At 46.0% G+C, this 50,551-nt stretch overlaps 1 protein-coding gene and 1 long non-coding RNA gene across 3 annotated transcripts; both read right to left on the bottom strand.

Annotated features, from left to right (window-relative positions):
- Positions 1-1,131: 1,131 nt before the first annotated feature.
- Positions 1,132-28,637, bottom strand: LOC103816747 (hepatocyte nuclear factor 4-beta-like). Its single transcript, XM_009090765.4, has 10 exons — positions 28,388-28,637; positions 21,817-21,988; positions 19,830-19,924; positions 12,315-12,421; positions 11,201-11,356; positions 10,377-10,464; positions 9,489-9,641; positions 6,515-6,751; positions 4,614-4,727; positions 1,132-2,889 (listed from the first exon to the last, which is right to left on the bottom strand). The coding sequence occupies exons 1-10, from the start codon at positions 28,500-28,502 to the stop codon at positions 2,756-2,758; spliced, it is 1,371 nt and encodes a 456-aa protein (XP_009089013.1). The 5' UTR covers positions 28,503-28,637; the 3' UTR covers positions 1,132-2,755.
- A 712-nt stretch (positions 28,638-29,349) lies between these two features.
- Positions 29,350-40,279, bottom strand: LOC127060026 (uncharacterized). Of its 2 annotated transcripts, none has more exons than XR_007778543.1 (4): positions 40,136-40,279; positions 35,346-35,555; positions 31,273-31,428; positions 29,350-29,734 (listed from the first exon to the last, which is right to left on the bottom strand). It is a non-coding gene; the product is annotated as an uncharacterized LOC127060026 (long non-coding RNA). The 2 variants fall into 2 exon arrangements; XR_007778542.1 differs by lacking the exon at positions 40,136-40,279 and adding an exon at positions 35,869-36,300 and having other exon boundaries at positions 35,341-35,555.
- Positions 40,280-50,551: the final 10,272 nt, after the last annotated feature.

Genomic DNA, 50,551 nt, shown 5'->3' with positions numbered 1-50,551 from the left:
TTTCTTATTTAATTTCTAGTAGTAATTGTTCCAGAAATCCTTTCTGAAGTCTTGGACTTGGCAAGAATTCATTTATGGATTTCTTTCTGCCTGTCCTGTGCAGAAATGTTGAATTTCTATAATTGTTCTGCTTCTCTCTGTTGGCTTCAGGCCCAGTGCTGAGAAAGAAAATGGCTTTAGGGGTTTTGAAATACAGAAATTGGGCTGTAAAATGATTCTGGAATCTGTTAATAACACCAAAATGAAGTGCACCAGCATTGGTTCTGTATATTTATTTTTTCTCAACGGGGTTACAGGTCATTTTAATGTGGTTGATGCTTCTTCATTGATGAGAGTTAATTTTTTATTTTGCTTCTTTCACTTGGTCATGGTTTTTTGTGTTCTGAATATCTTTTAATCTTTTGTCCTGCTTACATTCCAGTAGCACATCTGCTCCTGTCCTGCACTTCACTCTGGTCATCCCCAACCAGAGCCCTGGAAATTCTCCAGCAGGCATCAAAGCAAGCTCAGGCTGCTTCTTAATAACAGAAACAAAACTTTGCACCTCCAAAATATCTCTGCAATTTCTCCTTATATTACAGTGCAGCATAAAGTTAATATTGGACCCACATTCAGTGTTAAAGATGCCAAATATTAGAATTGGGATAACTCAGAAATATTTAAGATTTTCTTGCCTGAGGTGCCCCATTCTGAGAAGCAGCTGGCACCTGACAAGGGAAATATTATTAAATGATGGCTTTGAACCTCTTTTGTTAACCAAACCATGATTGCAATAAAATGGTCACTTGCAAGGTGTGTTTGCATAAGAATATTGGTTTAATTAGAGTGGGGTTTGAGATAGGGGAGCCAGAAAGATTCACAGCAAAACTCTCCATTTTGGGCCTTAATACAGTGAATTATTCTTGCTGCAAACCTTCACCAGAGCAGCTGAGCACTGGGGGCTGAGTCTGATATCCACTGACAACTTTATTTTCTTCTTAGTTTGTGAATTCCATCAGTATCCAGTGGAAGCCAGGCTCTGCAGCCAGAGGTGATTCTTTTTAATGAAAAATAGATATCTGTATTGGAGAAATCAGTGGAGAACCTTGGAAACCTGGTTTTGAATTCAAGAAAAAAGGCAAACTGTCCGGATGAAATACGAGAATATGGAATTTATTTCCCCCATAGATTTGTTTTCTTACCATTAATGAGTATAAATGTACATTGAATGTCTGGAAGAGGAATGGAATGGAGCTGCTGGAGGCACTGGAAGCAGTGCTGGCTCAGAACAGTTGCATCTGTCATGCAGCAGGAATGCCTGCAGTGGAACCTGCTCTCCAGATAGAGCTGTTTCAAATCAGACCTATCAGCATAAAGTGTCAGCTCAAATTCATCAGAGGCAGGAGAAAAACAAAACATTCTGATCCAGGTGAAACTCGAGCCGCTCTCTGGTGGCTTCCAGCTCTCCCTGGTGCTGCAGAATGGCAATGCTGAAATTCCCCTGCTGCTGGAAGTCCTGCTGCTCCTGCCAGGTTGCCTTTCAGGGGCTGGGATTGTGTTTCCTCCAGCTGAGCAGCTCCAGGGGCTCCCCAAAGCCCCTCTGGGCTCCTCCAGCTCGGCTTTGCCAGCAGCAGGGAGGGTTGGAGCCAGAAATTCTCCATCGTGTCCCAGGGCTCAGGACAGCCACTCCTCATCCCCCAGTGGCTGTTTGGCAGAGGTTGGTGCACAAATGAGCTTAGGTTTTGTGGAAATCTGATCATTTGCTTGGTAATAAGGTCCCGTTCACTCAAATCATCTCTGTAGCACAATGGCAGCACTTTGGGAGCTCTGGAGGCTGTGGAGTCACCACTGGGCTTATTGAATTTGTTGTTGAAGTGCTGATTAAATTTTACATTAAGGCAGAAGCACCTTGTCTTAAATACAAACCCTTTTTATGAGCAGTGGCTCACAGGCTTGCCTGTTCCTTTTCTTGGCTAATTTAGAGCCACAATGCAGCCATTACAAAGAAATTAAAAACTACAGAAAAATCACATCTGTGTACTGTGAAAAGGTATTTTGGGGCACTTGCTTCTTCCAAAAATGTTTGCAGGAGATAACAAGCAGGGTTTGGGATAAGCCAGCCTTGATTTGGGGTTTACCAGAGCAGCAGCCACGGGGACAGGCAGAGATCTTTGCTGCTGTCTGGGGTTAGATGTGCTCACAAAGCAGAGCCCATCCACTGGCTCACAAATGGACTCTGGATATACTGAAAATTATGGAAAATAGCAAAATGTTGGCATTTCTGTTCATAAAAAAGAACTGGACAGCATTAAATGTTGGCTGCTCTGTTGGGACAAGGCCCCTCTGGGTGGAATAAGGCCTTGGCCTTCAAAGGATTGCGATGATATTTTTCCTAAAGCTTCACAGGAGAAATGGGAGTGCCAATAATTAAATTTGTGCTGGAATCGACCTTTTGATGCCAATTGAGGCCCTGCTGTGTGCACACAGGGTTGGCAGGAGCTGTGCAAGGCGCCGGGGCTGATGGACACGGCGAAGGCTCACACTCCAACCCCAAAGAGCTGCCACTCCTGGCTCTGCTGAGAGGGCACCAACCCCAATCCTTGTGCCACGGGGTGCTCCTGGTGGGAATTCCGTGCTGAGGCTCCTCTGCAGGCTGTGCCTGGCCCTGGCTCACGGGCATGGACGAGCTGTGCTTGGCCTCTGCCAAGAGAAAGGGCCCGGTTCCCTGTCAGCACGGATCCCACCGAGCTCCCAGCTGCTCCTTCCTCCTCTCCCATCAAAGCTCCTGCTTGGACATGGCTGGCTGAGGCAGCAGCTGCACCACGGTGCTGGGCCCCGCGCTAGAGCCCAGCTTGTAGTCTTCACTGCCTGTGCTGGCAGAAGGAGATGGAAGGGATGTCTCAGGAGAGGCTGCGGGAGAGAAAAGAAACAGAATTAACGTGGACTTGTGTCAGAACTCAGGACGTACCTCTGAGAGTCTGGAGTTCCCTGAGACCCTTGCCAGGGGGCTCAGAGACCCTGGCACAGGCCCAGAACACCACGGAACAACTTAACACCTTTACATGAAGAGATAAAAGCCACAGCAGTTTAGATAATATAAAAATAAAGTACTCACAGAGTGTAAATGTAAGTTTTAAGATTTTTACTATAAGAGTTTCTGGTGACAAGATGGAGGGATTTAAGCGTGTCTAGCCTTTCTTCTTCTTCTCTACCTCCATCTTGTCTAGTGATGTTGGCACTTTTAGATTAATCTAAAGTAGAAACTCACTGTCTAATATAGATAATAAGTATTAGAAAACAATTGTAAATATTGTACATGTAGTTTGTAGTATATAAAGATAACACCGCCCTAGAAGTGGGCAGAGTGCCTCTGGCTGTCCTGCTAAATTAATCTCAGTGAGACAGAAAGAAAGAATTTTATAGATAAGATGCAATAAACAACCTTGAGACCGAAAAAATGAAGAGCCCTGACTCCTTCTTCAAGCACCGGGCTGAGCAAAAAGACTTTTGAACTTTTCTCAGAGTCACTCTGACCAGCTAGAGAGAGAGACCCCGAGAGACTTGGGTGCTGCTCAGTGGAAAGCAGCAAAACCATCCTACAAACCCAGGAGCAGGAGCTTGGGGATCCTGGCACGTCCTTCTTTCCTGGTTTGTGAGGAGGTACGGGGTGGACTGGCAGGACCAGTTCTCCTCAGGGTTTTCCATTTGTGGAATGCCCCCTAGTGCTTTTCAATCCTTCCTCTCCTTGTCACAGAGGAGCATCCCCTGCATCCCCACTGGACCTCCTTTACAGAGCACAGCATTTCTCTAATCTCCTTTGCTGGAAAGGGGCTTAAAAGCTCAATAAAAGCCACTTAAAGGACATGATGCCAACATTTATAGAGCTGAGAAACAGCAAAATACACTACAGGAGGTAAATGATTATAGCTGGCAGAGGGAGACTGTGAGTACAGGACGTTGTGATTGTTAAATTCCACATCTGCTCTACTTTCCTTTCTCCACAGCATGGTCCTACAGGGGATAAATGCCTGAACCCACCCCAGCAGTGCCCGGGGTGATTGAGGATGGGCTTGTGCTCAGGTCCTGCTGTCTGGCAGCAGCCACAGGGAACTCCTGCCATAAAGAACCATCTGGCCTCTGTTGTGGCATCTCCCAGTGCTGCCAAATCCATAGAGACACTCAGTTGTGATTTCTAGCCCTTTTTTTTCAGCCTTGTGTTGTTTCAGTAACATCTCAAAACCCCCCCTGGGTCATGCTACCATTAAAAATCCTAACTTCTCTTTGGAATCATGGAAAGGAGTCAGCCAGGGGGGCTGGGAGCTCTGATTCCATGTAACACTTAAAAACATATCAATAAACTTAAAGAACTTAACTAAACTTACATTTACTTCAATAAACCTAAAGAACTTAAATGTAATTTTAAAAAATAATAAACAAATAAACTTTTTAAAAAAATAAACAAAATTTTAAATAAATAAATAAATTTTTAAAAATTAAAATAAATAAGTAAACATTTTTTTTTCTGTGCAGCTGTGTCTGCTGCCCAGCTCCTTGGCTGTGCAGACACTAATGATGCAAATAATTAGTGAATAATGTAAAAATGGGCTGTAAATAACATAAAAAGGGGGACATACGGTCTGGAGCAGGGTGGATCACAGAGGTCATGTTGCTCTGCAGGACATGTCCTGGCAGTGGTTCCAGGTTGAGGCTGGGAGGTGCTGACTGGTACTGGAGATCAGCAGAGGTTCCTGCAAGTGGAATTGGGAAGAGACATCATTCCTTGCACAGTTCCTGCCAGGATGCTCTGGGCTAAATCTTTTTCACCCAGAGGATGTGGAAGACCTCTGTGGGTGAAGGTTAATGGCTCATCTTTGCTTCCTTCCCCTGCTCTCAGCCTCTGGCAGTGTAGGAGCAGCCTCCTGGGATGTCTGGGCTCCCAGCTGCTCTCCAGCTGCGCTCTTCTGCCTGGGGTGTGTCCCAAGGGCTGCTCTCATCCGGATTTCCCTTAAAGTTAGACATTTCACATGCTTCTAACAAAAGATGTGTTGCCTGCCTTAAACTGCCTAAGCTGAGTCCCACACCACAGAGGGGATCCTTTGCTGAGAATCTCACCAGATTTCCGGAGCTAGGCTGGAAAGAATGGCTCTGGGGTTGGACTGGAGTGAGAAGGACCCTTCAAGCTACAATTCATCAAACGGTTTTGGCTGGAAGGGAGCTTAGAGCTCATCTCCCTTCAAGCCCATGCCATGGGCAGGGGTGCCACCCACTGTTCCAGGTTCCTCCAAACCCCATCCAGCCTGGCCTTGGACACTCACAGGGATCCAGGGGCAGCCACAACTTCTCTGGGCACCTGTGCCAGGGCCTGCCCACCCTCACAGGGAGGAATTTCTTCCCAACATCCCACCTAAACCTTTTCTCTTTCAGCTTAAAACCCTTTCCCTCCATCCTCACAGAATTCACAGAATGACCAGGTTGGAAGAGACCTTCAAGATCATGGAGTCCAACCCAGCCCCAATAGCCCAACTCAGCCCTGGCACCCAGTGCCACATCCAGGCTTTGTTAAACACACCCAGGGATGGGGACTCCACCACCTCCTGGGCAGAACATTCCAGAACTTTATCACCTTTTCTGTGAGAAACTTTTCCCTGCTATCCAACCTACATTTCTCTTAACACAGCTTGGGACTGTGTGCTCTGGTTCTGTTGATCCAACACGTGAATTGTTTTGACTTAATGACCAATCACGGTCTGGCTGTGTCAGGACTCTGGAGAGAGTCACGAGTTCTCATCATCATTCTTTGTAACCTTCTGTGTCCTTTCTCTATTCTTTAGTAGAGTTTTAGTATAGCATAATATATAATATAATTAATATAATGTAATGTAGTGTGGTATAATGTAATATAATGTAATGTAATGTAATGTAATGTAATGTAATGTAATGTAATGTGGTATAATATAATATAATATAATATAATATAATATAATATAATATAATATAATATAATATAATATAATATAATATAATATAATATAATATAATATAATATAATATAATATAATATATGTAATGTAATGTAATGTAATGTAATGCAATGTAATGTAATGTAATGTAATGTGGTATAATATAATAGAATAGAATAGAATAGAATAGAATAGAATAGAATAGAATAGAATATATAATGTAATATAATAATATTATATAATGTAATGTAATGTGATAATAGAATAGAATATAATAGAATAGAATATATTTATATATTATAAAATATTATATATATTATAAAATATATATATTAAATAATATATTATAATATAATATAATGTGATAATTAATATAATATAATATAATATAATATAATATAATATAATATAATATAATATAATATAATATAATATAATATAATATAATATAATATATAATATAATATAATATAATATATAATTAATATAATATAATAATAATTTAGCCTTCTAAGAGCATGAAGTCAGATTCAACCATTTCCTTCCAACGACCCCAGAAAACACCACGCCCCTACCTCCCAGCAGCATCTCCTGCAGCAAGCTGTCGATCCTGGCCACTCCGAAGAGCTTCACAAACTGCACCTGCTCGATCATCTGCCAGGTGATGCTCTGCAGGGGCGGCAGCAGCAGCAGGATGTCGCTGAAGCGGCCCCGCGAGTCGTACTGGCGGTCGTTGATGTAATCCTCCAGGTTCACCTGCACCTGGAAGCGCATGTTCTTCACCTTGCCCGGCTCGCTCAGCCCTCTGCAGTCTGGGACAGGGGGAAATGCACTCAGGTGCTGGCCTGTTGTCCTAGGGTGATGCTATGATGTTTGTATCCCCATTGGTGTGCTTTGCTTTAGGGCAAATTTGGGAGGAAACCTCCGGAAAGCAAACCCACACGGCCCCTCCCTGCAACTGGTTTGGGAAGGATTCCTCGGAGAGAAGGGGAAAGAACCTATTTATTTAACAGGCACAGCACCCCCAGCACACAAAATGAACAATACTGGGTGACACCACTCTGTCACCGCTCTGACAAAAATGACAAATTCAGAAAGTCTCTCCTGGGTGGTCTCTCCATGATCAGTCCCTCCCGTGCTGGGGCAGCTGCTGCAGCCACAGGGTGCAAACTCTTGGTGTTCCCAGGTCCCAGTCTGGAGCAGGCTCGAGTGGGTCCGTAAAAGGGAAAGGAGAAACAGTCCAGGGAAAAATTCAGACTGCTGAGCTAAACTGACTAATGAGCAGGAGCAAAAAGCAGGAGCAAAGCAGGAGCAGGAGCAAGAGCAAAGCAAAAAGCAAAACCCACTCTATGTACTGCCATATCTGTGTGTCTCACCAGCTGTGGGGGAGCAGCTGATAACAAAACCAAAACTGATAACAAAACCAAACAAAAACATTCGCTCTCCAGAGCCAGTCGTGAAGGCACAGAACACAATATCCAGCATAAACAGCACACACAAATGGGGATCCAAGCATCATCATGCCACCCTGGGACAGCTGTGCAGGCAGATGTTGGCCTGCCAGACAGTGGGATAGGGAGTGGCGGGGTGGCTGGCTCTCACAATTAAAAGGCAAATATCCTGTATGTGTGTTAGGAGAAGTTTTATAGATTTATAGTTGTGTTTTACCCCCTTGCAATGTTATCAGGGTTGTTATTGCCCTGGGTTTGGTACATTTGGGAGGGTTGGCTCGTTACTATGGCAACAGCTGACCTCCAGTCAGGATTTATGGAAATTATTTCCACCACTGGACAGCAGAGAAGGATTTGATGGACAGAACTTTGGGAGGGGTTAAAGGGTTAAAAGGTGAAACCTCCATTGTGTGGGAGAGCACTTGGTGGGAAAGATCCTCAGCTCCTGGCACCGTAATATTCTATCTGTCCTCTGTTCTATTTTTTATAAGGTTTTAATAAACCTTCCCAAATTTTTGGGAGTGAGTCTCACTTCTCACAGGCAGGCTGTTTGCAGGGAGAAGCACGAGATGGCAGTGATGCTCTGAGAGGGTCTCCAAGATCAGCTGGCAGGTTGGGCTGCCATTGCTTCACATCTCTCATGGAACAGGGAAACAGTGAGGGGAAACAGTAATTGGAGGAGACTTTGAAGGAAACTGCAAGAAAAGAGGAGCTTGCTTCACATGGATGTGTCTGCCTACAGCCATTAGTGAAGGGGAAAAATTTAGAAGTTAAAACATTTATCCTTCCAAGGAAACAGCCTGGAATTTTCCCCTGAAAACTTGGAGTCACAACTGCCACCACTAAATGCAAGGAGTTTTTGTGCCTGGGTGTTGTGATTACACTCACTGCAGCATCAGGTTCTTGTCTTGCTCTCCCATCTTTGACCTGTGGTCAATCCTTTTTTTCAAGGACCACTGGCCCAGCTGTGCTTCAGCAGATAAATCTGCCCCTGGGTGGGGTGAACTGTTTGCATTTACAGCCTCCCACTCCTGCCTCTGCTGCTATCTAAACCTGAGATTTCTGGATCACTGCAGCATTTCCTTCACTGTCTGCAAGGAATCCACAGGCACCACATTTTGGGGGATGTAGTGCCAAGAGATTAGATAAAGTGGTTAACAAATGATGATGTGTCAGCACCAAGCTCGTTAGCAGGGATGAACTTCACTTCACACTCCCTCATTCCAGCTGAAACCTCAGCACCTCCTTGTCACATTGATCTAAAGCTGCACACTGATCAGCTGAGAAGGTAATTTGTCAAAATCAGTCTGATGAAAGCACCCCTGCTCTGCTCTCAGCAGGCTTTGGTGAGCCAAAGCTCATGAAACTCCTGGATCTTGATTTTGCATCAGTGAATACAGCAAAAAAACCCAATAATTAATGGCTGATACTCTGATTTCTCCATGCTAAAAGACAAAAGGGCATTGTCTGGACTTGGGATTGTTCTCCTATGTCCTCCCTGAGCTCCAGGGAGATACCCACTGGAACCTGGGCCGAGGCAGAACCCCCAGTGCTTCTGGAATACACAGAGCAAAGCTTCAAAACAAACGGGTTTTCCTCTGTATTTCCCTGTTCTCCATCCTGTGGATCAGCCCTGCCCTGGGTTGCTGCTGGCTTCCAGCAAGACCCATTAGCAGATCCCTGATATTTCTGGGCACTGTGAGCAGCCCAGCCCTCTGTGGTTTCTGATGGTGCTCTCTGGACTCTTATGGATGCTCCACGTTGCTGCTTGTCTGGCTCTCTCTGCTTATACATAATTAATACAGGCATGTATGCCCTTAATGATCATCTCCTGCATTTCAGGCCGATGGGCTTTCCCAAAGCCAAGCTCCTGCAGCAGCCAAACTCCTCCAGGGCCTGCAGAGCCTTGCACATCAGCCTGGCTGGAGCTCACGCTCAGGAATTGGTCACTTCTGCCTTAAACCTGCACCACTGAGTATTGCTCATTGCAGAATGGACAGGCTGAGATGCAGAGCTGCTCCCTAGGGGTTTTCCTGGGTTTGGGAGAGCCCCCAGCTGCTGTGCAAGCCCTGGGCCTGGCAGGCAGAGGGAATCTCACCTGGGTCAAAGAAGATGATGGCTTTCAGGCAGGCGTACTCGTTGTCGTCGATCTGGATGTCGCGCAGGGGCTTCACCAGCTCGTCCAAGATTCTGGTGGCCACACGAGCGATTTCCAGCTCTGGGCAGTGCATTGGGATGATGAAATCATTCCCTGGGAAGACAAGAGGAATTCCCCATCAGGTTTTGGCTCCAGCTCTGCTCTCATCCAGCAGTTCTCTGACAGTCCCAGTGCTGTTTGCAGCGGTTTCCAGCCTGCAGCTTTATAATCTGATCTGAGAGAGATGCAAGTCCCAGATCTCATCCCCTGGTGCTCATTTATCTCAGCTGAATTTATCACACTGTGCACACAGCCTGCTCTGTGCTCTGCTCTGCTTTGCCCTGTGTTACATCGAGCATCTGTTGGTAAGCAGTGCTGCACTGCTTTATTTTTTGGTTTTCTTTCCCCACACAAAGTTATCCCTCTCTCTTTTCTTTAATGTGAAGCTTTAATAATAAATAATAAATTGAAAAATAAAGAATTTGCCTTTTCCTATAAAAGGAAGCACCTATTTGCACTGTAATTTTTAATAGACATTTCTGATCAGTTTTCAAGTATCTATACCCAAATACCCATTGCTTGGGCCCTGGCCATTTCAGGTACAAAACCAAGATAACCCAGTGTGAGATGCCATTTAAATCCCGGGGCTTTCTCATCCACAATTTCAAAGCAGTGAGGGAACAGTTACAAAAATCCCAGTGAATTTACTGTCTCCTTTTGACTCCAGCACTGTGTCTCCACCCAGATGTGCAGCCCAGCAGTGCAGAGGGGGTTTTGGGGATGCAGAATGCTTGGGAATGACTTGGGAGGGGTGAATTATAAAAGCAGGAGTGTGTTTCACTCCCTTACCTAACAGCAGGAAATCAGTGTACGGGATGGACCTCTTGGCTACCCCGAGGAGCAGGTGTTCCCCTGCGTGGGCTCTGAGCAAGGCAACCTGCAGGTGGCACAGGAGACAGAAATAAGATTCCACTGGAAAAATCACAGGATGGAGTGCTGAGCTGCTGCTGTTTAATTAAGCCCCATTTGCTGTTTGCTTAGGTCTGGCAGATCTACAGATAAAGTTCTGTTCAGGGCTAGGAAATAACAGTATATTCACTTTGAGAAGTGAACAAGCTAAAGGAGAAGCTGGTTTTAACTAAAAGAGCAAAGAGGGGCTTTGAGCAATTCGAGTTCTTAGGAAATAATCTGATTCTATATTCAATTATTAGGTACCAGTAAGGGCAAAATCAGAACTGCCTTGTAATGCAGAACTGCTGAGTAATTCGAGTTCTTAGGAAATAATCTGATTCTGTATTCAATTATTAGGTACGAGTAAAGGCAAAATCAGAACTGCCTTGTAATTCAGATCTGCTGAGTAATTTGAGTTCTTAGGAAATAATCCGATTCTATTTTTAATAATGAAGTACCAATAAAGGCAAAATCAGAACTGCCTTGTAATTCAGAACTGCAGCAGCCTGACACAATCAGAATTTTTTGGCTGTATCTTTTGCAGGTTGGACTGACCAAATCTCTATTTTGAGGGACTTTGGCTACTGAGGTTGTTTTTAGCTGGTCCTTCTTTCTCTCCTGTTGTTTGATCTGCATGTTAATGCCAGATTCTCCCGTGAAAGCCCAGCTGGGAATTCCTCTCAAAGGCACTGGAATTACTGGGAAGGGCCACTGGGTTTTACCTGGTCGTCGAGGGGGAGCTCACAGAAGGCTGGGATGTACTTTGCCCATTCCACCAGCACCAGGAGCTGCTGTTTCATGGATTCACACACGTCGTGGATGGTGGCAATCTTCTTCATGGCAATGTCTGTGCTGTGCACGGGGCTCAGGGGTAAATACTGAAAGAGAAACCAGTTTGGGCTGTGTCTGCACCAGTACAACTCTGTTTTATCGCCCTCCACAGCGAGGGCTCATCCCTGGGGAGGTGTTCCCCTTGTGGTTCTTGGCTGTGTCCGACTCTCAGCCCGTGGAGCAGCTTCCACGAGGTGGTGCTCAGTCCCAACACACACCCAGCCCTCCTCAGCCTCCTTCCCTGCTCTCCAGGACAAAAAATCAACATTCCCATTCCAGCAGCACCGTGTCTCAGCTTCCCACCAGTCCCTCCTGCCAGCCAAGTGCATGGAATGCACTCAGGGTTGCTCTCTGGGACACAAAACCGCATTATTGGTCTCTGGCAGGGAGAGGGTTAAAACCAATAGTTTTTGAAAAGGAAGTGGGCTCAGGGCTGCCTGCAATGTGCAACATCTGGACCGTGTGTTTCAGTGGGGAAAGGGTATTTGCATAAGAATTTAAAGGATGCTCAGGGTGAAATTAATGGTGGGGTATGAAACAGAAAAGCAATCAGCGTCAGCTGAAGCCCAGTGGATTTACTCACATTATTTTTCTGCCCTGATAAAGAAGTTATGTGCAAAGATACAATCAACCATGACTGGAATATTATGTTCAGAGCAGGACAGAGTGCAGCAAGGAAGGATAAAATTCTTTGTGAATGCAGTGAGGTTTTAGGGGTGCAGCAACAATTGAGGCTGGGGGAAGAGGGACCTGGGCTCTGCAACATCCCTCAGCCCTTGGAATTTCAGCTTTTCCCACCAAAGGAGCCTCTGCTCCCTGCAGGATGTATGGCCCTGATAATGGATTTTTTCCTGTCTGCTTCTGGACATTTTGCATTTTCTTCCCTGTGGGTTGGTGCAGGAGCCATCCAAGGGCAGAGAAACCATCCAGCCCTGGCTGGTTTAGTGGGCTGGGATTGCTGAGGGCCATGGACCCGTCTGGGGGGGCTGTCCCCACGTGTCCTACCTGCTGTGCCATGGCCTCAGCCTGGGTGAGGATGTTGATGGACAGGGAGCCATTGTCCTCATAGCTGCTCCTGCGGATGCTGATCCTGTCACGCTCGTTCTGCACGGCTGAAAGGAGAGAGAGGGGTGCTGGTGCCAGTGAGAAAATCCCAATGGTTGTGTGAGAAAATCCCAATGGCTGTGTGAGAAAATCCCAATGGCTGTGTGAGAAAATCCCAATGGCTGTGTGAGAAAATCCCAATGGCTGTGTGAGAAAATCCCAATGGCTGTGTGAGAAAATCCCAATGGCTGTGCCAGTGAGAAAATCCCAATGGCTGTGTGAGAAAATCCCAGTGCTCGTGGCAGTGAGAAATCCCCCCCAAGCAGTGGCTGCTGCTCCTTGTGGTCCCTAACAGGAGTGGATGGGGCTTTGCTCCTGCAAGAGCCTCCCCTGGGGCTGGATTTGGAATAAGCAGCCTCTGGGGAGGGGAAAGGCCACTTCAGAGGGAGAAAACCAAGCCCAAGAGGGAGATGAGGCCATCTGGGGGTAGGAGCAACACCCATGGGGGGTTTGCTGGTCCTACAGGTTTGATGCAGCTCAGGGGGAGTTTGGGGGTTTGGTGTGACCCCTCTCCACCTGGCAGGGCTGGAGCCCTGGCCCTTGTGCCCCTTTCTGCCCCTTTGTGCCATGGCTGCACTGAGGGCTCGGTGCTGAGCTCCTGATACAGCAGGGTGAGCTCCTGTAGGGCTGGAAAAGCAGCCCCTGGTGCCACCTCAGAGCAGCCTTGGAGTGTCCCCTGCCCCTGAGGAGGTGACCCCAGGGGACATCACCACTCCTGGGGCACAGAAGGAGTCACTCCACGAAGGAAGCTCAAAGAAAAGGAAGTTTAAATCCCCCTTAAAACCATTTCCTCAGCGTTGCCCATCACCCAGCTGATTTCAGCCAGCCTGAAACCCCAGCAGCAGTGACACATGAAGACAGAACCAGCCAGGGTTTGTCACCAGCCCTGCTGCTGCAAATCCCTGCTGGAAACCAGCTCAGAGTCCTGGAACAGCAACACCACAGACCCTGGACACATGGCAGGGACACAGCAGAGGGAAGGTCAGCCCAGAGCTGGACATGCCATGGTGAATTGGAAAACCCCACTGATTTTTGAGGCCCATTCCACCCTTTAAACCTTCCTTCCCCTGAAGCACCAGCCACATCCATCATGCTCCATCAGCCTTGCACAGGGAACAGAAGGCATGGATTGCACTTCAGCACTTATTTTTGCAGCAACCTCTAGAGCTGACTCACCTCCACTGCAGCCATCAAGTGAAACAGCAGCAGAGAAAAAAAAAGAGAATTTCAATTGAACCCAAGCTGCTTTCAGTGCTGGTTTTTCCCCAAGCCCTCTTGCCTCTGTCCAGCAGCTCGGGGCTGGGGAAGGAGCCTGAACACACTCAGGGTTCTCCTGGCAGCTCCCAGGTCTTGGCTGCAGACAGCTCAGAAAGGCACTTGTCATGTCCCTGGAGCAGAGGGAGCGGGCAGATCAGCATGTGCTGATAGGGCAGCACATCCCCCCTCCTCCTCCATGCAGCAATCCCAGACTGATTTCACTTTATCTGGGCTAAAATGACTCAAACAGAGCTGCCAAAGCACGACTCACTCTGAGCTTTAACCCCTTGGGTGCAGAACTCTGGGGGTTTGTCTCCAAAGTGCCCCCCTGGAGAAGATTTTTCCAGCAATTTTTTCCCCCCTTTCTGCAGAATCAGCAGAGTTATTTTGCCATCATTCTTTTGAGTCTTTGCCTCGCTGCTGGGTCTTGTTTTAGAGCATCAGGACTCATTCCTGGGAATCCATACAAAGGGAAAAACGTGGGCACTGCTTTGCACAGTTTCTTTCTGCCCCCTCATGTCCAACCACTGCTCTGTTTTCCTCCCCAGCCTCTGACGAGGGGCCAACCAAGGCAAAAGGGCAGAAAACAAGCAGCAGTGACAAAAATCAATGCCTCCCCTTATCAACAGGAGTGCAGGGTTTGTTTTCCAAGATCTGGGGCTCAGTCAGGATCAGCCTGTGGGGATCTGACTTTGTACCTGCATCCATTTCTGAAGGGTGCCCCACACAAACACATCCCTGGAGCATTTTCAGGCTGTGGACACTACAGAGAGGCAATTTATCATCAGTTTAGAGAAAAAAACCCAGCTTTTGGGAGGCTCTGCTAGCCCTGCTCAGACAGCAGCACCAGTTGCTCTGTGTGTGAAGGGAGGGTGAGCCTGAAGGTGGTTATAGGAACCATAAATTTGGCACTTCAGGGGTTTTGCTGGACCACCAAAAAGGTGAGTGGCAGCATCTCAGGAGAAACAAGGCTGACCCCAGCTGTGTCAGCACTGGCTAATTTGTAAAATCCCCAAACACCTGGGTTTGTATCAGATGCTCCCCCTCGTGCTCTCAGGGTGGGCCTCTCTGCCTGCTCACAAGGAAAGGGACAGCTTTTGCCTTTCCAGTCGAGCTACACATCTGATTTTCTGTAAACCCTCCAGTGCCAGGCAGGCCTGCTCCCCATGACAGACTCCTTTAAGAAGCCTCAGGCTGTTTTTCCCCCCAGTCTTTTTATGGCACATATTTCAGTGCTTCCCTCATGCTCTGATAAGCTCAATCTTCCAGTGCAAGTGGATGGTACAGAGTGACTTTCTCAAGGTGATCCGGGTGTTATCTCTGAAAGCACCCAAGATGTGATGGAATTAGATACAAAGGGGAGTTAATGTTTCACCTGCCACAAAAATTAATCTCTCACTGTGCAGTGATTATATTGCTGTATTTATTGTGTTTGTGAAAGGGAAGGGACAGGTCACTCCTGGTGAGGCACTGGGAGTGCTCGAGGGACGTGCTGGCCCTGGGGGTGCTGGGCTCAGCTGTGATCTTGGCTCTGCTGCCAATAAAACCCAACCAACCTGCAGGAAGGGCTGGAAACCCAGTGCTGGATCCCTCTGTCTCCCAGGGGCTGCTGGTTCCAGAAGTGCCTGGCAAAATCTTTGCTCCCTGGGTTGTTTTTTTTCCCCTTCCCTGCACATTCCCAAAGCCAGAAAACACCACAAAGAGCCACCCAGCCCTGCAAGAAGGGACAGGAGTGCCCAGGATGGTGCTGGCCAGGGACAGCCTGGCCCCAAGCTGGGCTTTCCCACAGGGAGACAGGGCAGAGTGATGCTGGTGTCTCCCTCCAGGGACTTGTCCCTGGCCACAGCACGTCCTGGCAGTGGGAAGAGGATGGGAAAACAAACAAATGCTCCCTGTGATGCAGAACCCTTGGAGGGTTCTGTCACTCAGAGCAAGGCTGGACACTCTGCCTCCAGCTCTGGAAAAGCACACAGGGTCTGTGGGATTGCAACAAGCCCCCCAAACTGTTTGTCCTCACTGCCATGCCAGGCAGGGCCAGAGCCTGGGATGAGGAACCTCCAGGGAGTCCAGGAAATGGGGCACAGGCTCTGCCTGGGAGAGCAGCAACCAGGAACTTTCCACAGCAAATGCACAGGTTCCAGCTTTGGGAATTACTGTTTCCATCATTACCCCACTCAAACCAGCCCCAGTTAATGCTGGTGGGGTTGGGAATGTAGTGATAAATGGCACAGAGGGAGCAGGAGGAGGGCAGTCCCTGCCTGGTACACTCACAGTGTTTCTGTGTTCACCAGCAGATTTAACTCCTCCTGCTGCCTGATTAATTTATATCCACAAATAATCTTTTTTTTTCCTGAGCTACCTCGGATTTTGTAGGTGTGGTGTGTTTTATTTGCAAATAAATCCCAATGGTACACGTACATTTAATCCTTTCATGGGCCTGTGGCCTGATTTATGACTACTGAAGGTAGAGAAGATCCTTTATCTTTTCCATCCTTCTTTGCAATAAACTGCAGTCCCAGCATTCTGAAAGCTGGCAAAAGAAACGTGCAAACAAAAGGTATGAAACAAGACAGAGGCCCTGTGAAGCACTATAAAACTGTCCTATAAACCTGTCCAATTTCACAATAATAAAGAAAAGCCTCAAACCCTCCCTCATACACTCCCTCCTTATTGTTGCAGCAATAAGTGATATAACAATTTCTTTTTTTACTTCTGCATAAAACTAAAGAAGTTCATTCACATTCACAAATTACTTTGAAGGGGATGAGAGGTTAAATATTAACCCCTCCTTTATTTTCCCCCCACCAGCAAGCTGAATCCTGACAGTGCTGGCCTTTCAAAAGGCTTCCAGGGTTTCAGGCACTCAGCTCCATGTGAGGATGACCTGGCTCCCTTGAGGAATCACACCCTGCTGATTTATTCCAGGTTAAACAGGATCTCAGGGAGATGCTAAAAATAGAATCTCGCTGTTTTCTTTGGGTGTTTGAGTACCTGGTGTTCTACTCAGGCACTGATGCTGCAGTGACCAAAAACCTGTCTGGTGGCATTGTGCAAGACAGCAGAAATCCTCTGAGCCAACAGAGGAACTCAGGGGGAACAGCCAGAAAACCCCCAAAACATCCAGACCACCCTCTGGCACAGCCCCAGCCTTAACCCCAACACAAGAATAAAGGAGTGAATCTCCTGTAAAAATCTTAGATCCTGACCACAGAGGTGTTTAGGGCAAAAAAGGGATTTTTGTTCAGGCAAGGCTATCCCTCTCCCCTCATCCTAAATCAAACAGTTGTTATTAAAGTGAATTATTGATACCAAAAATGCAATTGGGATAGGAGTGATTCTGAGTGAGCTATTTTCTAGGAAATCTGGGAACTGGGCTTTCCACCAGACTCAAGTTTTGTCCCTTCCCAGCTCTCATTGGTGCGGATGGAACCTGGATCCCATCTCAGTTCCCAAGCCTCTTGTGGAGGGCAGTCTTGGTCCTTCCTGAAAGTAGGATCAAATTCAGGCTGCACAGACAAAGCAATCTAAAGATCAACAGGTAATTTTCTCAACCTGTTCAGTGCCCCACCACTCTCTGGGGGAAGAACCTTTCCCAAATTTTCAACCTAAATCTCCCCTGACACGGCTGAAATCCTACAGCTCCAGGCAGATCTGGTCACCAGTAGCTCAGGTATTTGAATTATATGGTTATTTCTTTAGGGAGAAACTTCCCTTCTTCCAGGCTACACAGGTCCTTGTAATTCCTCCAGAAAAGGAGGAATCCACTAGAAAAGTTTCCAAAATCCACTAGAAAAGTTTCCAAAAGGGAAAAAAAGAGAGGGAAAAAGAAATATCCAAACATGTCACGACACATCTTACAACACATGAAGATTGGGGGAGGAAAAAAAAAAAAACCACCAAAAAACCAATCCCTCTGGATCCAAAATTCCCTTTTATCAGCTAGCTCTGCCAGGGAACAGCAGGTTCTCCAGGCTGAGCACACAGGCACCGAGCAGTGGGTCAGTGGGGCACGGCGAGGGTGACACAGCCCCGCTGACCCCACCCCAGGTGCATTGTCACAGCCAGCCTGGGAAAAGGATCGTTTCCAGCTCCTTCTGGATAAACAATGCTGCTGCCACACCCTGGCAACTCTGCCTGCCGTTAGAAGGGCTGGCCCCAAAGGAATGTGCCAGGGAAAGAGGGTTGTGCCAGCGCTGGGACACGGAGCGAGGATGTCACCGCTGCCGCCTCCCAACACCGAGCCCTGCACGCTCCAGAAGGTTTTGTACCAATATTTGGCCACTCCAAGAGTGCCCCACGCAAGACACGGCTTCCCCTTCTCCCCAAGGCTTCGCAATACTGTTTAATATTAATCTAGAACCACCCAAAAGCAAACAGCCCTGTTCTTTTTTGTGCACACAATTGTGCAAGAACTTTTCTGTCCCGGTCCTGCCCGTGGGCTCGGGACAGAGCTCTGGTCAGCTAAGCTAATTTCTGCACAGCAGTTGCTCAAGGTGCTTTAAAATCTTCCCTGCCAAACACAGGAGCGTTTTCCGAGCGCGCAACCTGGCTGCACTCATAAAAAAGGAGTTTCAAGGAATGTGGCGATGTGGAACTTGAAATGAGTCATCTCCCATCAAGCTGCACTCAGTGATGGAGGGATGAGCCAAGGTTTTATAACTTTTACCATAAAAACCAATAAAAATCATGCTTCAGCTCAAAGAATAGATCTGATAATGAGATTTCAGCAGTGCAGTTTGCTGCATTGGCAGTTGGCTTTATCCCATCTAGAACTGACCAAATCAGCTTCATTTTTGTCTTCATTAATTTGAGCACTCTTTGTTTTTCCATCTGCTGTATTTACTCCGTTTCTCCTAAATTAAACCAGTCGGCATTTTTGCTTCATCCATGATTTATGCCAGGTTTCAAAACACCCTTCTTCTCCAGGAAAACATATGGTCAGACCATGGGAAAGATCATTTAATCACCAGTAAAATCTTATGAATTACCAGAAACCGACAGCAAATTTTCCCTTGGGTTCAGTGGGGCCACAATTCCACCCCTTGGGTGAACTTGGTGATATGGAAAGAAACTTTCTAGCTCCTTTCTAGCTCCCTCATCTTTTAGCTGTCAGTGGGTTGGGAAACAGCACAAATGAAGGGTGAAGAGTGTGAAACAGAACAAAGGGTGTAGAGTGTGAAACCATCACCCAACAACCTGCACCTGGGGTGGGTTGGGCCCCCAGTTTTTCAGGCACTCGGTGGATGAGGAAAATCACAATAAAACAGGATCATCCACGCTCTCCCAGTGTGCAGAACTGGACAGGTGCTGTGGTAGATCCCAGAATTCCCCAGGGAAGCTGCATGTAGGCACAGGTTGACAGAAAAGGGGTTTTCTTGCAGAGAATTAGGCACTATGACTATTTCCTTTAGAAAGGGCACGTCCTGCTGGTCACTGGCACCCAAACCTACAACTCTGCTCCTCCTCAGTGCAGACAATGGGAAGTGCAACAAAAGGTCTTGGCCAGGATGGGGCTGGCCCTTCAGTGCTGGTGCTGGCCCTGCAGTCACCCTGTCACCAGCAGCACGACCAAAGGGTTTCCTCTGAGTCGTGTCCCCTGCTGGGGCACATGAGTCAGCTGTGGGGGACACATGAGCCACCCTGCTCCTGGAGCTCTGCCCATGTGCCATGGAGGAGAGGCTCCCACCCCTTCAGGCTCTGGGCTCAGGCTGTACCTTGCCCTTGCATGCAGCTACGTGAGCATCAGCTGAGCCAACCACGCCAGCTGAAGCAGCACACTGATGGCATTTATGAGACTGGAGGTGGCAGGTCCTCGCTGAGATTGGCACAGGTGGGATTAGGAGTCACACCAGAGGGTATGGAGAGAGGAAATTGCTATTGTAAAGCACTTAGGGACCAAATAAGCCCTGAGGAAACCCATCCCTTTCCCAGGACTAACAGACCAGCCTCACAGGATGGGTGAATAATGTCACCAGGCTCCCATTGAAATTGAGATAAAATGGCAAATGGTTTTTTCAGCTGCAAAAAAAAATATCTCTCTGTGACACACAATCATCTTCTCTCCAGCCAGTGCTGCTGCTGCTCCCCACCGTGCTCTGCAGTGGAACAGGGCCTAAGAGAGCAGCAGGAAGGCTGCTGGAAATGTCTCTTTGCACCCACCTTCCTTCTTCATGCCAGCTCTGAAGCATTTCTTCAGCCTGCAGTACCTGCACTGGTTCCTCTTGTCTTTGTCTATCACACACTGTCGGTTGAACCTGGGAGGAGATGGGAAATACAACATGGAGCAGCCCCCTCACCCTGAGCAGCCCCAAACACAGCCCCAGAGCTCCCTGAGCTCCACACTGCATGATCCTAGAGAAGAGTCAAAGGTTTGCCAGAAATGGATGGAATCAACCTTGGCTCGGCCCAGCCCCTCCTCTTCCCCACCGCCGCTCCTTCCAGCTGGGAGCTGCAGACCACCCACCCTGCAGGGACTGGGATGGTTTTGGCCATGAAAACACGACTGTGACTCAAGTTGTGCTTTTGTAGGAGCTCCATCTCCCACCTCCAGACAGTTTTTTGGGTGTTTGGCGCTGGGGTTTGTCTGGTTTCACTTGTTAACTGTTCTGCGATTTGCGCAGAATAAAACGCGTTAAGGGCCACAAGCCCTTTGGGTCTGCAGCCTTGGGAGCCCGTGGCCTCCCAGTTCCTCCTCCTTTCCATGGGGATTTAGGAACCCTCATGCTGCTCCAGGGGTGGCCCACACAGCCTTGGCAGCTCTCCCCATGGAGGCTGGAACAATGGAAGGGGAATCTTCCATGCAGAGAGAGGTGACGTGGGTTTCTCCGGGACCATCAGGTTGTAAAAGCTGAGGAACTTTCCCAGCCTGGTAAAAAGCCAAAGGTACAAAAGCCCAAAGACTTCCAGAGGAATTCACGTCTGCCATAAGCAGGGCTCTGAGCTGGGCTGAGCTCACCAAATAAGGGCTTGCACACAAGCTTGGCTTCAACACTGTGGATCTTCCCTGAGCTGCCAAATATCACAGAGATTCATGGATTCCTGGGGAGAGGCAACAGCTCTGCTCCCAGGAGAGTGACAGCTGAGATTCCAAATAAACCATCACAGAGCTCATCTCCTCCTGCAGGAATCCCACAGCTCATGGGGTGGGCACTGTGCAGGTGGACACTGCTGTCACCTCAGGTGTCTTCCATGGCTGGTGTGAACAGGAGTGATAAGGGCACCAGGAACATTCTGAACAAGTAGGGTTGATTCGCATTGGAAAAATTTGGAATGCCCTTAGAGGAGGAGAAACTTTGGAACAGAAAGAAAACTTCCAGGTTTTAACTAGAGATGAAGGGCTTAAGTGTATTGAGGTTTGGGATTTCTTTCCACTTTCTCCCGTGCTAAAATAAATATCATTTTTCTAAGGTCTATCAAGATAGCAGCTTTATAATTGGTAGCCTCCTCCTGGCAAAAAACAAAACCTCTCTCAAAAGTAGACCTGTGTGCCAAAGTGGATGTGAATCATCTCTGGTCCACACATATTTCTCAGAATATTCATAAAATCATCACTGATAAGTCAGTGCACATAATTTTTTTGTATTTCAAAACAAGAATGGAGAAACTGTGAGAGGGCTTTGGAGGTGACAGATTCTTGGATGCCAGTTGTTTTTTACCAGGAAAAGCAAGAAAGATGAAATCTCTGGAGCTTTGGTCCTTTGCCACCTTGGCTTCCCCTTGCTGGGCTGTGACGAGGTCACGGTATCACTCCACACCCAGTGTCTGCATTTTTGTGTTTTACACATCAGTCAAACCTCAGGTTTTAGGTTGGACTGGAAGATCTTTTCCAACCTAGTCCGTTCTGTGGGCTGTGAGTTTCCCTCCATCCTCAGATCTTTGAGTTTCCCTCAATTTACCCCATGGGGAAAGCAGCGATGGCGAATTCACTCAATGCATCGCTTGGCACCACAGGAGCTCTCAGAGTCCAAATGAGATAAGACCAAGTCTAGAGCCAGGACTGAGTTTACTGCTTATAAACCAAACTGCAGTCCTACTGGTGGCTTTCACAGCGTGGCAACTTGGCATTTGGGATACAATCCCCTGATCCCAACCCCAAATCCCTTCCCGCATGCTCAGACCGCGTTCGCTGCTTGCCGGGGTTCGGTACCTGCAGGAGTAGACGTGGTTCTTGCGGACGCTCCTCCTGAAGAAACCTTTGCAGCCGTCACAGCTGGAGGCCCCGTAGTGCTTGCCAGTGGCTCTGTCCCCACAGATGGAGCACAGGGAGCTGACACCGTTGGGGAGCAGGTTGGTGTTTGCTGACTCGGCCGCGATGGCCTCTGCGGGCACAGAACGGGGACAGTCACAAAAAATCCCTTTGCCAAAATCTTTCCTCCTAAGAAGCTGGGAAGCTTCAGATTCTCCCTGTTTTGCTGCTCTGAAATGTGATTCAAAGAATTGTTTAGCCAGCTTGTGAATTGTTTTTAATTAATAACCCATCACAGCCAGCGGTGTCAGACTCGCTGAGTCTGTCACGAGATTTTATCACTCAATCCTTTCTAACTTTCTGATGTCTCCTTCTTCAATTCTTTTAGTATAGCTTTAGTACAGCATATATAATATGATATGATATGATGATATGATACGATATGATATGATATGATATGATGTAATATAATGCAATATAATGTAATATAATGCAATATAATGTAATGTAATGCAATGTAATGTAATGTAATGCAATGTAATGTAATATAATGCAATGTAATATAATGCAATGTAATATAATATAATGTAATATAATATAATATAATATAATATAATATAATATAATATAATATAATAATATAATATAATATAATATAATGATATATAATATAATATAATATAATATAATATAATATAATATAATATAATATAATATAATATAATGCAATAGAATATAATGCAATAGAATAGAATAGAATAGAATAGAATGCAATAGAATATAATGCAATAGAATAGAATAGAATAGAATGCAATAAAATAATAAATATAATATAATAAATATAATACAATAATTATAATACAATAAATATAATATAATACAATACAATACTATATAATATAATATAATAATAAATCAGGCTTCTGAAACATAAAGTCAAGATTCTCATCTCGTCCCTCGTCCTGGGGAGCCTCAAACACCACCACAGAGACCTCTGAATTTATGGTCATGCTCTTCCCAAGATCAGCTCCCTTCTGGTACTGGTGTTTTTCTTCAATGATTAAATGATCAGAGAGATTTCAAGCTGCATAGCCCAAACTGCTCCTGAGAATTTATCAATTATCACTGCTTTCCTGCAGAGATATAAAGGAACCTCACTTGCCTGTGAGTTATTTGGTTTTGAGGGATGGGGAGCCACCTCCTCAATGAGATGCCTGGAGAACATGGTTCAAAGCTGGTCTCCACAGAAGAAAAGCTCATTAACTTGAACAAATAGAATGCAGAGAAGAAACAGCAGAGGCAGAAAGGATGAGCTGCATCGTGCCCACGACAGAGGTGCTGAGGATAAAAGACTGCTCTTGCTGCAGCTGGAAGGCAGGGACAGCAGCTCCCACAGGGATCACTTCTGTTCCAACTCTGGTCCCTCCTCTGAAATTCTCTCTGAAGAGGCTCACTGCTTTCCACCAGAAAGCAACAGAGTGTGCAGGAAGATCAGGTTTCTAAATGAGGGACCTAAAATAAGGTGACATGAACGCCCTCTGTCATGTCCTCTGTTTGCACCCACTTGTTTGGGGCAGGAATAGCTCTGCCCCTGCGTGCACACACTGCTGAAAACTCCCCTTGGAACCTCTCCCTCTGCCCTCACCACCAGACTTGCTGCCCTCTCAGTCCTCCTAATTTGAGGCACAGCTTGGGGAAGGAGAGGACAGGAGACCCTTGTGAAGAGGGCAGCTGACAGGGTTTGTATCTCCCCATCTGTTTGCAGAGCCAGACACTCACTGCAGAATGATTTTCTGATTTATCACACCTCTGGGAGCATGTTCTGTGCTCCAGGGGAGCCCATCTGATGCTCCAGGGACCTCAGAAAAGTCCCTGGGACTTTTCTGGGATGTGTCACCCTCCCAAAAGAGGTGGGGAAAGCTCAGCTTAGCAGTTTCTTAGAGAAAACTCCTCAAAGGGGAGGAATTGCCACCTGATCTGCCTAGAGAGAGCTTTCCAATCCATAATGCATAAAAACAGCTCTGGGGAATCCACACACAGAATATATCCAGGGAGAGAGCAAGAGAAGGTTGTTTTTGTGTGTGAATACACATAAAAATTTATAGTGAAAGTATTTGCTGTGACATGAAAATTGTAATCAAAAAATCAAACATCCCAAACACCCCCTCCAAAAAAAAAAAATAGCAAAGCCAACAAAGCTTTAGTTTTTCAAATCTGGATAGTTTCTTAGCTAAGGCTGAGATAAGGACATTTTTAGGCAAGACTTCACTAATGCAAAGTTCAGATTTCCTGCCACCTCCTAAAATAACCCTTTTGGTCCATATTCACCTTCTGGGGTATGGAGGAGTGAATAAGTGGGTCACAGCAGGATGGGAGCAACATGACAAGAAAGAACAACAGCACCAAAATCATTCCTAGGTCATAATGACAGGAACTGAGATTTGCCTCTTCCCAAGTTCTCTGTAAGATTCTCCCAGCCCTGACATTTGTCAGGAAGTCACACATGGATCCTTTGGGAGCATTGTCTATGTCAGATATGTTTAATGGCAATTTAGGTTAATTTTTAGGTTTTTTTTTTTTCCCAATTATTCTTGATTTTATATTACTTAATAACTTAGTATTAAATGAACTGCACAGAACATTCCTGGGAGGATAACTGCAGAACATTTGGGCATCAGTTGCTCCATCCATTTCTTTGAAGGAGCCCATGACCACAAACAAATGCACTGTGTTGGATTCCATTTTAAAAATATGCTCAACTGAAATAAAGATAAGGCAGCCAATTTCCTCTTCACTCCACTCATGCTTTCTCTAGACCTCAGAGGAATCAAGCCAAGGTCAAACAGTTCAGGTCTCCAACAGATCCTTCATCCAGGACCAGACTGCAAAATATTCCTGGTGCTGGGAAGCATTTACTCACCAGAAAAGACTTTATTTCCTTTTGTGTGAGTAGGACATGAGAATCTGCTTGCTGATATAAGGAAGAAATGTATAATGTGGCCTTAAACCAGGTATTACTGGTATTAATTTCCAGGCCCCTGGAAATTAGCAAACCAAATTTTGCCCTCACTTGTATCCATGGAAGCACAAACAATGTGCCAGTGAGCTGGGTGGCTTGGGTTAGGGCAGCTCCAGAACTAAAAGCTCAAACCCTGGGAGGGAGCCACGTGTCCTTTTCAGCTGAATTGGCTGAATGTGAACAGAAATTTTAACAAATAAAAGGCCCTAATCCAGAAGGCACGTTAATTATGATGGCAATTTTTAATTACAAAATCCCGTCACCAGCTCACGATGGGCTCCAAATGAGAATTAGCTCAGAGAAGAGCAAAGCCCAGCTGATGTCACAGGCACCAGGAGACTCTAACACAGCTTCCAACCCTCCCCAATATTTGGGTTTTTCCTGGACTGGTCTCTGTGAGGAAGGACCAGGATCCCTGGCAGCACAGTCCCTGCCTGCCTGTGAGATCTGTTTTGTGTGCTCCATCCCTGCCTGCCACCAGGAGATAACCTGAACAGCTCCTGTGCTGTGCCACTCTGCCCTTGAGATCTCCACTGCAGAGATGCTCTTGATCTTGTTCTCCAGGGAGAGACCACAACTCATCCTGACTTGGTGTGGCTCCCAGGCTGAGCTGAGGCTCTGCTTGTGGCCAGACCCCTCTCTGGGGCTGCCCTCAGCTTCACTGGCAGAAATATCTGAAGCTGGTTTTTGAGTTATATATAATTTAAAAATATATAAAAATATAACATATAGTATAATATAATATATATGAAATATTATTATAATTTTTTGGAATTACATATAATCACTGTGCAGTCTGGGAGCTCCCTAAGGCTGAGAAGAGCGCCCGGTGGCTTCCCCAGATTTGGGATCAGCCAAGTTCACAACTGAAATGCACACAAATTTTTTGGTACCTCTGTCTGTTAATCATTGTCTGACCAGGGCTGAGATGATAATGCCAGTTTTACAGAGATAAGAAATGACACTGAGGATGTTCTCATCACGCCTGACTCCTGCACTGCTTTTCCTTTCAGTTCCTTTACTGGCTCCAGCTCCTCTAGATGCACATTGTAAAAGAGAATTGTCATGCAATACTTTCCAGGGTGGCTTTTATCTACCAGGAAATCCAAGTTTTGGTGCACATAATTTGCAGTTAACAAACCCCCAAATTACATGTGCTGGGCTAGAACTTTGTGAAGAGATCACAAGTGTGGCTTTGGGGCTTGAACACACACAGTCAAACTCGGTGCCAAAGCCAGCATTGTGAAACCTGCACACACAAATGTAGGGCAGGAGGGGCTTTAAACCCTGGCCATGTGCAGGTCAGCCTCTTTCTACATCAGCTTTTAGCAAATAGAGGGGTTTTTGAGGTATAAAACATAGCTGGGATTTAGGGACCCCAACACGTATTTCACATAAGAAAGAATTAGCAGGGATTTTTGCTCCTTTCCTTTTGCCAGTTTTTCTATTTAAACCTTACATATTTCTTATATCACTCCCATAAAGTGTTCTATTCTTTGTTTTGAATTAATCTTAAAGTATTTGGCAAATTAGGAGCTATTTGAAGGTGGAAAATCCAAAATACATATCTGGGCAAATCTCAGAATGGCAGCAGCTTCATGAAGAAGAAACATCTAAGCACAGGAAGTGCTCCACAAACTTATTCCACCCAAAATTTTGATGAAATAATGTTCTGAAGAAGGAAAGAGATGGTTTCAAGAAAGCATGACCTAATTTGAAAAAAAAATATTCCAGTTTTCACTTTTGGAATTGTTCAGAAGGTAAGAAACTGCTCTGAGTCCACCAAAATAAATATTTCATCCTTTCCTGTTCATGTTTATAGAGGGCAAAGCTGTCATCATTTAGTAGGGAAAATACAGATGACCCTTGGGAGAGATACAAGCAATCTGAAAAAAATCCAGTATAGTTATAAAAAAAACCTAAAATGAGGTTGTTTCTTGATTCTAAGGAATTTTAAAATATTTCTGAAGCCACAAGGAAACTGTGATTTTGAATTACCTCAGGGGACTGAACTCGGCTGGACAGCAATAGATTTCCATGCATGGCCATTTCATGTATTTTTTGAAGTTATTTTTACAAACGGTAGAGAAGGACACTTACCCAAGACAAACAAGCTAATTTCAAAGCAGCCACTTCCCGAGAGAGCTGGTTAGTCATTAACAGCTAAACAAATAACACAATACTGAGTTCGATAAAGTTCAGAAAAAACCTCAACCTGTCAGTTCTGCTGTGTGAATCAACAGAGAGCCCAAACAGGCACTGGTGGTTCGCTTAAAAGATTATATTGAATTTTGGGGGAATTTGTGCTGCTTCAAAAAGTGAAAAATATCTTGTTGTTCAATGGGAAGGGACGAAGCGAAACATCTGTGTTAAATGATATTTCTGGAGTAGGATGGGAGGTGGAAAGCTTTCTGCAAAAATAAGATCCAGTCTAGTGGAGCTTACAAAAATTATATATCGAAAATCCTTGATTTGAGGATAGCCAGAAATTACAGAAGGCAATTTAAAATTCAAGTTCCTTTGGGCCTTTTAACTTTAGGTGTCTCCTGACCTCCCTCCAGGCCTCACAATAATAAGTCTAATCATTTCATATTGTAGGTGATATCCCTACTGAAACTCTGATTTCTTTTGATGAGCCAGTTAACGAGCAAATGTGAAAATCCCATCTTAATTTCGCTAAGCTTCTTAACGAATTAAAAGCCTGCCAAAACTCCCCAAAGGGATCGCTAACGCCCGAATCTCATTCAGCTGCACGACTGGTTTCATGCAAGATGACCAAAATGCCCCTTATTTTTACACAGCAAGCAGCTGATTTCACAGGAGGGAGTTCACTTTTTGTCAGAGTACTTTTGACTGCAGAGAAATTAAATGCCACACCAAGCGCTTTATTCCTGCGAACCGAGCGGAAGTCTCGGCGTATAAACACTCCCGCCTCCCAGCCAAGAAGTCCTTTGTGCCCCAAAAACTGTTGGACCATCTTGGTAGCCAGAAAAGGAATGCAAAGCTAGCAGTGATTTGGATATTGTTCCTCAGTTCAAGTTCCCAGGACCAGCTTAAACAGGGCACACGGTCATGGACAAATGCTGTTTGGGACGAGGCGTTTTCCCGAGGATCAAATACCAACTGAAGTGGTATATGGGAAGGAAACACACATTTGAACAAGAAGTTTTGGTAATAACTCCTCTCATCTGCAATACAGCAGGACAAACCCAGGGAATGCCATGAAGACCTCTGCCAACACCTGCAAGACCTGGTGGGCTCTTCGGGGCGTGACGCTCAGCCCGCCAACGAACAGAATAACCCCAAAGAATAACCCAAAACGGGACCGGCAAGAGGAGGGGTCGCGTTTCAACCCAAACATCACCACGGATACAACAGAGGTTGACAGCTCAGCTGCTTAAATATTACCCCTTCCACCCTTTGCCCCATAGCTCCCACCAGCCTTTCCTCTGTGTCCAGCTTCACAGCAAAGGTGGCGCAGCTTATCCAAGAGAAAACGAATAAAAATCTCACCGGTGTTGTTGGGGAGCACGCGGAGGTTGTCGAATTCCAGCATGGTGTAAGAGGAGTCCAAGGAGTCGACATAGTCTGGCATATCCATGTCCATGATGGACTGACAAAGCTTCATTATTACCTGACAACAGCGAGGGAAGTGGCAGGAACGGCCCCGCTGTCAATCACCAAGGTTTCCTCTGCAGAGAGAGACACCCCGGTCCTCGCGGTGACAAATCATTACCCAGCTCTGCCCGCGGTCCCTCCCCGTGCCAGAAGAGAAGGGACGAGGCCAAACCCTCTGGCACAGTCCCCTCCCTTCCCGGGGTGCATCTCGCTCTCTGGCTCCTGATAAGGTGATGCAGATAAGGCCTAGGCTCAAACGCCTTGGATTGCATCTTCGGGCCAATACAGCAGCATTTATGGCTGCTCCTGCACAAACATTTTGAGAAGGGCTGAGGAGAGGCCGTCACACACATGTGTCACTCTCCCAGGGCAGAGTGGTCACATCCAGTCACCGATTGTCACCTTGCTGGCCTACCAGCCCTTGAGGGAAAGAGCAAATGGTGTCACTGGAGGCTCGTGAGGACAATAAATTAATGTCCCACTGAATGAGGACCATCAAGGCAGGTCAGCATTGAGAACTTGAGTCATTTCCGTGAGACACCACAGTGCTCACACCTGGAGTTGCAGCTGGAAGGGAAAATGAGGCTTCATTCATGCCCTACACATGGTCTCACCCTGCTCCAAAAGCAGAGGGGAGGTGGAGGAGGTGATTTCCACCCACCACCCTCCATCCCTCTCACCTGTGTCTTCTCCCCACCCCAGGCAGCCCCAGTGTCCCAGAGCTCCTCTGGGGAAGAGCTGGGCTCTGCTGGTGAGTTGTCATTGTGGAAGGTTTCAAAAGATGGCAAATGATGAAAACTGGAAATGTCTGGGAGGGCTGGGCAGAATCCTCCCCAGATGTGTGGTGTTGCATTTCATGCTGGCCCATGCCTGGCTTTTCTGGGAAAGGTCTGTAGAAGAGAAATTAAATTCCAGTTTTTTCCCAACAGGCCCGTGATGTTTGGTCTGGGTTTCTTTTTTATTTACTGAATTTTACACGACCCAGCTTTTTCGATTTACTGAATTTTACACAAAAGTTCTTTCCTTGTTAAGGAAAGAACATGAGCTGTGCTGCAAACGTCTGGAAACAGAACTCAGCCATGCAAAGCCACACAGCTTGGAGGGATTGGTTTATTCCCACTTTGATCTTCCAGATGCCCTCCCTGACATGACAGTTCCCTGTCCAGTGACGTGGTTTTGTGTCAGAGGGTCTTTCCTCTCCATGAGCTGTTCTGAGAGATCCAGGTCAACATCCTGTTGAATCTGGAGGAAAAGAAGAGTGCTTGAGAAACAGGGAGACGTGTTGCCAGAAAAGGAGTCTTGGCCAAAAGATGGGATGGCCAGACTGCCTGAACTCTCCCTGAACCGAGGAGCAAGCCGGCCCCAAGGATCCCAGCAATCTCCAAACAGCAAGAAATACTCCAAAATCTGAGTTTTTAACTCTTTCATTATACTAATTTGATTTAACCCCCATTTCACTTTTTGTTTTAATATCTTTTTCCATGTCCTGGGGCTTTACAGTGGACATTGCAAGGGGTTAACTCTAGATAGTCTTTTCCTCTATAAAGACTGGGTGTAGAAACTTTTAGCTTTACTCTCTTATCATTTCTGGGAAATAAAATAATTCCATGTGCCATATTTTCCTTTTCCTTCTTTCCCTTTTTAAGGACGTGTTGTAACCAGTGGTGCACAAATGACTCCTTGCTTAGATAAGACATTATGTTTTTATCCTTGGACTGTGCCCCAGGCTCCCAGTAATGCCAGCATCAGCTAAGTTGGGATCTGATTACTTGTTCTTGCCTCTTACTCAATGTCAGGCTTGATTGTGCCCATTAATCTGGTTGGTTGTTTTTTTTTAAACTGAGTTGTGGGCACAATCCTGCCTGATTGTCAGCACTCTGTTACTATTACAGCAAGGCTTTTCACATTTCTACAATTCTAGGTTTTTGGTTTCGTTTTTTGGGGGGTGTTTTTGGGTTTTTTAAATGGATTTCTCACCATTAAAATAGCCATTTTGGTATTGATCAAGATTTTGGGCAGCTGTGGCTCAGAGAGGAGAAACCTGGGCTCCTGCCCTGATCTTGTTGGCTTTAGGGATCTCTCAATGTTTTCCATCTCTCAGTATGATGTGAGGGTCAAGGATAATTTCCAAGGAAAGTTGTGGGATGAGGATGTGCTTGGACAATTTTCATTCTGGGAACGACAAAAGGTTATAGAGCAAATTTGGTAGTTCAGGCCCCGATTTCAGCACCACATCCACACTGATAATCAGGACTGACTTGTGGAGGGTGGAGCTGGAGGGACAGAACGTGGCATTTGTTCCAAACAGATGTCAGCACCCTGTTCCAAACCACTCCAGCACAAAAGCAGCCCTGAAGATGGACAAAACCTTTGGGCAGTTTATTCTTTTTCCTCCCCCTGCTTTCTTACATCACTTTCTGAGCCACAGCTGCAATCCAGCCAGGACCGAGTCAAGGCTGGGGCTGAGATTGATTTTATCAATGTCTCCTGATATCGATTGTATCAATATCAGGAGAAAACAAACTGACCCAGAGGTGGCCTCACATCTCCTGAGCTCGCTGTGAAGTGGCAGTGGCCCAGCCAAGAGCCAGGAATCTCCAGCTGGTTTCTTACTGCCATGATCCAGCCTGACAGAGCAGCCAGGGAGGTGGGAAGAGAACTCACCTCCTTCCCTGACCACAGAAAGGAGGGATTTGAGTAGGGATTTGTGAGGCTGGCCAGCACTTTGTGCTGAGGCACTTCCCAGGGTGCCTTCCTGGGGAGCTCAGGGATTGACTCACCTGCACAGGCATCTTAGGTGGGTAACAAAAGGCAAAACTGGTATAACTCAATCTTCCCAGTGTGGAAATGGAGGTCAATCCTCCTCCAGATGGACACAATCCTCTTTTCAATGTGTTTTCCATTGATTCCTGCTTCGACTCTGAGGCTGGATACAGCTGGAGGGTGCAGGGGAAAGGGGAGAAGGGAGAAAGAACCAGAGTTAACTTTAATAAAAATAATACGAACGTTCAAAGTTCGAGCTCTGGGAATGGATCCATGCGGATTCTCCCGTGTGAGGGCACAGAGGGCACAGGCTCTGAAGAGCACATGGAACCAATGAGACAACACACTTATTCCTAGAAGGAACACTCAGGTGCTCTTGGGAAGGCTTGTTAGACAAGATGAAGGGCAGCAAAGATAAGGACACTTTGATTGATTAAGAGAGAACACAAAGTACTGCGGGCAGGGCGTCAGAAATAACATTTCTTTGGCGAGGTGAGTGCTGGGGGAAGATGTTTGCAGGCCTTGGAAGCTGCCCATCCATCTCTGGAGGCTGATTTTAATGGAAAGGAACTCAGTGCTGCATATGGGGAGAGGTGTCTGAGAGATGAAACTTAATGAAGGACTTGTCGGTATGCAAAATGGTGAGGCAGAAGTTCCTAAATGTATTTTTGGAACAGAAGCTCTCCTTTTATTCATAGAAAGCCACTGAAAATCCCCTGCCACTGTTGTGAAATTTCCTCTGTCTGAAATGCGGCAATAATTGCATTTTTGTGAGCTTGCAGGGGTTCAGGAAAAGGGTTTTTATGCGGTGAGCATAAATCCATCAATGACCAGGTGGTTCTCAGAAGCAACACTAGCCATGATATTACCTACCTGCACAGGTGGTGGTGGGATAAAAACAGTCATTTAAAGACAGAAGGCAGCAAGGCCCTTTTCTGGGTAATGTCTAATTAGAAACAGTGTGCTTCTGGCATTATGAGCAGTGTGAAATCATATCCTTAACATGTAATTATCATGGCAGACATTTCAAAGTGTTCTAGAGCAGATTTTTTAAATCAGCTCCCTCCTTTCCTGGGTGCAGTTTGGTATTTGGGATGCACTAAACGGCAAAAAGCTTCTTTCCATTTTCAGGTGTTTCTTATTACAATGAACGTTACATTTCTACATGTTGTGAGGGTCCCCTTGTTCTTCCAGCTGTAAAAAGATTCTGTCTGTGTGGTGATTATTCATAAATAAAAATAATTTAACAAACTTCTGAAGTGCAGTGATGGACAATGATGGACATGGGAGAGCATCACCCATCATGCAGGAGGATGGAGAGGAGAAAAAAACCAAAAAAAATCAGGACCTTCACCTCCTTTCTCTCCAAACAAACTTATTTGGCTTTACTGCTGCCAAACACCTTCATTTATCATTTACTGATTTTGCCTTAGAACAATGAGGTTAGCTCTTACATAACAACCCTTTGGAGTAAATAGAAACTTATGCAAGCTCCAGTCACTATGCTGGAAAAAATCCTTTACAACAATTTAAACAAACAAGTAAACAAACCAAAAAAAAACCTCCAAACCACTACACCCCCCAAAAAACCCCACAACAACAAAAGACCAAACCCAAACAAAAAAAAAAAATCCTTAAAATCTCTTCCCACCAGGCTGGAGTGATGGATTCTGCTCTTTACACACTGCCAAGCACAAATCACCCAGACCCCCCCCTGCCAGCTGTGACTTCAGGCTGGCTAATTGGTGAAATTTGTGAAATTCCCAGTTATTGCACCAAATGTTCAGCACAGATGAAACCTGACTTGGATTTGGGGAAGAACCCTAAGATGTTTCACATTTTTCTGATGAGCAAAGGTCAGGCTGATGACTTGTTCTTTCTGAGTTCACTTAACTTTTGTTCTTGGCTGCAGAGCACTTGGCCAGGGCCGGAATTTCAGAAGCACAAAGGGCTCCCTTTGATTTCCAAATGGGAAGAGCCTGAATTTCAGCCCTGTTGAGAAACGGGAGCTCCCACTGGGAATAACAACTGGATTGGCAAAGAAGTAGCCACAGGTCACTGGTGATTAAGAAATAAATCCCCTTTTTTGGACACCTGAGTGAAATCTGATTAAAATCTCATTTGCCTTATGGGGAGTCCAAAACCTTTTAAAAATCTATCACTGCCTGGCAAAAGCTCCACAGCCAACAGCTGATGCCTCCATGCACCAGTTGGAATTTCTCTTCTTTGTTTTCCATAAGCAGAAGTAAATTCTCAGAAATAAGAAATGCCTGCAATATTTTTGGAAAAAAAGATAATATTTTTCCTCACATTAACAAATACTTCCATCAGTGGGTATTCCTTGAGGATATTTCAGAGGGCTTCTTGTCTTTTTTCCTTTCTGGAAAGAGATCAGCTGATCAATACTTGAAATAATCATGGACAATCAGGAACAAACTTAATTTTTTTTTTTTTTTTTTTTTTTTTTTTTTTTTTTTTGTGAAAAAAATTGTTGGTTTCATTTTGTAATTGAACTTCGAAGTTCACTGAAGGGAAGGCAATTAAAATATTTAATAATGAACAAAATTAAAAGTACTAAAAGGGCAGAAACAAAACATTTTGGTTCTTATGTTTGTTTGCAAGTGTTAAACATGGTATCAGTTTCAGACCCAAGTTTGGGACCCCTTGGCAACATTTTAAAACTAAAATTAAATTATGTCCCAGGTAACAAAACAAATTTGGGGGAACATCACCTTCTGTCTGAAAATTTAAGAATTTCATTAGAGATCACATCTGGCACAATCAGCTCATGAAACACCAACTTGATTGTGAAACTCCTCACACCTCACAGGACTTACTTTAATGAATTGATATTGTGCTACACAATGAGATCTCAGCAGTGTTTCACTCTAAGGCTGGGAATGTCCTTTTCCAGTTATTTCCTACAGGGATAGCAAGCTTTTCCTAGGCTGGGCTTACATGGGAAAATCCAAACTCAAAGAACTGCAAGTGTTTGGGATGGAGCTCTGCTCCATCTTGGAACGATCCATCCCAAATTCCTCCAAACTGCTGATCTGTCCAGCACTGACTAGAACCTGGAAAACACAGCTTTGGAATTTCCCCAAACATGGGGAAGGAATCATGAAATAATCCAACTTCCATTTTTTCCCCTCGTTCTCCCCTCACTGCCTTGGGGGTGAGTGGTTTCCACGTGTTCATCCAGGTTTTGTCAGAGAGAACCACGAGGATGCAGCAGAGCCCCTTCTCCAGATCACCCTGACTTTCACCATCCCAGACCAAGATTTCACACATGGATTGGGTAAAAATCATTGTCTCTGCAAGCCCTGCAGAGAACTTGGCATGCCATGGAATTACTAAGATTGGAAAGGACCCCCAGGACCACCCACTGCCCCACCTCCTCACGTGCCACATCCACACAGTTTTTAAATCTCTGCAGGGATGGTGACTTCACCATTCCCTGGGCAGCCAGTCCCAACACTTGATAACCCTTTCCATGAAGAAATTTTTCCTACTATCCCATCTCAGCCTCCCCTGGCTCAGCTTGAGGCCGTTTCCTCTCCAGAGGGTGATTCATCCCAAACTCAGGTGTCCAAGGGACCTCAGAGGAACTGCACATCAGTGCCAACCTCCCTCCACGGAGCTCACGGGCAGTTTAGGTGACTTCCACTCCGACTTTATGGAAGGTGAAGTCACAGAAGATAAACTCCCCGTGCCAGGAATGAAAATGACACATGGAGCCATCAGGTTGGATCCCTCCACCATGGGTGATGTCGGCCCCTGACTAAAGCAATAACGAACAAAATTAAAAGAACTAAAAGGGCAGAAACAAAACATTTTGGTTCTTATGTTTGTTTGCAAGTGTTAAACATGGTATCAGTTTCTGACCCAAGTTTGGGACCCCTTGGCAACATTTTAAAACTAAAATTAAAGTCATGTCCCAGGTAACAAAACTGACAAATTTGGGGGAACAATAAATAAATAACAAGGAGTAAACAGCAAACAGCTAATAAATAAAAATTAACAAATAAATACAAATAAATAGCAAACATCCCAGCCAGAGACAAGGCTGGCAGGGAGAGCGTTACCTCACCCGCTGGAGCTGGCATGGGACTCATCTGGAGCACTGCACTGCCTCTGGGCAAGATTTTGGCTTTTCCTGCTGAAAGCTCTGTTTAGTCAGGAGTAGCCAACCTGGAGGAGAGCGTTTGCTGTGCCTGCCATGCCCCTGGAGCACCATCCCTGCCTCCTCGAGCGTTCTCGGCCGCGGCGTTGACACCTCTTCAGCTCTGCCCTTACTCAGCTGAGAAGAGAACAGAAATGCCATTCAAGCCCCAGCTCCAGCGTGGGAGGTTGGGAGTGCAGATCCTTGCCTTGCCCTGAAAACATGATGAGGGTTTTATGTTGGTGCTGTGCTTTCTATTTTAGGGAACGCCTTTGTTAGGTCACAAGCCCTTTCCTAGCACATAAAGCACCGTTTTTAAGGGCTTCTTCTACCACAGTTATATTCATTTATTCTGATTTCTAATCCCCCCACAATCCCAAAAATTAACCCAGGACTTGGGTTTTGACTTGCATCTTACAAATTCCTAGTTCTGGGTTTAAAAAGCATTTACCTTGCCCCTTGTTTTTCTTTGGCACTTTAAGATTTCCGTGGTGGAATCTGGATCCAGTTTGCTCCCAATGAAGATTCAAATGTCACCAAAATTCACCTTTTCCGGTTGTAAGGTTTTTTGTAAATCATTCTCCCCAGTGTCTTCTCACGGTATTTTTGTTTTCTGAGATGAACCATCAGATTGTATTTCAGAGAACCACCAAGAGTGGGTTGACCTTTGGCTGTGATCACAGAATCATCAGCAGATTTACAGTAAACTGAACAACGTTCCTTCCCGGGAAATGAGGCAGCGTTTCTTGGGTAGTTCTGATGTCTGGGGGCAGTTTTGATTTCTCTTCCTGTCCCCCAGATTTTCTACCTTTGCCATTCTTCAGACAAGTTAATAACTCAGGACAAAGATGGAATTCCTCCAAAAAACTCCTTTCAGTGTTGCCTGCTAAGTAAACTCAGTGCAAATAGAAAAGTTTCAGAGAGAAGAGAGACCACTCAAAAAAAGCCAAGACCAAACCCACAGGTGAAGTCCATTTTATCTGCAGAATGCATTATATATTTCCACATCTGACCTTGCAGCCCTTTCACACACCAGAGCATTTTGTTGGAGCTCAGCATCAGGGAAAAAGGGAGAAGAACCAACATTTTAAGCGTTCTGGAGAAAAACTTTCCATTTCTGCAGGGAACCTGAAAGCTGAAACAGGCACAAACCTAAATAAATATTGATTTTATTTTTTCAGTGGTGGATTCTCTGAAATGTTTGTTGTGTTGAAATTGAGGGGGCTTTGGATTAAAATCTAGGAGTCGTAATAGCACCAAAGGGGGAAAAGCCATGAAGAAAAATGAGAAAATCTGCCAGAAAAGATGACAGAATTATAGAATATCCTGAGTTGGAAGGGACAAGAATCATTGAGTCCAACTCCAAGTCCAGTAAGTTGCTCCAAAGAACCGAGGCACAGGACCCATCCCCAGTTCATCTCTGGAGTTTCAGGATTGTGTGTTCATCTGTTGGAGAGAGATTTTGGGGATAGAACAAAGGGATTGTGGCTTTAAACTGCAAACATTTAGGTTTAGATGGGATCTTAGGAAAAACTTCTTCCCTGTGAGGAATGGGAGGCCCAGAGTGGGTGCCCAGAGCAGCTGTGGCTGCCCCTGGGTCCCTGGCAGTGCCCAAGGCCAGGCTGGACAGGGCTGGGAGCAGCCTGGGACAGTGGGAAGTGTCCCTGCCCATGGCTGGGGAGGGAATGGGATCATCCCTAAAATCCCTTCCAACCCAAACCATCCTTCATCATCCAAAATGACAAGTTATTTTTAAAGTATTTAGGGCAAATTCAAACAGATTTTCCTTTCTAAAAGATTCCCCCCCCCCCCCAAAAAAAAAAGGCAGTGCACAGACATACTGACGTGTGGAAAGATGCTTTTCATGACTTTAAATTGAAGAAATTACTGTAAACATCCAGCTCCATTTTCCCCACAATATCCATTTTTGAACACTTCAGTCTCTTCCAGACTGCCTTACTCATAATTGCTGCCCTCTCAGTGGGTGTAGCAAGAGCAAGTGACTCCTTGCCAAGTGACAAACACACATCTCCAAACCCCTGAGCCTCACAGATATTTTCAGGAAGCTGCAAACCCCCTGATAAATCCTTGCAGACCACTGAGATGAATAATATTTGTGGATGCATTTTTGAGGCTGCCATGGTGGAGAGGTATTTGTGGCTGTGGGCTTTGCCACTCACATGGAAAACTCTGCTTGCCCTATATCCATCCTATAGGCTATATTTTGCACGTCTGCCTTTAATTAGAACCATTTCATATCATCAGGAATATGTGCCATCAAATGAATCATTCAGAAATTGGAGTTAACCAGCAAATTATACACTCCTCTGCTTCTCTCATTCATGAACTGCCAGTGTCAAAATTCCCTCAGGGCAGAGTTTTTAGCAGATCTGGTGAGCCCAAATGTATGGTAAATGTCACAGGATCAAGGAGGGGGCAGATCAGACCTGCACTTTTACACCATAAACCTATTTACAACAGCTATTTTCCCACTGACACATGGAATAACCTAATCTCTGTCCTTTCTATTTGTTTGGGGTTTGCTCCCCCAGATATTTCAGGAAAAAATGTGTTAAATTGTGGAGGAGCTCTCCAAGGCAGGCTTCATCTCTGATTTCAGTGATGTTTGGAGCATGACTTGGGGTTGTTATTCCATGGTCCCTTGCTGAAACAGGTCACTGTGGCCTCCCCTGTTAAAAGCTGCCTGCCAATTGCATTTTTCTCCAGGCCAGAATTCTGCACAAAAACACCAGTGAATTACTAGCAGAGAGAAAAAGCTCTTTATTGCTGTTATTTATACTTCAGCAGCACCAAGGGGATGGGAGCTCCCAGCCCAGGAGCTGCTCAGAAAAAAGAAACATCCCTGCTGATAACAACTGCAGAGACAGGAGGGGAGGAGGAGAAGGAAGAGGGAAACCAGACCAGCTCAGCCCCACGTGCACACCTTCCCCTCCAAACAAAGTCACTGCACTGTGGGACTCACCCAAATCTGACCTCACTGCATGGAGTTTAACCAGCTAATTGCTTTAATTAAAAATTAGCTGATCCACAGAAAAACATTTTCATGTTTTCACCATGAAAATGAGAAAGAATGGAACAGCCCCTGAAAATTATTCAGCACCATCTCATGAGCCAATGGAGCCTCCATGAACTCCCCAAGGACTGGAACAATTTCACCATTAAATTCTTTTTCATTGCTCTTGTTTATGCTTCAGCAGCACCAAGGGGATGGGAGCCCCCAGCCCAGGAGCTGCTCAGGAATACTGCAAGAAAAATCCCTGCTGATAACTCATGAAAACGAGAAAGAATGGAACAACCACTGAAAATTATTCAGCACCATCTCACGAGCCAGTGGAGCCTCCATGAACTCAGAAACACCATCACCAGGGACTGGAACAATTTCTTTTTGGCCTGAATTTCACTGATGGGTATACAAGGCAGATATAAAACAAATTAGCTGTCACTCTGGAACTCTGTTTTCCCAGTTTTGTACAACAGCTCATCTCATCTTTCTCCTGGACCTCTCCAGCCTTGCTGCTTTCTTCCAGTCAGGACTTTCTAACTGGCACTGGCCCCCAGGAATAACAACCAGCCTGGCAGCCACAAGCAATCTGCACTCCACACTTGCAATATTCTCTTTATGCACTTGGTTTTTGGCCCAATTTTCTCTCTAGAAGATTATGCAATGCTAATTACATTCTTTTTTTTTTTTTCCAGGAGATTTGATAGAAACACATCCAAAGGCAGATTTCCCTAGGCAATAGCCTGCTTTAATAAATTCTGGTTGCACTGGAAATATTTGTATTCTAATCTATTAAACAGAGATTAGGCAAAAGTTCCTAACATCACTTAAGCACTTCAAGCCAAGAAACGATTCCATTGTACTTTGAATTATACATGTGATTTTCATGTCATTCTAAAAGGGGGCAGATATGTTTCTTCCCCAAATGTATGTTCCAGTTGCACATTCATGAGTTTAGATCAAGATATTAAGAGAACAACCAACATTTGCTGCGTGCACAGCAGGTGACACACCAATGCACTGCTAAACCCCACGCTGCTGATCAAGGGTATGAAATGTTTTTGCAGGAATTTAATCTAATTCTTGCCTGAAAAATAAATCCCAGACAAGAGCCCTAAGGATAAGGGGCTTTCAGAGAAAGCAGTACTTGCTTAGGCGAGATGGATAAATTAAATAATGAAATCCACACCTTCAAAAATTATTTTTCTGTGTTCTCTTAGCAGGCAGATCCATAGACATTGTGATAATCTGTAGACAACCAGATTTAGCTACTGGATAACTTATCCCAGTAGGAAATACTCCCAATTTAGGGGGGCAATCCCCTCTCTTTCTTCTATGCTGCAGCAGCAGCACTGAAACCAGCTCACCTAAAGCAGGGTTATTCTGGATTTACCATCATTCTGAACAGAATCTCTCCCAGTTAAACCCACCCAGAGCATCAAGAAATCCTGCTGGTAACACAAAAACCTTTTTGCTTCATTTGTTCTCAATTTTCAGCAGCCAAATTAAGCAATAAGCGCCAGCCATGGATACCCTGATGAGCATAGAAACCTTTCCTGGCTCAAAACCTTGAGCCCCAGATATCAGCTTGGCTTGGCCAAGTGAACAAACCCCGCTTTAAAAACCTGCATCAAGCAGTGGAGGGGAGGCTCAGGCTTTCCTCTCGCTCCAGGTGGCAGCAGAGGTGCTGACTCACCGAGCAGAGCTGGCTCCTGGCTGTATTTTCTGCACCTCCAGAGCCTGGAAACAGCTTCCCCCTGGAATGGAGCAGGACCCAGCAGAAAACACAACCAGGGAGTCGGGAGTGGATTCCGGATGCTCCTTGCCGTGTCCTGCTGCTCCTGGCCCCCTCCTGCCCTGCTTTCCCCGCAGGTTTGCACAGGCTCCTTGCAGAAATCCCTTGTCTCCAGGCTGCAGCATCACAGAGACAAACGGGAGGAGTATCCTGGAGAAGGAGGAATGGCTGATGTGAAACAGATGTTTTCCCTTAATGGCTTATTGCAGAGGCAGCCCAGTAACTGATCCACCTGCTGGGCTCCCACAGGGATAATTGCTCACCCCGTGCTCCCAGCCAGCTGAATTTATGTTTTCCCTGCCTCATTATATCCATCTCTGCCCAACAACGTGCCCCAAAGTGCTGCACAAGTGTCACCCTCATACAAACACCCATCTCCCTCTTGCCCAGAGCAGCTGTGGCTGCCCCTGGATCCCTGCAAGTGTCCAAGGCCAGGCTGGACAGGGCTTGGAGCAGCCTGGGATAGTGGAAGGTGGATTGGAACAAGAGGATTTTTAAGGTCCCTTCCAGCCCAAACCATTCTGTGATTCTGCAGCTAGAGTACTTTCAATGAGCAGAGGTATTTTCAATGTTGCTTAGATAGAGAGATTCACATGGCAAGTAGGGTTTTCCAGAGACTCTGGAGATGTTAATTAAAATAATACTATGGTACATGTGAGAGGAGAGCTTCCCAACCAATCACAGCAGTAAATAATTCATGTCTGAAATCCCTGTTACTTTTAAGACCCCTTTTGCAATAGGAAGTGACCAGGAACACACAGTGAAGGTTTCTGAACATCCAGGTGATGTTTGTGCTGATTTTTAACTTGCTCACACCTTGCTATTCTGAGTCACGTCCAGCACAGAGCAATGGTTGAGGTTTACCCACAATTTTCCCCAAATATTTCAAGGCTTGCTCTCAGAGGTGCTGCTCAGTGAGGAGAGAAGCCCTTTAAGTGAGTTCTGATCATGGTTAACAGGCAATTAACAGTTACAAAAAGTTAACTGAACAAAGAAAAACAGAAGTTTCAAGGGATCTGTGCTTCTCACCTGGACCTTGGAAGGACGGGCAGCCCAATCTCCAGTGCTCCAAGAGTGGGACTGGATCCCTCTCACTGCCCGAGGAATTTGACTGTGATGGAGTGGATGGTGCACAAGTGATGGGAGGTGAAAAATTGTCACTGACTGGACTTGATAGGGCTGGAAACAGAGAGTGACCCGAGCTCCAAGCCTGGTTCTGCTCCTCGTTAGCACAGCCTTCATCTTTCCTTCTTTTCCAGGGAGCTCCTCATTTCAGAGCCTCGGGCAAGAGCCAGCACCAGCTGGAGATAATTTAGTCCTACTTCACTAATGTTGACGTCTCTGGATTTAATATTGGCTTTTCTGGAACCCTCCTAGGGCTCTTTGGCTTGGCGAGGTGGCTCAGGTAGTTATCCTGAGCATAATATTTTGTTAACCAAGCGGGTGCAGATCTGTTTCAAATACAAATCAGGAATCTGCTCCTCCAGGACTGACAGAGCTCCCCAAATCTTCCCCTGCTGAATGCTCAGCAGCCCTCAGCTCTGGGAAACATCTTCAAAAGCCTTTCAGGCTTAACTAATGCCTGCTGGAGTAACACTCCAAAGCAAAATGAAGTCCTCAGAGGGAAAATCCAGTGGCTGGAGAGATGGATGTGGATGAGCTGGGAATGCAGAGGGCAGGGGTGAGCACTGAGCTTTGTCAGGGCAGTCACCAAGGGCTCTGCTCAGTGGAAGAGGCATCCAGGTGTAGCAGACAGCTCCCAGAGCTCTCCCCATGGCTCCTGGGAATACCTGAGCCAGGGTGATGCCTTGGGAAGGCTGAGCTGGAGCAGAGGCTGGGCAGAGCTAAAGAATGAAGCAGGGACTTATTAAAATGCCTCAATGGATCCACCTGGGGCAGCACAAGAGCCCAGCCAGGGCTGCACCCAAGGTGAACTAAAATGGTCCCAAAATGAACCCAAGGTGAACCAAAATGGTCCCAAAATGAACCCAAGATGAACCAAAATGGCCCCAAAATGAACCCAAGATGAACCAAAATGGCCCCAAAATGAACCCAAGATGAACCAAAATGGCCCCAAAATGAACACAAGGTGAACCCAAAATGGCCCCAAAATGCCCGAGCGCTCCCGGGGTCTCTCCCTGGGATCAGCTCTGCTCCATTCCCACCTTGCAGTTCATTGTCCCAGCCCAGCTTTAGCCCAGGCAGTCCCAGCCTTGTTTTTCTCTCTCCAGCCCATGGGGTTTGTGCTCCTGGGCTGAGATTTGGCTCATTTGTCCTTGGTGCCCAGCTGGAGCAGGAATTGTTTTGTCTCCCTGCTCTGTGCACAGAGCTCACCATGCCCTGATGGGAACCCAGCCCCACACACTAAAGCAGCACAGAATGTGAGAAATAGAAAAACTAAAACCTGAGGTCTCGAGGGGACCTGAGCAATGGCCCAGGGAGGAGCTGGGAGGGAGCCCAGCTAGAGCAAGTTTTGAGAAGAGCAGACAATAAAAAGCTGAGGCACACCACAACAGCATTTGCTCACACCCTTGTGCCTGGGGACAGGCACAAACCCATGAGCTGAAATCCCTGGCAAAGCAGAAATCCAGAGGGAGATTCAAGCACTGCCCCTTGCCAGACTGGCCATGGAATATTTCCCTGCACTGTTGCTCCTGAGCTCTGTTCAGGGCTGTTCCCAGCCTGGTGTGTCTGTGCAGGATGATTTGGGACAGAGGGACACCAGAGATGGAAAGGAGATCCCAGATGTGTCCCCATCAGTGCTATAAACACCATGGGTGTTATCCCAGGAGCAGGACAAAGGAAGGGCACAAAGAGGCTGAAGGAACCTGTAGGTTCACAGTAACTCCAGGCTCCCCTCAGCCATGTCCAGCAAGGCCAAAGTTAAAACACTTTTTTGCAGTAATTTCTATCTGTTCAGTCAGATGCCTGCCTTGCACACGGGCGTGGTGGGAAATGTTGGTGTGATATCTATCACAAACAGAGGTTTTCCCTCAAGCCTCTCAAGATCCCATCTCTTTTATCAGTGGCTGCTGTTACATCCAGTTATTTATGCAGGTAACTTGCCATTAGCATGGAAAAGCCCTGGAATTACCCCAGCAGTTTTGATGTCTGCAGTAACTGTACCCTGCCTCCTCTTTCATGAAGAGAAAAATTTGCTACAATACTCAAGATAAAACAAATAAATGCAATATAAAAGCCCATCTAATTGAATTAAATGAAAGTAGCCTCTCAGACTGCCCTTTCTGTGAATCACATTATCTTCATGTTTACTGACTCTTTGACAGGAGACTAAATGATCCCAAATTTTATCAGAATAAATGAACTAAACAAAAAAAAAAAAATCCCCTCTAAAAAGGACAGACGTTCTTAACAGTCATCTGGAACAGATTATTCCTCTCCAAGTAGCATTGTTGATACTGAAAGTGTTGTAACAATATCCTTTTCTAATGTGGTTCTGCTGTGGCTCCATCCATAATCAAACCAGTCAGTGCCAAGAAACCCATTTAGCATGAGAAGCTCCCCAAAACCTGGATTATTTGTGTAAGACTCTGATTTGATTTTCCAAGCTCCATGATCTGACGAAATTTCTTTTCCTATTTTTAAAGGAGACCAAGGAATGAGCATCACCTACTCTGGGGAAATGTTTTTGCTGAACCATACACCCTCCAAGTCCTTGTAAATCCCAAATGCCACTAAAGAGAGATGGGGACTGGAAATCAAAACAATTTTCCCTGTTTCCAGCCTTGTAAAACCTAAAATAACTGCACCTTTTTTATTTTCTTGAGTATATATTGTCAGCTGTGCAGCCTGGCTGCATTCAAAGGCTACAACAGGTAAAGCAGAATGTATATTAATCTCATAAATGACAAATAAATATCAATCAAAGAACACCACCTTTACACCAAGATACTCAGAAAAACCCAATAACACTGAGGGCTCAAAAGGAGGCAGCTGAAACAAAACTACCCAGCAGAAAGAGCTGAACACTCACCATTGTTTTGGCTCAAGTGGATAAAAGAGTGCTCTGCCAGGATCCCAAATAAAGGCACTTCTACCACATCAGTGGTGGGCAGTGCTGGGAAGGAGCCTTCTCCTCCCAAAAAACATCTCCACCTCTGTCACCTCACAGATGTTTGTGTCTCATTGCCCAGCACGTCTCTGTCCCAAGCCATATAGAAGTGATAGGGGCAGAAAGATGAGGACTGCAATTCCCTAGGAAACTGGCATTTTAAATTGAAGAAGTCCTGTGGTTTTCACCCTATATTTTCCTTTTCCCAGATGCATGACCTGTTCCTGTCCTACTTACACAACCTCAGTTTCCCTAGATGTACACATTCATGGTTACACCAAAAAAATGGTTATTCTTCAAACTAAAAGCTCCTCAGAACTTCATGGGGGCAAAACAAGTAAAACAACATCAGAACAGAGCCTGTTAGATGCTGGGCATTACCAGTTCCAGCTGTTCTATCAACCAAACACTTCCAAACAATTTAGCCCAGAGCAGCGAATCTCAATGAAAAACTGATCAAAAAAAAAAAAAAAAAAAAAAAAAAAAAGAGAAAGAGGGGATGAGAAAAGTCAGAGCCACTTCAGAACTTCTTTTGAAGTCTTAGTCTGCTGTTCCCTGAGGTCACTGAGCCCAAATGCCATCCCTGGCAGAGAGTGAGGAGCCCTGGGTGCAGCTCTGCATTGTTGCGCGTCTGCGCGGGGAGCGGAGCGAGGAGCCACAAAACCAGCCCGCCTCTTCTGCCCACTGCTGGGACAAAACATGACTTGGAGTCACAGCAGGACCCGGGCTCCCCTCCCTCCAGCCCTGCCACCCTCGCTGGGAGCCAGCTGGGAGCCTTTCTTCTCGCTCTCTTTGTTGTCTGTGGTGCCCGATAGAAGAGGTCCTGCCAACCTACAATGGGAAACAAGAGCTGGGCCTTTGTGCTCTGTCTGCCCAGAGATAGGGCAGTAATTTATGTAGCCAGCAGTGTCAAAAGCAAGTTCATAATAAATTACTCTTTTTGGGGCACTTCCTTCACTTGCCAGTGGAGGAAAAGCAAAGAAAAATGACAAAGAGCCCCTCTTGTTTCCTTCAGACAACTGTGATTTATTACAGGCGAAAGAAGGAGGATTCCAAAAACATTACTGCTGTAAGGGAAGGTAACTCAATCTCCAGCAAAAATAAACAACCACATTTAAATAAACCTTCTGAGAAGTGCTACTGCCCTTTTCCCTCAGAATTGGGGGAGCTTTTCTTTGCCCTGACATTGTTCTGCTGTGTGAGATGCTGACCCAGGGATCTCATCTGGTTTGGGTGGCCTGGTAAGTCATCAAAGGATAAAAGGCAGAGAACAAAAGGGAAAATAAAAGTATTATGAGCTGCAGCTGAAGTGCCTGACAGATGTTGGGTGGCTGCTTGTGGGAACTGCCTTCCATCTCAGGAGCAGAGGGTTCCCCCTCTCACTGCCCAGGCCCCTGCTCCTGGTGTCCACCACCCCAGAGGGCTCTGCTCAGTGGGTTAGGGACTTCCCCCAGCTCTCCCATGAATTCAATAAATCACAGCAGCCCTCAGGTCCCATACCCTGTGAGGGTCCTCACAGACTTTAGAGCTTCCAGCAGCACCAACCAACCCAAGAACTCAGAGGACAGGATCCATGCCATGGCTCAGAGGACAGGATCCAGCCCCTCTGCACCGACCATCTCCAGACCTTTATTTCTCCCTAGTGGGAAAGGTGGGAAGATTAAATCTCACCTTCTTTCCTCCCCTCCTGCTTTGGCACCAGGATGGCACATTGCTCAACACTACCAATAGAAGTGGGTTAAAAGAGATTGGGAACAAATGCAGACCTTCAAGGGAAGCCAGGTCATGGGCATCCAGCCTGGCAAAGCCTCTGGAGAGATGGCATCCACCTGCCCAGTGGCTGAAGTCCTGCTTTTCCTCCTTATCACACACGCAGCAGCCCAGCCTGTGAGGGCGTGATGTGTGAGCACTGCTGAGCTCCCAGAGCCCTTGCACAACCCCAGGGATTTACTGCCCCACTCCGTGTGATCCCCAGGCACGCCCTCTGCCTCCCCTGCTGCTGGCCTTGCTCTTTGCTTGACTTCCTTATTCCAGAATCGCTCCCTAATTAACACGAGCAATTAGGAAAACTCACTGCAGGAATGTCAGTCCCGGTCTCCCCACTGAGATAAGAGATGATTAATGACACCAGGAAAATTATCCATACAGCTGCTTGGGTCTGTGGATCTCTTACATGCTGAGAACACGTCGGACTCAGGGTGGATTTTTTTCTTATTAAGGTTATTGTGCTTTGTGAAGCTCATTAGCAAGAGAAAGGTAATTAAACCAGCCTTTTCTGCCACACTTTAAAACTAGCAGGGTAAAGGAGAGGGGGGAAAATAGCAGGACTTGTCTTTATGGATTTCTGTGATGATGAAAAGGCTGGCAAGGATAATTTATGAGTTAATAGTGATGTGAGCTGCTGTGGTCAGCTGAGAACAAGAGCATTGCTTCAGGCAAACCAGGCAGGGTTAAATCCCAGGCAGCTGGGACATCCTAAATGCAGAGCAGGCAGTGCTGCCAAGGCTCCAGCCCGTGGAGACAACAGGATACCTTGGCCCAGGCTCCAGAATAGCTGGGATGGAATCAGGGAGCTGCTGGCCAAGAGAGAACGCCAGGGGAAGAGGCATGCCTGCAGCCACAGCCTTGCAGGAATTGGGTGCTGGCTCCAGTCTGTGTCATCCATCCACGGCTGGATAAACACCCTGAGGAGAAGCACAGCCCTCACCTGCTCACTCAGTGCTGGAGGAGTCACCCTTGAGGTGTGGGGCAGCTCCCTTACCCCTGGGCCAAGAATTCCTCCTGTGTCCCATGCCCTGGTGCCAGCCCTCGTCTCCGTGGATGGCCACGCTCTGGCTCAGCTCACAACCAACTCTCCAGACTGAGCTCTGTGACTAAAAATGTTTTGGGAGCACCCTCCCCTTGCAGCCAGAGGCCTCTGGAGAAGACAGGCAAATGGAGGAACGCTGATGGTCCCAGGATGGGAATGAAGAGAGGGACACCTGTGCCCCTGCCCCACCTTCCTGAGGGCAGTGATGGCCAGCTCGCCCACAAACATTAGCAGAAGGGACATTCTGCTGCCCCAGGAATCTCCTGGTGGAAAAGAAGGTGGATTTTCAGGGGTTTTCTAACTGGGCAGCAAGCCAAAGAGGGGAAGAGTAAGGATCTGTATTCTGGACTGAGACAGGCTGAGCTAAACCACGATCAAGCAACATTTTCCCCTGGTGACTTCAGCCCTGAATGCTGAAACTGTCTGCCTGGGAGACCCAACTCAAACTCTGCCTGGGAGACCCAACTCAAACTCTGCCTGGGAGACCCAACTCAAACTCTGCTTGGGAGACCCAACTCAAACCCTGCTTGGGAGACCCAACTCAAACTCTGCTTGGGAGACCCAACTCAAACTCTGCCTGGGAGACCCAACTCAAACTCTGCCTGGGAGACCCAACTCAAACTCTGCCTGGGAGAGACCCAGCCCATCAAACTCTGCTTGGGAGAGACCCAGCCCATCAAACTCTGCTTGGGAGAGACCCAGCCCATCAAACTCTGCTTGGGAGAGACCCAGCCCATCAAACTCTGCTTGGGAGAGACCCAGCCCATCAAACCCTGCTTAGGAGACCCAGCTCATCAGCCCAAGCCCCTGTGAGGCAGGAGGGACACCTGGGACCCTCTGCAGAACTTCTGAAGCACACAGCCTGCACAAACAACCCTGCAGCAGAGCTCCATTTCAAAACACTTTAGCACAAGGTGTTCTTCAAAGAACATACCTGTAAACATGTGTTGGGGTGATCTTTTTGTATCATTTCCATGGTTGATTAGAAATGGACCTATTAAAGAAAAAAATTAGATCTTCAGAGTGGCCAGGAAAGCCCCACCTGAGTCATGTTCTCTGGGCTCCTGTGGTGTGACTTGTGTCACACATCCTGGTACAACTTCAAAGGAGACTCTTGAAGAGCTCAGAAATCACCACCAGAAATGGACTGAAAGAGTATTTTAAGAAGTATTTTAACAAGTCAACTCAAATACCTTTCAGAGACAGATACAACCCTGAACTGCAAGGTTTTTTGTTTTTTTTTTAATTTAATTTTATCCCCCCCCAAAAACTGAATACTTACACTTCTGATCCCTGCTCCTTCTGGCAGCTTTCACATTTCCATCATTTGGCAGCACAGCAAGGATTAGGAGGCTTCCTGATGTCCTCCTCCTCCCTGAAAAAGAACACATGGCTGACGTAAACTTCTTGATTTCAATATTTGGGCACACAACCAGTGGGGATCTCTCACCTGCTTTGTTGTCACTTCTTGTGCTTTGCCTGCCTCACTGATCTGACAAAATGCAGTGCCAATGGGAGAGATTTATACCCTGGAAAGTAGGATCCTCTTCCCATAAATATTCCCTGCTTCTAAGGCTGTGGAAGCCCCTAAAAGGGAGAAGAAAACAGAGGAAAGAAAACACCACATCTACCAGGTAACAGGTTATGATTTTACTGGATGGGTTAAAACAGGGAGCACGTCCGGGTTGTTGTGAAGGTTTTGGTACCTCCTTAATATTTTTGGTTCAAAAAGTACCTCTCAGTCTGGGCCTTTTTGGGCAGATCACCCCAGAAAAGGTGAATGGAAATGCACTGCTTGAGGAGTGTGCATTTGCACCACTGAGAGATATCAGCCAGCCATAAAAGAGCTGTAAACCAATATTTCCTATCTGGTCACACCAGCAGCCACAGGCAACTTGTGATACTCTCACGTGCCTGATCCGTGACACCTTTTATGACTTTATCTGCAGATTTCCTCAGACCTGGAAGTGTCCAAGGCCAGGTTGGATGGGGGTTGGAGCAACCTGGGATAGAGGAAGTGAGAAAAAGGGATTTGTAAAGAGTTCTCCAAACCTGACAGAAAGCTCACACGGCTTTGGACATCTGTGTGCAAACACTGAGATAAGGTGTGCTGCTGATTTAGGAAGGCCATGGAATAGAGATGATATTGTTGAGAGAGAGATTGAACTAGAGAGAAGTTTTAGTGAGTTTCAAAAGATGGTCTTACAAAAAGATTAGATATTTTAGAGAATTAGAGGTGTGAAAGATGCATCGTAGGAGGAGCACGTGGGGGAAAAGTCTAGGTGATTGGTGGTAGAAGAAATAGTGTGTCTCATTATTCACAGTGACTGATAATGGAATAAAATCTTTTAAAATGCCTCTCAGTCACCCCAAATCTATAAAAACTAAAAAAAGCCAACAAGGAAGGTGTCCCTGGCCATGGCAAGGGGCAGAAAAAGATGAGGTGTAAGGTCCCTCCCAACCCAAACCATTCTGTCATTCCATGATATTCCCAGTGTCTGAGCACTAAGGGAATTTCTCTACAACCTCAGGAGATGAGGGCAGCCTGAATAAACCTGTGTCTCCCACCAGCCAGGCTGCACAGCATCATGGAATGCTGGACCCCCATGGGAAAGGCAGAGGTGAGGGACTGGTGTCTGTCCCAATAAATGCTTCATAAAATAAAATAATAAAATAATAAAATAAAATAAAATAAATAAAATAAAATAAAATATAAAAATAAAATAAAATAAAATAAAATAAAATAAAATATAAAATAAATAAATATAAAATAAAATAAAATAAAATAAAATAAAATAAAATAAAATAAAATAATAAAATAAAATAAATAAAATAAAATAAAATAAAATAAAATAAAATAAAATAAAACCTGCCTTTCAGGGTGTTTCTTTTTAAAACAAACCCAGAAATAACTCCACTTCAGCCTCCACTTTGGCCACATAAATCTCCCTCCAAACCGAGGTGAGGTGCCGAGGGCAGAAATAAATAGGAGGGTGTTAATTGCAGTATAAACATCAATCAAATAACAGCTCTGGTGTTGCCAAAGTGTCTCTGGTGAGGGGCACATCTGGTGACAGCAGCAGCCATCAGCTGAGGGATAAGACCACGAGGTGTTCCCTGGAGGATCCTGGAGCATTTGGGGGACACCCAGGACACCCCAAAAGGTCTCAGTGCCAAGGGTGCATCCCCCAGGGCTCCTCCAGCTGGGCCCTCTGCCAGCACCTGGCTGAAGTCTGTCCAGTGAAACCACCAGGGATTTCTCTTGGTCCAGCCAGGAAGATTTAAATATTCCCAATTTTGGGGGGTTTTGTTTTGTCTTGTTTTTTGGTTTGTTTGTTTTTCTTTACAGCTGGAATTGCTCAATAGAAGCTTTGCAATGACAGAATGTCTATGGTGAGAAAAAATCCTCTGTCTGTCCCTGGCAGGACTGAGGGAC

This window comes from Serinus canaria, chromosome 11, assembly GCF_022539315.1.
Source record: "Serinus canaria isolate serCan28SL12 chromosome 11, serCan2020, whole genome shotgun sequence".
NCBI classification, from domain to species: domain Eukaryota; kingdom Metazoa; phylum Chordata; class Aves; order Passeriformes; family Fringillidae; genus Serinus; species Serinus canaria.
This window is presented reverse-complemented; position numbering and strand designations above follow the sequence as displayed.

What these genes read in the sequence shown, in the direction of transcription:
- LOC103816747 (XM_009090765.4), bottom strand. Translation starts at nt 28,502, where the DNA reads ATGAAGCTTTGTCAGTCCATCATGGACATGGATATGCCAGACTATGTC. An exon ending in CGTGCTCCCCAACAACACCG is followed by an intron (nt 21,989 to 28,387) that starts GTGAGATTTTTA and finishes CTGTGCCCGCAG; the next exon opens with AGGCCATCGCGGCCGAGTCA. An exon ending in GATCCACCCTGCTCCAGACC is followed by an intron (nt 2,890 to 4,613) that starts GTATGTCCCCCT and finishes TCTCTCCCGCAG; the next exon opens with CCTCTCCTGAGACATCCCTT.